Source organism: Hemitrygon akajei, unplaced genomic scaffold, assembly GCF_048418815.1.
Source record: "Hemitrygon akajei unplaced genomic scaffold, sHemAka1.3 Scf000070, whole genome shotgun sequence".
In the NCBI taxonomy this organism is placed as follows: domain Eukaryota; kingdom Metazoa; phylum Chordata; class Chondrichthyes; order Myliobatiformes; family Dasyatidae; genus Hemitrygon; species Hemitrygon akajei.
The window spans coordinates 1,623,788-1,695,876 of record NW_027331956.1 but is presented as its reverse complement, the minus strand read 5'-3'; the positions used below and the strand labels follow the sequence as shown (position 1 = coordinate 1,695,876).

The 72,089-nt window shown below is 47.2% G+C and overlaps 1 pseudogene; it reads right to left on the bottom strand.

Annotated features, from left to right (window-relative positions):
- Positions 1-23,930: 23,930 nt before the first annotated feature.
- On the bottom strand, positions 23,931-33,887 carry LOC140722143 (butyrophilin subfamily 1 member A1 pseudogene; annotated as a pseudogene).
- Positions 33,888-72,089: the final 38,202 nt, after the last annotated feature.

The window sequence follows — 72,089 nt, the reverse complement described above, 5'->3', positions numbered from 1 at the left end:
CCCTGTACGGAGAGTTGAGTCGGAGCTGCTGCTCCCGAGGCCACTCGGCTGTGATGTGTCCGTCGCTCATCAGATTGACAGGGCCGGGTGAGCCGGGGTAGAGCTGGACGGCCGCGGTCCGGGTCACACTAACTCTCACTGGCTCAGGACGGGTCTGACAGCGGAAGGAGGCGGGAGTGGGATCATGTAGCAACCCTAAAGAGGAAACAAACAGGCTGCGTTAACCTTTCTGTCCGGATTTCCATGGAAATCGTTTTCTTTCACCGCAACCAGTGGGGTGGAGTTTCTCTGTTTGGCTCAGCGAGTCCCAGGCTGTGAATTTGATCCAGCCTGGGTTCTGCGAGAATCTGAGATCCGCCTTCTGTGTAAGAAAGACTGCCTGAAATGGATAGAGTTTCAGCTGAAACTCCCCTCACTTGTTCAGGTACAGGGAGCGTACTTTCTGCTGCAATTAAACCAAACGCATACAACTATATATGTAAGATGGAAATACAATAATCTCTCAATGATAGAGTTAATAAATGAATGTTAGTGAATTCCCCTGAATCGAGAAATCCTGAGAAAATCTTGGAACAGATTTATTGTACGCGACCCGGGGTTCAATGTCTGGAGGAGACCGGATTCAGATGGAGAAATGGAGAACATCCGGCATGGAACGGGTTAAATTGGCGCAGGGTCAGTCCCGAGGCGACCTATCCGCCGAGCAACCACAGTCTCTCCTGCCTCCTTACTTTCTCCTTTCACCAAGCTTACTCAAATTTCACCCAAGTTCTCTGCGACTAGAAATATTGAGAGAAGTGATTTCAGAAAGCCATTAAAGGATTTGGGCCGAGTTCAGAGGAATAGGGTCCTTTTGTTCTGAGAAATATTTAAGCTGATTTCATTCCACGCCAGACAGCATCGGGGCGGAGCTCGCAGAGCAAAGTGGAGATCAAGTTCACAGCTTGGAATTTATTTCACAAAGAACACCTCCCCGGGGGTTGTAATGAAATATCACGGAATACACAGCAGTCCGTCCAGAAAATGTTTTCAATCATCAGAAGCTGAACCATCTGCGGTTCCTTTCTGTATTTCCCACCATCCCCCACTCGCCGAACAATTCCAGGCCTGGTTCAGGTTGTTCTTCTGTGTGGGGCCGATCTACGACTGTTGCAACCCGCCGATGTCACTGTTCATCCCATTAGCGTCTCCCACAAGCTCATTGAGAGGCCGGTCACAGGGCGCAAATCAGGATCCAGACTGCTTCATTTAGTTTAATTCAGGAACTTTTTGTTCCTTTGCAGAAAACTGAAGTCTCAACAGACTCAGATGTGACCCAGATGGCCCACGTGACCCAGATGGGCCAGATGTGACCCAGATGGCCCACATGACCCAGATGGGCCAGATGTGACCCAGATGGCCCACATGACCCAGATGGGCCAGATGTGACCCAGATGACCCAGATGGGCCAGATGACACAAATGGGCCAGATGTGACCCAGATGACCCAGATGACCCAGATGGGCTAGATGTGACCCAGATGAGCCAGATGGGCCAGATGTGACACAGATGACCCAGATGGACCAGATTTGATCCAGATGACCCAGATGACCCAGATGGACGAGATGTGACCCAGATGAGCCAGATGGGCCAGATGTGACACAGATGACCCAGATGGACCAGATTTGATCGAGATGACCCAGATGACCCAGATGGGCTAGATGTGACACAGATGGCCCCGATGAGCCAGATGGGCCAGATGTGACCCAGATGACCCAGATCACCCAGATGGACCAGATGTGATCCAGATGACCCAGATGGGCCAGATGTGACACAGATGGCCCAGATGACCCAGATGGGCGAGATGTGACACAGATGGCCCAGATGAGCCAGATGGGCCAGATGTGATCCAGATGACCCAGATGACCCAGATGGGCCAGATGTGACCCAGATGACCCAGATCAGCCAGATGGGCCAGATGACCCAGATGGGCCAGATGTGACCCAGATGACACAAATGGGCCAGATGTGACCCAGATGGGCCAGATGTGACCCAGATGACCAAGATGGAGCAGATGACCCAAATGGGTCAGATGTGACCCAGGTGGCCCAGATGGGCCAGATGGGCCAGATGTGACCCAGATGACCCAGATGACCCAGATGGACCAGATGGGCAAGTTGACCCAGATGGGAGGCGATGGGCAGGCAAGGAGTAAGATAAGAGAGGGAAAATGGGATGAGGTCTGGTGAAGGGCGGGGGGGGGGGGGGGCATTACCAGAAATTCGAGAAATCGATGATTATGACATCAGATTGGAGGCAACCCAGACGGAATATAATGTCTTGTTCCACTAACCTGAATGGGGTCTCATCGCGATAGTAGAGGATCTTCTGGCGGACGGAGCACAGGTGCTCGGCGAAGCGGTCTCCCAACCTCCGTCGGGTCTCAGCGTTAAACAGGAGGAACAGCAGGAGCACCGGACACAGTACACCATCCCAACAGCCTCACCAGAGAAGCGTCGCCTCACCTGGAAGGACTGTTTGTGGTCCTGAATGGTAAAGAGGGAGGAGATGTAGGGGCGGGTGTAGCATTTGCTCTGCTTCCGAGGATAAGCCCCAGGAGGGAGATCAGTGAGAGGGTCTGATTTCTGTGCTGGTGGCGAAGGCTGTTGGGGTGGTGAAACCTATCCCGGGTAGGGTGGCGGGAGGCTGTTGGGGTGGTGAAACCTATCCCGGGTAGGGTGGCGGGAGGATGGGGTCAGAGCAGACGTGCACGGTTTGGAAGAGATGCGGTTGAGGGCAGCGTTGATGGTGGAGGAAGGGAAACCTCTTTCTTGAAAAAGGAGGACATCTCCTTCGCTCTGGAATGAAAAGCCTCATCCTGAGATCAGATGTGCTGGGGACGGGGGAACTGAGAGAAATGCATCGCGATTTTACAGATAACAGGATGGGAATAGTTATAACCCTGGCAGCTTTGAGAGTCTGTGGGTTTGCAGTAGACATCAGTGGATAAGCTGTCTCCTGAGACAGAGACAGTAAAAACAAGAAAAGTACTGAAAGGTTGCGCCTCAATTTTGAGACTGTGCCCTCTAGTGCTGAATACGCTCACCAGTGGAAACATCCCCTCCACATCAACCCTATCCAGTCCATTCAACACTCGGTAGGTTTCAATGAGATCGCCCCGCATTCTTCTGAATTCCAGTAAGTACAGGCGCAATGCTGCCAAATGCTTCTTGTATGTTAACCTGTTCATTCCTGGAATCATCCTGGTGAAATTCCTCTGAACTCTCTCCGAGGACAACACTTCCTTTCTGAGATACGGGGCACAAAAATGTTGACGACACTCCAAGTACAGCATGACTAGTGCCTGATAAATGCTCAACGCTATCCCTTTGCTTCTGTATTCATGGGCTGATCTACAGAGGGAATCCGGGTTCATAACTCCCAGATAGTGGTTCCAGTGTCAGCAAGTTATATTGCAACTCTATAAATCTCCATTTTAACCACATCTGGAGAACTGCATTCTAATACTGGAATAATGCAGAAGCTTTGGATGGTAATTAGAAGACGCTGAACAAGATGCTGCCTGGATAAAATAAGACTGGACAGTCTCGGGGAATTTGCTCTGTACGGGAGAGGCTGTGGGAAGCCCTACAGAAGTTTATGGGTACCTGAGAAGCACAGACAGAGTGGACGGCCGGTATTGTGTCTCTAAGTAGGAAATGTCTACTACCAGTCGACACGCACTTCAGCAGAAACGGGGAACTGGTCCTTTTTGCGATGTTTATTTATTTTGTAATTTAGTGCATTTTTTCTCTCTTTTCATGACACTGCTGCTGTAAAACAAACACCTTATATTAGACTGTAATGTTCAACTTGACTCTGAATGTTTAAAGTAGATGTGTGTTGCAACTTTTGTTTTTTTCGGACTCATAGTGATGGTGTCTGGAAGGAATTCCAGGGGAGGTAGTGGAGGAAGATGTGGTAGAGGCTATTAGATACCACGTGAATGGTTGGAGAATGGAGGGATGTGGACCTTGTGTAGGCAGAGGGGACTGGTTTAGTGAGACATAAAGTGACCGGTTCAATTGGTTCAGAACAACACAGTGAGCAGAAGGGCCTGTTCCCCTGCTGTCATTGTTCTATGTCGGTGAGACCACAGCTGGAGAACTGTGCAACTCTGGCCGGCCACCTCTGAAAGGACGTGATTAACCTGGAATTCGCAGTAAACATTCAGGAATTTTGTTACCGGCGGGGGAGAACGGGAGTCAAAAGAAGGCTCGATTGTGATTGTGCACTGACCCCAAAACTGAGCATGATGCACCACCGATTCTCCTTTCCCCCAACACAGGCCCCACTGTCACGCTGTAATTGTCGGGTTACATAAAGAGTGACAAATGACACAAATTGTTCAATGATAGAATAAGTCACAAACACCCGTTTTTCAATTGAACTACAGCTCCCATCGGGCACCGCGCTCAGTCAGCTTCAGCTGCCGAATATGCGGGGCTGCGGGGCCATCTGGCAGTTGTAGTCCAAATGTCTCAGCTTCTCACTCGCTCCCTGCTTCAACACTATTCCTCAGCCATCACAAACATCTGTTGGAACAGATTCACCGTGACGTCGGAGGAGAACTACGCCTGTCGTTATGGACGCAGAGGCCGGCAACCACCGATAACAGGAATTAGGGCAATTAATGCCTCACATTCACCACCCCACTCTGAATAAATTCCTCCTCATCTCTGTTCTGAGGGAAGTTTGGAACAAGTGGTGTACCGCAGGGTCGGGTGCTGGGACATTGGTTGTTTGTATATTTCTCAATGTGAGTGTGTGAGGCCTCCGTCGGAGAGGGTCGACCGTGGATGTTGCGTCGGAACTGTCCAGATATGCACCACAGAAGCCTCAGATAAATACTCCGGACATGGTCTGACCAGAGTGTTATAAATTACAACATAACCTCCTGGCTTTTGAACTCAGCGCTTCACGAATAAAAGCCGATATTCTATAAGCCTCCTTCACCACCTAATCGAACCGTTTAGCCACATCCAACGAGCTGTGAACTTGCATCCCAAGAACTGTCTCTCCGCAACACTGTTCGGCATCTTGCCGTTGGCAGTGAACAAAGTTTCTACAGCACATTACAGGCCTTTCGGCCCATAATGATGTGCTGACCATGTCACATACTCCAGAAACTGTCAAGAACTTCCCAACGTGAGGTAACCAGAATTGGATACAGTAGTCCAGGTGGGGTCTAACTAAGGCGTTGTTTCTCTGTAACATCACCTCACAGCTCTTGAAATCAATCCCACAGTTGATGAAGCCCATTACGCCATACGCCTTCTTAACAACACTGTCCACCTCCGCAGCAGCTCCCTGTGTCCTGTGGACACAGACGCCAGGATCTCGCTGATCTGGGTCATCGGACAGGGTTATGACTTGAATTATGATTTGTTCAGTGTTGCCACCTCCCCTGACCCCCGTCTCCCTGCCGGTCCCAACCCCGGGAGGGTGGGAGTTTATCTCAGTTACGAGTACGGGACAGTTTCATTTTACAACGCGGTGACCAGGTCCCATCTCCGCACCTTCAGTGAGAATAAATTCACGGGGAAACTTCATCCTTTCTTCTGGACTTGGGATGGGGGCTGTACTGACTGGAAAAGGGAGGTCATGTTGAATCTTGGAAAGACCGTAAGACATAAGAGCAGAATGTGGCCGTTCAGCCCATCTAGTGATGATAACACCGTGAACTCCCTGGGCAGTCAGTAGGGTCTAAACAGCTGCTCCACATCTGGGCAACAAAGGATTGGAGCACATGCATATTCTTGGGGCTTGCACCAAGCATTGTTGACCATGAAGCATACCCCACCTCCTTTACTCCTCCCAGTGAGGGGTTTCCACCTGTCCACAGGGAACAGGGAGAACCCAGAGGGTTCGATGGCGTTGTCCGGTGTCTCCTCCGTCAACCAGGTCTCCGCAAAGCACAAAACGTTACATTATTTTGTTTCCCGCTGGTGAGAGATTCTGGCTGTCAGTTCACACAGCTTGTTGTCCACGGACTGGGTTTTAATCACGCTGGGAATATGAGCTTGTTGGATTATGTAATATGTCGCGTTCTTGGTAAACCCACATTGAGTTTCTCAATTCTTTTTAGGATACACGATTTAATGAAGTCAGAGGATTCCGTTCTGCTTGAGAATGTTGATTCGTCAGTATAATGTGGAAAATTATAATGATATGTTAAACATTGCTGCAGAGGAATCAAAAGATAACTTAACTGGGATTGTTTCTGTGCATGAATTACAGTTAAAGATAAAGAAACAATTTACCAACCATTTATCAGTATATATAGTAGAATCTGTTTCCCTCAATTTAGGCTTACAGTGGGCGGTGGAAATTTGCTCATGTAAAGTTATAATTTGTTCAGATGCCTGTTCGGGTTTGTTGAGTCTTAAAAAATGTAATTTTGCAGAAGGACAGATTTACTCATCAAACATTATTTCATACGCAGTGTATTGGTTTATTTGTCCAATTCCTATGGGTCCCTGCACACAGCGGTTCAGTTACAAAAGCTGTTGAAATTTCAACTAGCACATCAGAAGCTAAGGGGTTGGTAGGTTATGAACTATATCGAGACTGGTGGGATAAAGGACATCAAAGGAGACACCTTTACAGAATACATACCTGTTGGGTTTACGGGAGATCGGGGGTGAAACAGGAAGATAAGGAATTACATTGACTCGACTTAGAATTTGGCACACTATGCTTCATTATTCCTTCGTTCGTGTTGGAAAACATTACTCTGTGTCGTTTAGTTTTCATTTAAAAGTTTTCAGAAGTAATGGCAGTAATTTTTATTTAATTCGCGGTATTGTGTTTCGTTACGGACAACCTATAGGACTTTTGAGGGGTTATTTAGGTTTCATTTGAAAAAGGAAGCAGTGAGGGATTTATGTCCTAATTCTCTACACCACACTCCAGTACAGTTAGTGGAGTGTCAACCGTCGTTTATACAAACCCGGCCCTCGTTCTTCACGTTAGCCAATCATTCAAGCGGAAGGCGGACACTCGTGTAATTGACAGTGGATTAGCCAACCAGTATCTGACTAGACCGTCGCCATTTTGTGGGAACGTCAGGCTGCGAGTTCGGTGGGCGGGAATGGGAATAGATGGACATATGCACAGACCAATGAGCGAGGGGCATCTGGAGTAGTTGTTTAACTGACATCGGACGGACCCAGTGAGGTATCGACACTCCAGGACGATGCAATTACACTGCTCACCCCCTCCACCCACACTATCCCAATGTCCCGCCGCTGTTGGTCAAAGGGACAATCCGCCCGGGAATAACACCAGGGAGATCAGGCGGTGAATGTGAGGAGCTGGAGCCCGGACCGGAGACACTGCGGCCGCCAGTGGCGTGTGCTCAGGACGCGGCTTTATTAATGAACTGAAGCACCGAGGTGACCGGATATTTCACCGCGCTTATCACCTGATAACGTCTGACCGGCACAATCCCCACGGTGACAGATTGTGATTACATTAATGAGTTAATATTTAGACCATATGTGGGAGTCAGCTGTCTCAACAAAGGTTGGGATCAATTGAATATGCTGCCAGTGTAAATTTGCCTTGAGACTCGTCACAACTCCAAATTTGCACACAGCCCCACATACACATTAAGTGCAAGAATCATTTCACGGAATGGCTGTCTCCATTAAAAAAAAACCAAAAACAGAGGTCAAAGTTCACATTGCATTTATTATTGAAGTCTGTAAAAGGGAAAAACCATGAGATTTGTAACACTTCGAAATCCACCGGTTCCCCCAAGTCAGTGTTCACCCCCGAATCCGCCAACACACCCACTCTTCACATATCTGCGAATCGGCGTGCATCCACAAATCTGTGCTCACCGAAAAACCCACATTCAACCCTCCAGTCAGTGTGCACCCCAAAGCAACCGTCACACCTGTTACCAGCTCCTGTTTCCTTAACTCTGAGTGTCACTTTCAGAGGCTGGAGCTGGTTTCTGAGTGACAGCCGAAGAGAGAGAGAATATTTAAGAACTGTGTTCACAAAACAGCTGCCTCCTCCTGAAAAGTAGCAAGAACAAAGTTTAAATTTCAAACACACGTCCACATGCATAGTCCCCATATTCTAGTTGACATCCCCTTAAATCTACGCTCCTCCCCAAACCATCCTCACCCCGGTGTCAGTGGGTGCCCGCAAATCCACCAACACCCCCATATTCACTGACAAACCCCTATGTCTGCACAAATCCCTGTGCACCCTATATTCTCCAAAACGTTTCTAACTCAGCACAATCCTCAAATCTGTGTGCAACCCCAAATCCGCTGAGACACTCAAATCTGTGCGCAGCCCGAAATACTCCCAAATCCCCGTGCACCCTCAAATGCCCAAAGCAGTGTCACCCCCAAATTCACCGACACTCCAAAATCCATATTCACCAATATACCCTGAAACCTTCGCACATCCGCAAATCATTTCCATGTGAACCCCCAAACTCCCTGACATCCCCACAAGCACACTAGATTATTCCAGAGCAAGAATCATTTCCAACAGTTCACAAAATAGCGACATCCATCTTAAAACACTGAAAATGCAAACTGCATTCATTGTTAAAGTATTTTTGTATGTCTGAATCTCTGTGTATTCATATGTGTCCTCGTATGTGTCTGTCCGTCTCTTTGTGTGTCTGTGTCGGTCTGTGTCAGAGACCAGCTCGCAGACGGCGCTCGGTCTTTGTCGTGACGGCGTAGCTACTGAGAACACACGGCTATCCCGTCTACTCCACATCCCCTCCCCCGACTATTCTGCAGCACACAGAAAGGGAACAAACTGGCCTCTCCCGGAAACCACAAGGCTTCATCTTCCGAGAAAACACTGTCATTGTCCAAAAAACGAAGAATTGCACAACATCAGAAAATTCACTGTGCGAGTCAACCGTCATCACAGTGCGGGGTGGGGGATGTGGGGACGGGGGGGGGGGGCGGGGAAAACGAGCTGCAGTAAATGAGGAATTGGGGAGAAGGCGAGAGGCAGGTGAAGCATTGGGTAGAAAGGGAGAAAGAGACAACAAGGTAAAGGAGGAGGGAGTGAGTGGGTAGGGTAGGGAGGAATGTGCTGAGGACACGGGTGTGTCAGTGGGGAAGGGAACGGATGAAGAGAGGAGAGAGAGTGTGTGGAAGAGAGGAAAATAGTTGAGGGGAGAGGAGGAAGAGAAAGAATGAGGGAGTGGGAGACAAGAGATTGAGAGAAAGAGACAGTGAGGGAACGGGGAAGCAGAGGTGGCAAAAGTGGGAAGGGGTGAAAATGGGGGCAGGAGGGTGGGGAGATTTTGAGCCAAAGAGGAGGAACTAGATATTTTTGGGAAGTGGGGTGAACGCCAATGTGAAGGGAGTGTGTGTGTGTGTGTGTGTGTGTGTGTGTGTGTGTGTGTGTGTGTGTGTGTGTGTGTGTGTGTGTGTGTGTGTGAGAGAGAGAGTGAGAGACAGAGAGTGTGTGTGTGAGTGTGTGTGTGTCTGTGTGTGTGTGAGTGAGAGAGAGTGTTTGTGTGAGTGTGTGTGTGTGAGTGTCTGTGTGTGTGGCGGTGTGTGTGAGTGAGAGACAGAGAGTGTGTGTGAGTGTGTCTGTGTGTGTGAGTGAGAGAGAGAGTGCGTGTGAGTGTGTGAGTGTGTGTGTGGGTGTGTGTGTCTGAGTGAGAGACAGAGAGTGTGTGTGTGTCTGTGTGTGTGAGACAGAGTGTGTGTGTGTGAGTGAGAGGGAGAGTGTATGTGTGAGTGTGTGTGAGTGTGTGTGTGTGTCTGTGTGTGTGTGTGGCGGTGTGTGTGAATGAGAGACAGAGAGTGTGTGTGAGTGTGTGTGTGTGAGTGAGAGAGTGTGTGTGTGAGTGTGTCTGTGTGTGTGAGTGAGAGAGAGTGTGTGTGTGAGTGTGTGTGTGAGTGAGAGAGAGAGTGTGTGTGAGTGTGTGAGTGTGTGTGGGTAGGTGTGTGTGTGTGTGAGTGAGAGAGAGAGTGTGTGTGAGTGTGTGAGTGTGTGTGTGTGTCTGTGTGTGTGAGAGAGAGTGTGTGTGAGTGTGTGTGTGTGTGTCTGTGTGTGTGTGAGTGAGAGAGAGTGTGTGTGTGAGTGTGTGTGTGTCTGTGTGTGTGCGTGAGTGAGTGTGAGAGAGTGTGTGTGTGAGTGTGTGTGTGTGAGTGTGTGTGTGTGAGTGAGAGAGTGTGTGTGAGTGTGTGTGTCTGTGTGAGTGAGAGAGTGTGTGTGTGAGTGTGTCTGTGTGTGTGTGTGTGAGAGAGAGTGTGTGTGTGAGTTTGTGAGTGTGTGTGTGTGGCGGTGTGTGTGACTGAGAGACAGAGAGTGTTTGTGAGTGTGTGTGTGTGTCTGTGTGTGTGTGAGTGAGAGAGTGTGTGTGTGAGTGTGTCTGTGTGTGTGTGTGTGAGAGAGAGTGTGTGTGTGAGTTTGTGAGTGTGTGTGTGTGGGTGTGTGTGTGAGTGAGAGAGAGAGTGTGTGTGAGTGTGTGTGTCTGTGTGTGAGTGAGAGAGTGTGTGTGTGAGTGTGTCTGTGTGTGTGAGTGAGAGAGAGTGTGTGTGTGAGTGTGTGAGTGTGTGTGTGTGGGTGTGTGTGTGAGTGAGAGAGAGAGTGTGTGTGAGTGCGTGTGTGTGAGTGAGAGAGAGTGTGTGTGTGAGTGTGTGTGTGTGTGTGTCTGTGTGTGTGTGTGATTGAATGTGAGAGAGTGTGTGTGTGAGTGTGTGTGTGTGTGTGTGTGAGTGTGTGTGTGTGTGTGTGTGTGTCTCTGTGTGTGTGTGTGTGTGTATGTTTGTTTTCAACAGCTTTACAATCCCTGGCTCTGATCGCCACACTTTGACCATGGATGTCCAGTATCAATTCACTTCTGTCCCCAGCAGGAAATCCTGAAAGCACATCGTTTGCTTCCCGACAACAGCCCCAACCAATTCCACTTCATCGACACTTTATTTGGAGTCAGAGAGCACTATAACAAACAAACAAACCCTTTTTCTCATTTACTCCGTACCGAATTGCTATTCTGCCGAGTCCCATAACCGCAGCTGGACCATGGCCCTCAATACCCCTCCCGTCCATGTACTGATCCAAACCTCTGCAGTGAAATCCATAACTTCCACTGACAGCTCTTCCCACACCCTCACCACCCTCTGAGTGAAGGAATTCTCACTCAGATTCCTCTTAAATATTTCACCTTTCACCCTTAAACTGCGACCTCCAGTTCCCATCTCACCCAAACTCAGAGGAAAAATCCTGCCTGCATTTACCCTCTCAACAACACTCATAATTTTGTATAAATCTGCAAAATCTCCCTTCATTTTCCAACACTAAAGGGAATAAAGTCCTCAGCTTTTCCTAAAGCTCGAGTCCTCAAGTCCCAGCAAACGTATTGTAAATTCTCTCTGCACTCTTACAATGTTGTTGATAATTTTCCTTCAGGCCAGTAACAAAAACTACACACAATACTCCAGATTAGGCCTGACCAATGCAGTAAAGCCGAAACAGGGGATAACTTTACTGCACCACAACACAATCTCAAAGCCTGTGCTTGTATCACACCCAAACATAATAAAGCTGAAGATAAAGCTGATCTATAAACCACAACCATAATCAAGAACAGATCCAATTAAACAAATGAGATTGGTCAACAAATATTTTCATGTAACACCCCAGAATACCCGCAGGGATAACTGAGAATATTTAATGTTTCTTTATATTTATCAATTATTTTCTTATCCGATGCTTCCATGTCAGCTTATTATCCGTCCACATGCCTGGAAATCTTACCACTGACACCTTTTAATGAGTTTGACCATATCAGTTCCTATCATTTCCAATCAAGTGCAGGTTCTTTAATCCTGTCTGTAAAACACATAACTTGTCCCATCTATTTGCCGACTTTTCGACCTTATTAATTGCGAATGCATCCTAGATACAGTAAAATTGAAATTTCTACCTCTAATCCATAAACCTCCATTATCTGCATACAGTGATTTACACACTCCAAAACCTGTCTCAGAGAAAAATATTATTAATTATAATATAAAATAATAAATACTGTCTGTGGGATCCCAGTCTTTATCTCATAACAACCTGAATATAACTTTCCCACCCATACCTGACACAAAACATTCAATTAAAACAACTCAAAGTTAGATAACAGCCCCTCCATCCTCATTTCCACAATTTCATAAAAATTCTTTCCTTGCATAAATACCATCTGCCTTTTGAATAGTAAAAATACTGCTGTTACAACATCTATATTTAACTGGCTTTACTAATACCATCTTCCAAATATAAAAATGAATTCAATGTCATACTTGCCCATCCATAAGATGTACAAATAGAAACAATCAGAGAAAATTGTACAATAGCCCTCTCAATTGCATTTCCAAAAATTAATCAAAAGTCCATCCTTCAATAAATATTATTTGTCTTTTCAATATCAAAAATATTGCTATTACAACATCTTTATTTAACTGTACTTTCCTAATATGATCTTCCAAACCCAAACTGATTCCAATGTTATTTAAGGCAGAGATTGCTAGGTATCTGAGTAGCCAGGGTATCAAGGGTTATGGTGAGAATGCGGGGGACTGGGACTAAATGGGAGAATGGATCAGCTCATGATAAAATGGCAGAGCAGATTCGTTGGGCCGAATGACCGACTTCTGCTCCTTTGTCTTATGGTCTTATTCTACCGTTCCAAATTCCCCTCTGATAAAACGTGAAATGACCTCTTTTATCGAAAATATAATTCAAACACTCAATTACCATACATTCCACAAGTTTACATAAATGAGACTTTAATGATATTGGCCTACAAGGAGGATCAGACGGGGAGATCCAGGTTTTAGAATGGGAACTACTACAACCATTTTCTATGAGAAAAGTAGATGGCCAAACCTCCAAATACGATTCAGAAAATTAATATTTTCACAAAAGAAAATGACTCACATACCTGTTGAATCGAGATTTTCTACAGGTTCATGATACATTTTATTCCGATTCACAACACTATACTCTGCCCCTTTCCTTATAAAACTGACAACCCCACCCCTCTACCAACTAACCTGTCAAGCCAAATGACAATATAATCCTGCACAGGAATAAAAATTAAAATGTGCAGGTTTCCTGAACAGATATAACATCGGAAGAATCTGACAAATCAGAAATAAACTGCTTAAAGTGTTGACCATGTAAAATCAGGCTTCTTGCATTTCACTTCAATATTTCAATCCCATTACATATCTTCACAAGTAGACTGGGATGCAGAAACCCCCAGAGCTTCATTGACAGCTTCCCCCATAACACCAGTTACACCAAGATACCAGTCTGCAGCTTTCACAATAATTTTAATTTCCTCAGCAGGATGAGATGTCTGAGCAGTACAATTCACCACATCGGTTATAAACATCACAAACTTCATTTTATCCAGCAGTGAAGTATCTTTGGTGAGAGAACTGTGATGCCGGCATATATCCACTGACGTCACAGTCTGTTCTCCGAGTGGGGTCACTTTATCCAGTTTACCTGCTCTGCTTGCTGTACTTGTCCTTGAACAGGCCCTTCTGCTCACTGTGTTGTTCTGAACCAATTGAACTGGACACTTCATGTCTTACTAAACCAATCCCTTCTGCCTACACAAGGAACACATCCCTCCATTCTCCTTACATTCACGTGGTATCTAATAGCCTTTATCACATCTGCCTCCATCACCACCCGATATTCACTCCAGACACCCACCACTATGGGAATGAAAAACAAAACTTGAAACGCAAATCTCCTTTAAACATCCTGAGTCAGGTTTTTAACATCATTGTCTTTTCTAATTTTTTTTTTCAACAGCAGCTATGCAGAGAAAAGATACAAAATTGCACTAAATTACAAAATACATAAATAGTGCAAAAAGGACCAATGAGGATGTGTTCCCCCTTTCTCCTGAAGTGCATGCCCACTGGCATTGGACATTTCCTCCTTAGAGAAAAAATCCCGGCTGTCTACTCTGTCTGTGCCTCTCACATTCCTGTAAACGTCTGTCAGACCTCCCTCAGCCTCTGCCACTCCAAAGAAAATTACCCGAGATTGTCCGGTCTCACTTTATCCAGGCAGCATCCTGTTAAGCGTCTTCCACTCACCATCCAAAACCTCCGCATTATTCCTGTATTCGAATGCAATTCTCCAGATGTGGTTAAACTAGAGATTTATACAACTGCAACGTAACTGCCTGACAATGGAACCACTATCTGGGAGTTATGAACTCGGATTCCAAGATCCCCCTGTAGATCAACACAGTCCAATCTCGCCCCATGAATATAACAGCAAAGAGATAATGCAGAGGCTTTATAAGACACTAGTCAGGCCACACTTGGAGTATTGTCAACAGTGTTGGGCCCCATATCTCAGACAGGATGTGTTGTCAATGGAGAGAGTCCAGAGGAGGTTCACTAGGATGATTTTGGGAATGAAGGGGTTAAAATATGAGGAGCACTTGGCAGCTTTGACCCTGTGCTCACTGGAACTCAGAAAAATGCAGGGGCATCTCATTGAAACCTACCTAATGTTGAAAGGACTGGATAAGGTGGATGTGGAGAAGGTATTTCCTATGCTGGCGCACAGCCAGAAAGCTGAGGGGCCACCTTTTCAAACAGAGGTAAGCAGGATATTTTTTTATTAGCCAAGGTGTATTGGAACTGTGGAATTCTCTGCCACAGACTGCGGTGGAGGCCGAGTGTGTGGGTATATTCAAGACGGCAGTTGATCGTTTCCTGATCAGTCAGGGTATCAAAGGATATAGCGGGAGGTCAGACATCTGGAATTGAGTGCGATATGGGATCAGCCATGATGGAAAGGTGGCTGACTCAATGGGCTGAATGGCCTAATTCTCTTCCTATGCCTTATGGACTTATGAACAGAAGCCCCCTCAATCATGATGAATCTCCTCTGTACTCTTCCAGCACAGAACATCCTTTGCACAGAATGCTAAGCGGAACGGAATGTAACATTTCAAGAACGTTGTCAAGTCAGGCAGCATCTGTTGAGGGGAATAGAGTCGATGGTTGGGACAGAACCCCTCACTTACAGCTCTAACACAGACCCTTCGGCCCAACCTTTCCATGCTGTCCTCCTGTCCGTTTCAACTAATCCCTCTGCCTGTCTTTGACACAGAACACAGAAATCTACAGCACATTACAGGCTCTTCAGCCCACAATATTGTACTGACCATGTAACCTACTCTAGAGACTTCCTAGGATTTCCTGATCGTATAACCCTCCAAGTTTCTAAGCTCCATGTACCCGTCTAAGAATCTCTTAAAATATCCTATTGTATCCACCTCCACCACCGTTGCCGGCAGCCCATTCCAGCACCCACCACTCTCTGTGTAAGAAACTTACCCCTGACATTCCCTCGGTACCGACTTCCAAGCAGCTTAAAACTACATCCCCTCGTGTTAGTCACTTCAAACCTGGGAAAATGCCTCTGACTATCCACATTGTCAAAGCCTCTCATCATCGTATACACCTCTATCAGGTCACCTCTCATCCTCCGTCGCTCCAAAAGGAAAAGCCAAGTTCACTCAATCTATTCTCATGAGGCATGCTCTCCAATCCAAGAGCAGCATCCTTGTAAATCTACTCTACACTCTCTATAGTATCCACATCCTTCCTGTAGTGAGGCCACCAGAACTGAACACAAGACTCCCAAGTGGGGTCCAACTAAGCCCAGAGCCCTGCTGTGTTGGGGTACAATTACTTATGTACAGGTTAGGAGAAATATAGCTTCAACATCACCTCACAGCTCTTGAACTCAATCCCACGGTTGATGAAGGCCATCACACCAGACGTCTTCCTAACAACACTGCCAACCTCCACGGCAGCTTTGAGTGTCGTCTGGAAATGGACCCCGAGATCTCTCTGACCCTCCACACTGCCAAGACTCTTACCATTAATAGGATCATCCTGTCTCATTGTACACGGGAATGGTCCCGGAGGATTGGAGGGAGGCGAATGTTATCCCCTTGTTCTAAAAGGGTAGTAGGGATAGTCCGGATAATTATAGACCATTGAGCCTTACATCTGTGGTGGGAAAGCTGTTGGAAAAGATTCTCTGAGATAGGATCTATTGGCATTTAGAGAATCATGGTCTGATCAGTGACAGTCAGCATGGCTTTCTGAAGGGCAGATCGTGTCTAACAAGCCTGATGGAGTTATTTTAGGAGGTGACCAGGCACATAGATGAGGGTAGTGCAGTGGATGTGATCTACATGGGTTTTAGTAATGCATTTGATAAGGTTCCACACGGTCGGCTTATTCAGAAAGTCAGAAGGCATGGGATCCAGGGATGTTTGACCAGGTGGATTCAGAATTGGCTGGCCTGCAGAAAGCAGAGAGTTGTGGTGGAGGGTGTACATTTGGATTGGAGGGTTGCGACTAGTGGTGTCCCACAAGGATCAGATCTGGGACCCCTACTTTTCGTGATTTTTATTAACGACCTGGATGTGGGGGTAGAAGGATGGGTTGGCAAGTTTTCAGAAGACACAAAGGTTGGTGGTGTTGTGGATAGTGCAGAGGATTGTCAAAGATTGCAGAGAGACATTGATAGGATGCAGGAATGGGCTGAGAAGTGGCAGATAGAGTTCAACCTGGAGAAGTGTGAGCTGGTACACTTTAGAAGGACAAACTCCAAGGCAGAGTACAAAGTAAATGGCAGGATACTTGGAAGTGTGGGGGAGCAGAGGGATCTGGGGCTACACGTCCACAGATCCCTGAAAGTTGCCTCACAGGTAGACAGAGTAGTTAAGAAAGCTTATGGGATGTTAGCTTTTATAAGTCGAGGGACAGAGTTTAAGAGTCGCGATGTAATGATGCAGCTCTATAAAACTCTGGTTGGGCCACACTTGGAGTACTGTGTCCAGTTCTGGTCACTTCACTTTAAGAAGGATGTGGAAGCATTGGAAAAGGTACAGAAGAGATTTATCAGAATGCTGCCTGGTTTAAAGAGTATGGATTATGATCAGAGATTAAGGGAGCTAGGGCTTTACTCTCTGGAGAGAAGATGAGAGGAGAAATGATATAATAGTTGATATTAAGGGGAATAGATAGAGTGGACAGCTAGCGCCTCTTCCCCAGGGCACCACTGCTCAATACAAGAGGACATGGCTTTAAGGTAGGGGGAGGAAAGTTAAGTTCAAGGGAGATATTAAAGGAAGATTTTATACTCAGAGAGGGGTTGGTACGTGGAATGCACTGCCCGAGTCAGTGGTGGAGGCAGATACATTAGTGAAGTTTAAGAGACTGTTAGACAGGTATATGGAGGAATTTAAGCTTAGGGAGGCAGAGTTTAAGGGTCGGCACAACATTGTGGGCCGAAGTGCCTGTAGTGTGCTGTATTGTTCTATGTTCTATCTATTTCACGCAGGAATCTCTGTTTTAATTTAATTTTTATTGAAGGTATGACACAGTACAGAAAACGTAATGCATTACATTTTTCTCCATTTTGCTTTTATACCTTACCCCTAAACAACACCACAACGTCATCAGTGGGGCCTCCTGGGAGTTGTAGTCATTGGTCCTCGCTCGCTCCCTGTCGAAGCATGTTTCGTCAGCCACCACAGACGTCACCGAAACAGACCCACCGAGGCGCGAAGGGGAATCACACCCGTCCTTGTGGGCGCCGAGGCCGGCGACACCGACAGAAGCGACACGCTGATCTCAGCCATCGCGACGGAGCGGAAGAGGAGGGTCTCATCATGGGCCGATTCCCTTCAGCCTATCGTAGCTCAGACTTAACACAGACTCCTATTGTCATTGGCTGTAGTGCCTGTCGCTCAAATGGGAACTCGGAGGGTGATTAGTTTATGTGAACGTCAGTCAGCATTCCTGTCTTTATGAGTTTGGATTTGGATTTATAACGGACAGGAAGCAAATTGGGAGAAATGTGAGTTTTTATGTGATGGTCCATCAGTCTCCGAGTTACATTATTAACAATAAAAGGGCAAAGGCCGTGGTGAGGAAGTAGGTGATTTACTGGAGGTTATATGGAGATAATATTGGAAGGGATATCAAAGTTGGAATTGTTTGGGATATGATTTAGAAAATGGGGGGGATTTGTGTTGCTTAATGGGGGCCAAATGATTGTTACTGAAACAGGGAAGGTTGTGTTACTGGCTGGGTCATTTGCTGAGATTCATAATCAGAATAATTTAAGTGAACATGTTAAACAATGTAGGGATATATTTTTTCAGTGAATATCCTGATGTGCTGGAAGTCAGCTGTATCAATGATTGTATCACTGATGGAGAGATTTCTTTGTTTGAATTTAAGAAGTCTATTAATAATGCAGGTCAGGTGTCCCCAGGAAAGAGTGATATTTGAAATTGGAATTGTATATAATTCTCTTTTGTGAAATATTAAATGTTTGAATTGTGCATCTACTTTCCTCATGGAAATGGAAATAGTAGTGCCTATTATAAAACCTGGCAGATCCCCATTTGATCCTTCTAGTTAAGGGCCGATATCGTGAATGTCTCATTTATGTAAACTTATGGAATGTATGGTAATCAAGCGCTTGAGTCATATTTTGGAAAGGGTGGTGATGAAGTGTTTTATTAGAGTGGATTTTGGAAGGGTGAAATGACATTAGATTCAGTTTTAGGTTTGGAAGATGATATTCGGAAAGCACAATTAAATAAAGATGTTGTAATAGCAGTATTTCTTGAGACTGAAAAGGGAAATGATATGGAAGGAAGGAGTTTTGATTCAATTTTGGAAATTGGGAGTGAGGGGGAATTTTATAGTTTTTCTGAGTTTTTTTTTATTTGGACGGACTGTGCAAGTACGGGTCGGCATGTTATGTTTGTGTTTCTATGAGATAGAGAATGGGATCCCACAAGGCAGTATTTGTAGCCCTTCATTATTTAATATTATGATTAACGATATTTTCTCTGAGATGGGAAAATCGGATACCCTGGGTAAATCACAATATACAGATGATGTAGGTTTATAGATTAGAGGTATTAATTGCAATTTACAATTAATAGGTCAAACAGTGGGCAGATTGATGAGGATTTTAAGCTTTCAGTCGTTAAAGCACATTACGTGTTTTACAAACAGGATTAATAGACTTGCACTAGATTTTAAATTATATGACACTTGAGGAAGTGTCAGAGGTAAGATTTCTCAGTATGTGGATGGATAATAAGCAGACATGGAAGCACCTATCAGTGAAATATTTGATAAATGTAAAGGAGCCTCAAATCTCCTCACGCATCTATGTGGGTATTCTTGGGTGCAACCTGAAAATATTTGTTGACCAATTATATTTGTTTCATTTGATCTGTTCTTGATTATGGCTGTGTGGCTTAAGGATCAGATTCATCCTCAAATTAAAAATGTTTGTATGTGATACAATTACAGACTTTAAGATTGTTTTCTAGGGCAGTAATGTTGTCTCCTGTTTTGGCTTTACTGATTTGAATGGGACAATTGCCCTCAAAGTAACAGAGGTTCAAGTTGATGTCAACATACTGGATTAATTTGCGGGGGCAAGGAAAGATCATCCTGTTAAAGGTGTGCTGGAGGATGGTTGGGGACATCACAAGAAGAGTGTTTTTTTGTTTTGGGTGGCTGGGTTATCGCCACGCTGGGAATATGGGTGTATTTGATGATACAACATGTCCCACTGTAGCTTTCTCTGTAACCCAACCTTGTTTTTTCCAATGACTTCAGTTGATTTTAGTTTACACGATCGGATTCGGTTCTGCCTGAGAGTTTGTTGGTTCATCAGTATATTAATGAAAGTTATTATCATACAGTAACCATTTTTACAGATGAATCAAAAGATAAGTTAACTGGGGATGTTGGTGTGGCTGTTTTTGTGTGCCTTAATTGCAGGTGATGATAATGAAATGACTTATAGTCATTTATCAGCATAGAAAGCAGAATTCTTTGCCAACAGTTTAGGCTTACAGTGGGTGGAGGAAATTGGTCCTTATAATTTTTTCAGAATACATTTCGGTTTTGATGAGTCTTAAACAGGTCATTCTGGCAGTAGGTCAGATTGACTGTTGAAAACTTCTCAAATGGTATTTAATATATAAAGCAAACACGAGGAAATCTGCAGATGCTGGAAATTCAAACAACAACACACACAAAATGCTGGTGGAACACAATTGTGTGTGTTGGAGTTTTCATATATAAAGTTTGATTTATATGTCTGTACATTATGGGCCCTGCACATCACACTGTTGAGGGAAATGATGATGTTGACTGTTTAGCACCAAAAGCTGTTAAATGTTAAGCTGTGGATATAGACCTTCCACTTAGCAAATTAGAATCTAAAGGGTTGGTAGTGTTACGAATTAGGGGCTTATGGCAAGACGTAGGATAATGGACATAAGACAGACACCTTTACAGAATACATAAACCTGTTGGGTTTATAGAAGAAGGGCTTAAAGCAAGTGAAGGAATGATATTGACATGACTTAGAAATGTCCACACTATGCTTAATTATGCATTTTAATTGGAAAACTTCATTCTGTGTCGTGTAAATTTTGTCATTATGAAACTGTCGAAACACATACTATTTCAATGTGAAGCGTATAAGGCTGAAGAAAAATCAAATGCAGTCTTCAGTACAATCTTTGCGAGGGTAGATAGTTTTCAGTTTAAAAACTATTAAATTATGGAACTGCCTTTAAATCAATTCACAGTTTGAGCTGGAAAAGGCATGTAATAATTCTGTTAAACCTAAGGAAATTACATATAGGGTAGCAAAGGTGAGTGGGATGTTGGATTATTGGGATGCTCTTAAAATCCAATAAAAGGCTGGCGAAAAAAACCATAAGAATGGTCAAGACGAAATATGAGGGCAAACTGGCTAATAATATAAATCAGGATACTAAAAGTAGTAATGGGGGGCAAAGAAATGGCGGATGAGCTTAATGAACAATCTTCACTGTCTTTTCCGCTCAGCACCGCCCCCACTTGTCCCATTTAACCTGTCTCATTACGGGTGGACTTTAGGACACGGGGGAGCTCAGGACCCGCCGCCCGCAGCTGCTGCTGAATCCACGGTGTTTCTGTTCGGTTGACGGATGCGGTGAACGAGTTAAAATTAATCGATCGACAATTCTCATGTCGTGTTTATTTCACTCCATAGAACACTACAGCACAGAAAACAGGCCATTTGGCGCTTCTAGTCTGTGCGGAAACTTTATTCCGCTCGTCCCTTTGACATGCACCCAGTCCGTAACCCTCCAGACCTCTCCCATCCATGTATCTATCCAATTTATTCTTAGAACTTAAGAGTGAGCCCGCATTTACCACGTCAGATGGCAGCTCGTTCCACACTCCCACCACTCTCTGAGTGAAGAAGTTCCTCCTCATGTTCCCCCTAAACCTTTCCCCTTTCACCCTATAACCATGTCCTCTGGTATTTATCGTTCCTAATTTAAATGGAAAGAACCTACTCGCATTTACTATCTATATCCCCCATAATTTTGTAAACCTCTATCAAATCTCCCCTCATTCTTCTACGCTTCAAGGAATAAAGTCCTAACCTGTTCAACCTTTCCCTGTAACTCAACTCCTGAAGACCTGGCAACATCCGAGTAAATCTCTGCACTCTTTCAATCTCTCCAACCTCTCCATGGATACCTCATGTCTGAACCTTCTGAACTAATCTCCCATGTGGGACCTTGTCAAAGGCCTTACTAAAGTTCATGTAGACAACATCCACAGCCTTTCCTTCACCTACTTTGTTGGTAACCTCCTCGAAAAACTCTAAAACATTCATTAAACACGATCTACCACGCACAAAGCCATAGTGGCTATCCTTAATCAGCCCTTGGCTGTCCAAATACTTGTAAATCCGATCTCTCTGAACATCTTCCAATACGTTACATACTACTGATGTCAGGCTCACTGGCCTGTAATTACCTGGTTTACTATTGGAGCCTTTTTTAAACAATGGAATAACAAGAGCTACCCTCCAATCCTCTGGCACTGCACCCGTGGCTGAGGACATTTTAAATATTTCTGTCAGGGCCTCTGCAATTTCTACTCTAGTCTCTCTCAAGGTCCGAGGAAATATCAAGTCAGGCCCGGGGGATTTATCTACCTTTATGCGCTGTAAGGCAGCAAGCACCTCCTCTCTTTAACCTACAAATGTTCCATGACACTACTGCTTGTTTCCCTTCCTTCCATATACACTATGCCAGTTTCCTGAGTAAATACTGATGCAAAAAATCTGTTTAAGATCTCCCCCATCTCGTAAGGCTCCACACATAGACGACCACTCTGATCTTCTAGGGGACCAATTTTGTCCCTTACTATCCTTTTACTCTTAATATACTTGTAGAAACCCTTCAGGTTTTCCTTCACATTATCTGCCAAAGCCACCTCATGTCTTCTTTTTTTTTCCTTCCTGATTTCCTTCTTTAGTATGCGTATGTTTTCTATACTCTTTAAGTAACTCATTTGATCTTTGTTGCCTCTACCTGCTATACACTTCTCTCTTTTTCTTAACCAGATTGCCAATATCCCTTGAAAACCAAGGTTCCCTATGCCTGTTAACTTTGCCTTTAATCCTGGCAGGAAAATGCAAACTCTGCACTCTCAAAATTTCACATTTGGAGGCCTTCCACTTACTGAACACGTCCTTGTCAGGGGAAAAAAAAACTTATCCCAATCCACTCTTCCTAGATCTTTTTTCATTTCCACACAATTAGCCCTTCTGCTATTTAGAACCTCAACTCGAGGACCAGGCCTATCCTTATGCATAATTAACTTGAAACTGATAACATCATGGTCACTGGACCAAAAATGTTCGCCTACACATACATCTATCACCTGACTGTCTGGTTTCCTAATAGGAGATCAAGTATTGCATCCTCTCTCGTAGGTACCTCTATATATTGATTTAGAAAACTTTCCTGAAAACATTTCACAAACTCCAAGCCATCTAGCCCTATTACAGTTTTGGAGTCCCAGTCAATAAGTGGAAAGTTAAAATCCCCTACTATTACAACTTCCTGTTTCTTACATTGGTCTACTATCTTTATACAGATTTGCTCCTCCAATTCTCTCTGACTATTGGGCGGTCTATAATACACTCCTATTAGTGTGGTCACACCTTTCCCGTTCCTCAGCTCCACCCATATGGCCTCTGTAGACAAGCCCTCCGGGCTGTCCTGTCTACGCACAGCTATGATATTTTCCCTGACTAGAAATGCCACTCCTCCCCCTTTCATCCCTCCCCCTCTATCACGTCTGAAACAACGAATATTTCTATCATGTATAAACCTTAGTTGGGAGATTATCTTTTTGTATTAATGTATTAAAAATAAATTATAAATTCTACCAATGAGAATTACAAATTCTCTTACTGAAGGATTCATATTCAAAATAGTATCCAACAAATCAGATTCTTGCATATATGGGGAACTAGATAATTATTTTTTGAAAAAAAGTCTAACCTGAAGATATTGCAGTAAGTGTGTATGAGAGAGAGAATATTTGCTAATTAACTCTTCAAAAGTCATCAATCAACCATGACAAAATAAATGAAAATAAAAATAAATAAATCTGCAAAAAAAAAAAAAGCAGAACCCCTTAATCACTAAAGATTAAACAAGTTTGGGAGAGAGAACTTAATGTGACCTTTGTTAATGAAGATGGTCAGTTCTTCTTTAATATGTGCCAATCAGTGTTTAATTCATTTTAAAATTGTTCACTGTTACTATTTAACAAAGGAGAGACTATCCAAAATATTTCCTAACATAGACAATTATTGCGATAGGTGTAAAACTGAAGTAGCCACTTTTTCACATATGTTCTGGTCATGTTCTTCACTAAAATCTTTTTGGAAATCTTTATTTTCTACAATTTCTAAAGCTCTGAAAATTAATTTACAACCTAATGTACAAACCTTTGATTTCTGTCTATACATGCAGTCCTCGCATGACCTTTATCCTCCTCCACCTCACTCTCTGCTCTAACACTCTGGTTCCCCTCCCTCTGCAAATCTTTTTAACACCCCCACCCCCGAGCCGCACTGGCAAATCTACCCACAAGAATGTTGGAGTTCAGGGGCAAACCATCCCGTCGGAACAGGCCCCACCTTCCCGGGAACAAACCCAATTGTCCAGAAACATGAAGCCCTCCCTCCTGCACCATCTCCTTAGCCACGTATTTAGCTGCACTCTCCGCATATTTATATTTACAGGGACTTTACTCCTGACGCCGGTCCCGGGACCCGACCCGTTCACAGACCCAGAGCGGAACCGGAGCAGATTCTCAGCCATTGGTTTCCATCCCAGGTCGCGAAGAAAGGATAAAGTTTCCCCGTGAATTTATTCCCAGTGAAGGTGTGGAGATGGGACTTGGTCTCCGCGTTGTAAAATGAAACTGTCCCGGACTCGTAAATGAGATAAACTCCCACTCTCCCGGGGATAGGACCGGCGGCGAGATGGAACTCGGGGGAGGGGAGAACACCGAACACGTCATGATCCCGATGTAACACGTCACCATTCCGCCTGATGATCCAGAATCCGGTCTCCGGACTCTGACTGACCCGTCCCTTCCTCTCCCCAGACTCTGCGGCGACTCCCAGAAACCAGAACCGATTCCCCGTCACCTCCACCTCCCAGTAATGTCTCCCCGATGTGAATCCCTCCGATCCCAGCACACATTCCCAGAATGTGAATCTCTTCCCGGTGTCAGGGAGATTTCTGTGGGTCCCGGTCCGTCTCACACTCTTCCGATCCTCAGACACCTCGAGATACGGATTCGCCGTTTCCACATCCAGGGTGACAGAGACTGGGGGGAGAAGCAGAGAATTAGAGAGTCCCCGGGGATCGGGTGGAGACTCGGACAGCGTGGCCCCGGGGATCGGGGGGAGACTCGGGCAGCGCGGCCCCGGGGATCGGGGGGAGACTCGGGCAGGGCGGCCCCGTGGATCGGGTGGAGACTCGGACAGCGCGGCCCCGGGGATCGGGTGGAGACTCGGGCAGCGCGGCCCTGGGGATCGGGGTGGAGACTCGGGCAGCGCGGCCCCGGGGATCCGGGGGAGACTTTAACCTTTGACTCGACAAAAGCAGATGGACAACTAATGTCTCCCCAAGGGTTTTCCGCTGGACGGAGAGCAGAGAGACCCCTGGCCCTTGACTCCTCAGACAGGGGAAACATCCTCCCTCACTCCTGCCTGTTGACCCCTGAAAGAATTTTGTGTTTTCATGAGATCTCCTCTCATTCTTCGAAACAGGGAACAGAGAACATAGAGCAGTACAGCACAGGAACAGGCCTGTCATACAATATTCATTTCATTTGTGAGTGTGAAGTGGGGCAGTGTGATGGTTTGAAACAGTAAAGGAGGTGATAATGGGAACCAGTAGGGGAGAGATGAATGGCAGATTGAACCAGGAGGGGAAGGGGTGGAAAGTCCTTGGGTGAACTGTGTGTGTAGACGTAATGAGAAGCTAAAGGGGGCAAAGATGGCAGATGAGAATGACTTTGTCCCCTTTCCCACAGCCCCATCCCCCGCAGCCCCTCATTAGGACAGGGGATGAATTTGCAGGGACCCTTAAGCAACACAGGTCCTGATGAAGTGTTTCAGTCTGAACCATGGACTTTTTACTCTTTTCCATAGGAACTTCCAAGCCTGCTGTTCCCACAACGATTTGTGTGTTTTAAATATACTCAATTATTTGGCCTCCACAACTGCCTGTGGCTGAATCACTATCATGTTTGATAAAAGAATTCCTCCTCATCTCTGTCCTAAATGGATATCCCTATAGTCGGAGGCTGTGCTTACTGTTCTCGACCCACCCATATCCTCCCAACATCAACTCTCTCCAGACAGGAGTCAGAGAGATCTGAAGAGACCCTTCATCAGGACCTTTGTAGCTTGGATTACCAGCATCTGCAGATTTTCTCCTGTTTGATTTATAAAGCAGAAGTTAATAAGTAAACTTCTTAATTAGTCAGAGTCTCAAAAATTATGGGGAGGAGGTGGGAGAATAGATAAATAGATAGATAGATAGATAGATAGATAGATAGATAGATAGATAGATAGATAGATAGATAGATAGATAGATAGATAGATAGATAGATACCTTATTAATCCCCATGGGGAAATTCAACTTTTTTTTTAGGGTTGAGTGGGATAATAAATCAGCCATTCTTCTAAACTCCCATGAGTACAGGCCCAGAACCAACAAACACTCCTCATATGTTAACTCTTTCATTCCCGGAATCATTCTTGTGAATCTTCCGGACCCCTTCCAATGCCAGTACATGTTTTCCGATAGAAGGGACCCAAAACTGCTCACAATACTCCAAGTGTGGTCCGACCAATGCCTTATAAAACCTCAGAATTACATCCTTGCTCTTGTATTCTAATCCTCTCGAAATGAAAGCAAACATTGAGTTTGCCAATCTTACCACTGACACGAACTGCAAGTTAACCTTCAGGGAATCCTGCACAAGGACACCCATGTCCCTTTGCACCTCTGATTTTTGAATTTTGCCCTGTTTACCGAATTGTCTATGTCTTTATTCCTTCGACCAAAATCGTACCTGCCTAAGTTTGTATATGCCAAACTCTACCTGTGCTACAAGATCCTTATTTCGTATACTGGTGCATTCAAATAAGACCATAAGACAAAGCAGCAGAAGCCGGCCGTTCGGCCCTTCGAATCTGCTCCGCCATTTTATCATGAGCTGATCCATTCTCCCATTTAGTCCCATTCCCCCACCTTCTCACCATGACCTTTGATGCCCTGGCTACTCACATACCTATCAATCCCTGTCTTAAATACACCCAATGACTTGACATCCACTGCCGCAAGAAATTCACAGATTCACCACCCTCTGGCTAAAAAAAATTCTTCGCATCTCCGTTCTGAATGGGCGCCCTTCAATCCTTAAGTCATGTTCTCTCGTACTAGACTCCCCCATCATGGGAAACAACTTTGCCACATCCACTCCGTCCATGCCTTTTAATGTTCAAAATGTTTCTGTGAGGTTCCCCCTCATTCTTCTAAACTCCACGGAGTACAATCCAAGAGCAGTCAAATGTTCCTCACATGTTGACTCTCTCAGTCCCGGAATCATTCTAGTCAATCTTCTCTGAACCCTCTCCAATGTCAGAAGATCCTTTCTTAAATAAGGATCCCAAAACTGCACAGAGTGCACCAAGTGACGTCTTACCAGTGACGCCTTATAGAGCCTCAACATCACATCCCTGCTCTTATATTCTATTCCTCTAGAAATGAATGCCAACATTGCATTCGCCTTCTTCACCACCGACTCAACCTGGAGGTTAACCTTAAGGGTACCCTGCACGAGCACTCCCAAGTCCCATTGCATCTCAGAACTTTGAATTCTCTCTCAATTTAAATAATAGTCTGCCCATTTATTTCTTCTACCAAAGTGCATGACCATACACTTTTCGACATTGTATTTCATTTGCCACTTCTTTGACCATTCTCCCAATCTATCCAAGTCTCTCTGCAGACTCTCTGTTTCCTCAGCACTACCGTCCCCTCCACCTATCTTTGTATCCTCAGCAAACTTAGCCACAAAGCCATCTATTCCGTAATCCAAATCGTTGATATACAACGTAAAAAGAAACGGCCCCAACACGGACCCCTGTGGAACACCACTGGTAACTGGCAGACAACCAGAATAGGAATTCTGGAATAGAATAGAATCAGCCAACGCGCTATCGAAGTACGTAACTTTGGATCCCTTTATTCCCACTCTCTGTTTCCTGCCTATCAGCCAACGCTCTATCGACGTACGTAACTTTCCCGTAATTCCATGGGCTCTTATCTCGTTCAGCAGCCTCATGTGCGGCACCTTGTCAAAGGCCTTCTGAAAATCCAAATACACAACATCCACTGCATCTCCCTTGTCTAGCCTACTTGTAATTACCTCAAAAAATTTCAATGGGTTTGTCAGGCGGGATTTTCCTTTAAGGAAACCATGCTGAGCTTGGCCTATCTTGTCATATGCCTCCAGGTAATTCGTAACCTCATCCTTGACAATTGAATCCAGAAACTACCCAACCAGTTCTCAAGCTAACAGGTCTATAATGCACTTTTTGCTTCCTTGCCCCCTTCTTAAATACCAGAGTGGGATTTGCAATCTTCCACTGCTCCAAAACCATGCCAGAGTCTATTGACTTTTGAACGATCATTGCTAATGCCTCCGCAATCTCCACAGCTACTTCCTTCAAAACACAAGGGTGCATTCCATCTGGTCCTGGAGATTTATCTACCCTTAGACTATTCAGCTTCCTGAGTACTTTCTCTGTTGTAATTGTGACTGCGCACACTTCCCTTCCCTGACACCTTTGAGTGTCCCGTATACTGCTGATATCTTCCTCAGTGAGGACTGATGCAAATACTCGTTCAATTCCTCAGCCATCTCCTTATCTCCCATTACAATTTCTCCAGCATCATTTTCTATCTGTCCTATATCCACTCTCACCCGTTTTTTATTCTTTATATACTTGAAAAAGCTTTTAGTATCTTCTTTGATATTATTTGCTGGCTTCTTTTTATAGTTCATCTTTTCCCTCTTAATGGCCTTCTTAGTTTCCTTTTGTAAGCTTTTAAAAACTTCCCAATCCTCTGTCTTCCCACTAATTTTTGCTTCCTTGAATGCCCTCTCCTTTGCTTTTAGTTTGGCTTTGACTTCTCTTGTCAGCCACGGTCGCATCCTTTTTCCATTCGAAAATTTCTTCTTTTTTGGAATATATCTGTCATGCACATTCGTCACTTTGCGCATAAACTCCAACCACTGCTGCTCTGCCGTCCTCCCGCTAGTGTCCCTTTCCAGTCAAATTTGGCCAGTTCCTCTCTCGTGCCACTGTAATTTCCTTTACTCCACTGAAATACCGACACATCGGTTTTCGTCTTCTCTTTCTCAAATTTCACAGTGAACTCAATCATGTTACGATCACTGTCTCCTAACGGTTCCTTCACCTCAATCTCTCTAATCACCTCTGGTTCATTACACAATATCCAATCCAGTACCTCTGATCCCCTAGTGGGCTCAACAACAAGCTGTTCTGAAAAGCCATCTCGTAGACACTCTACAAATTCTCTCTCTTGAGATCCTGTGTCGACCTGATTTTCCCAATCCACTCGCATGTTAAAATCCCCCACAATTATCATAACACTGCCCTTCTGGCAAACCTTTTCTATTTCCTGTTGTAATTTGTAGTCCACCTCACTGCAGCTGTTAGGAGGCCTTTATATAACTGCCATCAGGGTCCTTTTACCCTTGCGATTTCTTAGCTCAACCCATAAAGATTCTTCCGATCCTATGTCACCTCTTTCTAATGATTTAATATCATTTCTTACCAATAAAGCCATGCCACCCCCTCTGCCTACCTGCCTGTCCTTCCGATACACCGTGTATCCTTGTACGTTCAGCTCTCAGAGACATGCATCCTTTAGCTACGTCTCAGTGATGGCCACAATATTATACCTGCCAATCTGTAGCTGTACGACAAGATCATCCACCTTATTCCTTATGCTGTGTGTATTTAAGTATAACACCTTAAGTCTAGTATTTGGTACTTTTTGTTTTGATTGCACTGCAACTCATCCCAGTGGCTGCAAATTTGCCCCATCACCTGCCTCTCTTTCCTGACATCTTTACTGCTCACTATCTTAGATTTATTTCTGTTTCCTCCTCCTCCACTCTATCATTCCAGTTTACCATCCCCCGGCCAAATTAGTTTAAACCCTCCCTAACAGCTCTATTAAACATTCCCGCTATGGTTCAGGTGTAACCCGTCCTTTTTGAACAGGTAATACTTCCCCCTGGGAATGGGAATCATTGGGAATGATCCAAGAATCTGAAGCCCTGCCCCCTGCACCAGTCTCTCAGCCACGCATTCATCTGCCTGATCCTAATATTCTTCCCTCGCTAGCACTTGGCACAGGTAGCAATCCTGAGATTACTACCCTGGAGGTCCTGCTTCTCAGCTCCCTTCCTAATTCCCGGAAATCTCTCTTCAGGACCTCCTCCCTTTCCTCTCTATGTCATTGGTACCAACATGTACCAAGACAGCTGGCTGCTCGCCCTCTCCCTTCAGGATATTCTGGACCCGATCCGAGACATCCCGTACCCTGCCACCTGGGAGACAGCACACCATGCGGGTATCTCTACCAGGCTCACAGAATCTCCTGTCTGTTCCCCTGACTATAGAATCCCCTATGACTACCGCATTCCTCTTCTCCCTCCTTCCCTCCTGCACAACAGCGCCAGGCTCAGTGGCAGAGACCTGGTCACCGTGGCCGTCCCCTGTCAGGTCATCCCCCTCAACAGCATCCGAAACGATATACTTGTTGCTGAGGGGGGCAGCCACAGGGGTGCTCTCCACTATCCGGGCATTTCCCTTCCCTCTCCTGACAGTCACCCAGTTTTCTGACCCCTGTAGCCTAGGGATTACTACCTCCCTGTAGCTCCTGTCTATCACCTCTTCATTTTCTCTAATAAGCATTAGGTCATCAAGCTGCAGCTCCAGATCCCTAACACGGTCTCCGAGGAGCTGCATCTCGGTTCACCTGGTGCAGATGTGGCTATCAGGGAGGCTGGAGGTCTCCCAGGATTCCCACATCTGACACCCCGAACAAAGCACTAACCCTGCAGACATGCTACCTAATTCTACAGGAATGAAACAAAGAAAGATAGGTCTACTCACCCACTTACTTCGCCAAACACACGGACTTTTTAAACCGTTAGCTAATGTGCCCTGCTGTTCCCCCGACCGTCCAGGCCGATTTGCCAAGGGGAGAAAAAGAATCGGTTCCTCACTCTCGCCTCTTCCCGTTACCGCCTAAGCCCTACACTCTGCTGCCACCCACTCCGCTGCCCGCTGTATAGGGTGGTCATCTTTTTAAACTCTCCGCGCTGTCCTGCGCAGTCTCGCCGTTCTTGTACGCAAAGTTTAAAAAAAATCTGCCTTCCTTCAGAATTTAGCTCCCACGCCGCCCTTCTTGTCCCAATCTAAAAAAACACCTTCAGCCCTGTATTCATCAACCTATTCCACACTGTCCACATGAAATTCAGCAAGGCCTTTGATGTCGATGATAGACCACACTTGGAGCATTGTCTGCATTTCCGGTTCCCGAATACGGGGAGGATGTCATTACACTGGACAGGAGGTTTCAGGAGGATGTTACCAGGACTGGGGACTTGGGTTAAAAGCAGAGAGTGGATAAGCTTGGGCTATTCAGCTGTAGTGTAGGATGTTCAGGTCTGACTCCTTATCAAGGTAAATAATTCATTAGGAGCTTAAATAACGTTTCTTTTTCCAAGAATGAGAGTACAGAACCAAAGGCCTCAGATTGAAAGTGAGACGGGAAATTTTTTTGAGTGGTCTATCGGGTAACATTCTCATAGAGAGGGAGGTTGGTAAACGGAATTTGCCCTCAAACACTGTAGAAAAAGGAAAAAATAAAATATTTTAAGATAAATTTGGGCAGGTACACAGATGGGGAATGGCTAGAGGGATGGGGGGGGGGGCAAACACACACAAATGGGCCATGCTCAAGAAGACATCTTAGTCTTGCAGATTGATGAAGTGGGCCGTGAGTTCAACATCCATCAAACCCTCCCAGATCATCCTCCTGAGGAATCTCACCCCGGACTCTGTCTGTGAAGTGTTGATGTGACGTCACGTCAGAGTGCAGCTCAGTGCCACAGAACAGACAGACTGGGTAAGGACGGCAGATTTCAATCCTAAATGGGAATTTGTGCCTATTTCTGTGGCCGTGTGTCACACTCTGATAGTATATCTCTGTGTGTGTGTGTGTGTGTGTGTGTGTGTGTGTGTGTGTGTGTGTGTGTGTGTGTGTGTGTGTGTGTGTGTGTGTGTGTGTGTGTGTGTGTGTTGATTGTGGTAAATATCCGTGTGGTGTGTATACACATTGATGGAGAGTGTGCACATTGAAGAATTTGTATGTTGCAGTGTGTCATCACATGTCTGGTGTGTGTTGACAATGTGTCACACGTGATTGAGTTGTTTAAATGAATAAATGACTGTCTCTGAAGAGATTGGTTTCCAGGTTACTGAGGGAAATAACAATGTACATTGCTGAGACTCTGACTACAATCTGCCAATCCTTCCTGTGTATGTGTGTGAGGGAGCTTTGCCAGGCCGGTTATGCTGTCTGTGCTTCTCCCGAGATGAAATTTTGACCCATGTCAATGCTTGTTGTTGTGTCCGAGCTCATTCTCACAATGCTTCAATGTAGTGGTCTGATAACCATAAGACATAGGAGCAGAATTAGGCCATTTGCCTATCGAGTCTGCTCCGCCATTCAATCATGGCTGATCCTTTTTTTCCCTCCTCAGCCCCAGTACCTGGTCTTTTCCCCGTAACCTTTGATGCTGTGTCCAATCTAGAACCCTATCAAGCTCTCCCTTAAATACACCCAACAAGTTCCACAAATTCACCAGCTGCTGGCTCAAATTTATCTGCTTCTGTTTGAAATAGACGCCCCTCTATCTTGAGGCTGGGCCCTCTTGTCCTAAACTCCACCACCATGGGAAACATCCTTTCCACATCTACTCTGTCTGAGCCTTTCAACATTCAAAAGGTTTCAATGAGATTATCTCCCCATCTTTCTAAATTCCAGCAAGTACAGACACAGAGCTATCAAACGCTCCTCGTATGAGAACCCTTTCATTCCTGGAATCATCCTTATGAAATGAACCTTCTGCAATGCCAGCACATCTTTTCTCAGATGAGGAGCCCAAAATTGTTCACAATACTCAAGGTGAGGCCTCACCAGTGCCTTATAAAGCCTCAGCATCACATCCCTGCTCTTAGATTGAATGCTATCTAAACCCCTTGAATTGAATGCTAACGTTGGATTTGCCTTCCTCACCACTGACTCTACCTGCAAGTTAACCTTTAGGTTGTTCTGCAGAATGACTGCTAAGTCCATTTTCATTTCAGCTTTTTGGGTTTTCTCCGCATTTGAAAAAAAAAATTCCATATTATTTCTACGACCACCAATCTCTGTATCATCTGCAAACTTGGAAACAAAGCCATCTATTCTAGGACAAGAGGGTATGACTTCATGATTGAAGGACGTCCTTTTAGAACTGAGATGTGGAGAAATTACTTTAGTCAGTGTGTGGAAAATCTGCGGAATTTGTTGCCACAAGTGGCTGTTAAGGCCAAGTCCTATTTAAGGCAGAGATAGATAGGTTCTTGATTAGCCAGGGTATCAAAGGGTATGGAGTGAAAGCAGGGGAGTGGGGATGACCGAAAGAATTGGATCAGCCCATGACTGAATGGTGGAGCAGACTCGATGGGCCGAATGGCCTATTTCTGCTCCTATATCTTATGGTTTATTCCATCAGCTAGATCTTGATATACAGCATTAAATGATGGTGTCCTAACACTGACCCCTGTGGAACACGAGTCACTGGCAGCCAACCAGAAAAGGATCCCTTTACTCTCATTCGCTGTTCCCCACCAATCAGCCAATGTTATAACCATGCCTGTAACTTTTCTGTAATACCATGGCCTCTTAACCTGGTCACCACCTTCATGTGTGGCACCTTGTCAAAGGCCCTCTGAGATTCCAAATATACAACATCCACTGCATCCCCTTCATCGATCGTACTTGTAATCTCATCAAAGAATCTCAACAGGTTTGTCAGGCAGGATATTCCCTTAACGAAGCCATGCTGACTTGTCCTATCTTGTCCAGTGTCACCAAGTATTCCATATCCTCATACTTAACAACTGACTCCAGCTTCTTCCCAACCACAGAGGTGAGGCTAACTGGTCAATAATTTCCTTTCTGCTGCCTTCCTCCTTACGTAAAGAGTTAAGTGACATTTGCCATTTTCCAGTCCTCTGGCACCGTGCCAGGTCCAATGATTTTTGAAAGATCATTTGAAATGCCTCCAAAATGTCTACCACAACCTCTTTCAGAACACTAGGGTGCAGTTCATCTGGTCCGGGTGACTTATGTACCTTTAGGTCTTTCAGCTTTTTGAGCACCTTCTCCCTTGTAACAGTAACTGCACTCACTTCTCTTCCCTCGAACCCTACAACACCGGGCACAGTGCTAGTGTCTTCCACGGTGAAGACTGGTGCAAAATATTTGGTTTATCTGCCATCTCTTTATCCCGCGTTATTATATATCCAGCTTCATTTTCTAGCGGTCCTATATCCACTCTCATTTCTGTTTTATTTTTTTACAATACTTGAAAAACAATTTGATATTGTTTGCTAACTTGTTTTACAAAGACAGGTGTGTAAAAAGGGCCTGAAGGATCATTGGAGACCAGGGTCACCCCAACCACAAACTGTACCAGTTGCTACCATCCGGGATACGGTACCGCAGATTAAAAGCCAGGAGCAACAGGCTCCGGGACAGCTTCTTCAACCAGGCCATCAGACTGATTAACTCGTGCTGACACATCTGTATTTCTATGTTATATTGACCAGCATGTTATACATATAATTCATCATAAATTACTATAAATTGCGCATTGCACATTTAGATGGAGACGTAATGTAAAGATTTTTAATCCTCATGTATATGAAGATGTATGTAATAAAGTCAATTCAATTCAAATCAATTTCTTGTTTATTTTTTCCCACCCAATCATCCTTTTAGTTCCTCTCTATAGATATTTAAAAGCTTCCCAATCCTCCGTCCTCCAACTAATTTCTGTTCAGTTGTATGCCCTCTCTTTTGCCTTTACAATAACTTGACTTCCCTTGTCAGCCACGGTTTTACTATTTTGCCATTTGAGTATGTATTTATTTTTGGAATACATCTATCCTTCACCGTTCACATTTTCCCAGAAACTGACCCCATTTCTGCTCTGCTCTCATCCCTGCCAGCATCTCCTAACAATTTGCTTTGGCCAACTCCTCTCTCAGACCACTGTAATTTCTTTTACTTCTCTGAAATACTACAATGTCAGGCTTTACTTTCTGCTTATCAAATTTCAAGTTGAACTCAGTCACGTTGTGAGCACTGCCTCCTAAGGTTTCTTTTAACCACTCACCTCTGGTTCAATACATAACACCCAATCCAGTAGAGCAGTTCCCCGAGTAGGCTCAACGACAAACTGCTCTAGAAAGCCATCACGTTGCATTCAACAAACTCACTCTCTTGAGATCCTTTACCAACCTGATTTTCCCAATTGACCTGCATGTTGAAATCTCCCATGATTATCATAACATTGTCCTTTTCATCAGCCTTTTCTATTTCCAGTTGTAATCTGTGGGCCACAACCCACTGACTGTTGGGAGGCCTGTATATGACTGGTGTCAGTGTCATTTTTACTTTTGCAGTTCCTTACCTCAACCCACAAGGATTCAACATCTTCCAATCCTATGTCACATCTTGCTGCTGATTTACCAGCAGAGCCACGCCACCCCCTCTCCCGACCTTCCTATACCACCGATACATTGTGTAACCTTGAACATTCAGCTCCAAACTACAACCATCCTTCAGCCATGATTCCGTGATGGCCACAACGTCATAAATGTCATCGTGCAACAAGATCAGCCACCTTATTTCTCATACTCCATGCATTGATATATAACACTTTGTGTACTGTATCTGCTAACCTTTTTATTTCTGCATCCCTAATGCACTGATACTCACCCTGCTGGCTGCAATTTACTCCTCTAATCTGTCCGACCTATCTGACAGTCTGACTGCACTCTATCTTTGCATTTTACCATCAGTCCTATCTCTTCACTCCACTTCCAAACCCCACCCCACCAAATTAGTTTAAACCCTCCCCAACAGCTCTATCAAACCTCTCTGTGAGAATATTGTTCTCCCTCGGGTCCAGGTGCAACCCATCGCTTTCGAGCAGGTCATTCCTCCTCCGGAAGAGATCTCATTGATCCGAGAACCTGAATCCCTGTCCCCTGCACCATCTTCTCAGTTACGTTTATCTGCCAAATTATCCTGTTTCTACCCTCACCAGCACGTGGCACAGGCAGCAATCCAGAAATTACAACCCTGGAGGTACGGCTTCTGAACTTTCTATCAAGCTCTCCAAATTCTATTTTCAGGACCTCTTTGCTTTTACTTCCAATGTCATTGTCCCAAAATTTACCAAGATATCTGGCTCTTTTCCCTCCCTCTCTAAAATGCTGCGGACACTATTCGAGGCATCCCTGACCCTGGCACCCAGGAGGCAACATACCATTCGAGTGTCCCGTTCACATCAATAGATTCTCCTGTCTGTTCCCCTAATGATTCAGTCCGCGATCACAACCACTCCCCTCTTCTGCCTCTAACAACAGTGAGAGATGCTGATCCGGAAAGTGGAAGACCTGTGTCAATCAGAGTCTGCATTCACAGGGCACATAAAGGACTTGTGTATTTTCCTGACAATCCCGGTCACCACACTGATACCTGCTTTTATTCCCTACAATATTATCATCAGTATTAAATTCCCAGTTCCTCTGGTAGATCCAAACTCATGTCCTGGTGTGTTAGTGCAGTGTTCCTGGGATCAGGACACAGTGGTTCATCTGCCAGTCCTGTGTATTGGTTGTATTGTGACCCTGTGCTGGTGTGTCAGGGGTCTGACATCTCCAGCTGACCATGTGACAGTGATGCCTCCCAGTCGGTGGGGTTGATGTGAAATATACTTCAGTTCCCCTTCAGCCCAGTATTACAGACACTCTTTGCCTCAAATTGGAACTAAATTGAGCTTCATAAACAAGGAGAAATGAATCTTTGTAAGTTTTACCTCGATTTATAGCATCAAGTGTTTCTCTCAGCACTATGTTCAACAAATAGAGGTGATCGAATTTTTCAACCGGTAGGGTCTCATTTCTCACTGACAATTCCTGGATATCGTCATTAATCCTGTAAATATTAAACTGCTGGTTATAAATTGCTATTCTGAACTATTTTACAAATTCATTCAGGGTTTCAGTAAACAGCCTGTCCTACCTTCTGTTCCGACGAGCTTCCTCCTGAAATAAATAAAACACAAATCCGATTAGACTTGGACTTACTGTCCATATCCTGAATTTCATCCAAATCATTACAGGGTGTTGAAAATTCCCACTCCCGCAATCACTCATACACACGGACAATACAGAACCATCGGGTAAATTACAGGGAAAGTTTCTGAATGTCAGACCATTACTGAGAGGATGAAACTTACAGGGAAGACAGGACAGTCTGTGCATTATCATCTGGATATGACGTCAGTGTGATAGGATGGAGGAATTTAAGATCAGTGATGTATGTGATTGTGTGCGGGTGGAGGAAGTACCTCTATTTATGGGGAGACTTGTGGGGAGATGTAATTCCAATGGATTTTAATAAATTCCACAAGAAATTTAGTGAGGAGGATGTGGAATTCAGTGCCAAAGGAGTGGCTGAAATGGAACAGCAGAGATTAACTGTAATGGGGAGGCTGGATAAACACGTGAGGGACCAGAGATTTCGGGGCACTGTTGCTGGGTGCGGTGAGTAGGTGGCAGGAGGATTGTGAAGCAGGGAAACTGATAGAAGATGGACCTAATGGCCTGTTTATGATAGAGAATGGGATATAATCCCATGTGAAATATATCCAAAAAATAAAGAGACAGTGAAAGATTCCCTAATCTGATGGAAACCGGATATGGAGGATAAGTCTGGTGTGCGGGTCACATTCTTTGTTCTCACTGATTGACAGAGAGATCCTCACACCCACCGCACCAGATACACTCACAGCCTGTGACTGGAACTGGGTGTTAATGGGAGTTTTAGAGGATATTTAATGCGGTAATTAAGGAAACAGTCAGCAACTCTGTGTTATGATCGGAGTAAATAATTTCAGAGAAATTTGCATTCTGTCCTGGGGTGTACAGAAGTTGTGGAAGTCCAGTTGTGGGACAATAGACAATAGACAATAGGTGCAGGAGTATGCCATTCGGCCCTTCTAGCCAGCACCACCATTCACTGTGATCATGGCTGATCATGCACAATCAGTACCCCGTTCCTGCCCTCTCCCCATATCCCTTAACCCCGCTATCTATAAGAGCTCTATCTAACTCTCTCTTGAAAGCATCCAGAGACTTGGCCTCCACTGCCTTCTGGGGCAGAGCATTCCACATATCCACCACTCTCTGGGTGAAAAAGTTTATTCCACATCACTGTTCTAAATGACCTACCCCTTATTCTTAAACTGTGGCCTCTAGTTCTGGACTCACCCATCAGCGGGAACATGCTTCCTGCCTCCAGCATGTCCAATCCCTTAATAATCTTATTATTATGGGACAACAGCAACCCTGAATAGATGCATCAATTGTCTGGTGAGAAACAGTTTACTGCCATTTGTAAATGCTGTGTGTAGGAGCAACGCATCTGTTTTCTGTCTGCATTGTATTCTGTGTTACGTATTTAGTACGTGTTTATTATGGTAACTCGTCACGTGAGTGGGGACGTGGTAAAAGCGAAGGGGAAAAGTTACGTATCTGTACTTTGTTCTGGGCAGTTTTGAGCTGGGGACGGGCGGATGTCATTCTGTTCTTGACCGCTGTGTTGCAGCTTACTTTCCAATGAATTACCCTGAAGTTTCATCGCTTCGAGATTGTATTTTGCTAATGAAGGACTGAAAGCGTATCTTGGACATTTTGAAATATCATCATTGGAGTGATTGGAGGACGCATCATGCAAATATAACAACTTGTGTGAGGTCGCCAGCAGCGGCAATTGATTTGTTAGAATTGGCCGCTGTGCTGTGTTTATTTCAAATATACCACTGTTCATTTTGTGCCCTCTGACAGAAACGAATTGAAATATAATCCCTCACCTTGAGAAATATCACACTGTCTTTTTGATCCATCTGTTCCTTTAACTTAGTGATTTCCTCCTGAATAATCCTTATATTCTCTTGAAGAGCTAGAAGATTTTTCTCCATTGGATTGAGAATCCTCTTCTCTTCTTCCCTGAGATCCCTGAGTAAGCTCTGCTCTTTCTCAGTGATAATCCGGCGCAGTTCAGCAAACTCGGATGTGATGTGGGACTGAAGGCTGTGTGACTGTTCCTGTTGAATGAAAGGTGAAGATTACTATACTGCAATGTTGTGCTCTGTTTCCTTATGTCGTTAAGTTCGGTCTATTAGAGTCCATGCTACTTCTGTGAGCATTCCCGTCAACACCATTCCCTCACGTTTTCCTGAAGCCTATTCTCACTTATTGACCCATAACCTCCCATCTGATTCACACACACCCTCCCCACCTTTACAGGGTTAACGGTAATTAGCCATTCATCCGGCAAGTCCTTGGAATGTGTCGGAATCTCTCGTGGTCACAGGGAGAGCATGCAAACTCCACACAGACAGCAGCAGAGGTCAGGATCGGACCCAGGTCACTGGAGCTGCGATACTCTGCTATTCTGCATTAAATGGAGCAAAACTCGACAGTAATATCGGAAATTCCGCTCAGGAAGCCTCACCCGAACTCCGGAAATCTTCTCTTTCTGTTGCTGCTCCTTTTCCTGGAAGTCTGATTTCTTTTTTGTGAGAGAGTCTAAGGAAGATTTTAGCTGATCCTGGAAGTCAGATTGCGAAGGAAATAGAAACAAAGATGCATCAAAAGAAACAGGTGATCAAACCCGATTATCACACAAAATGCCGGAGGAAATAAACAGTCGGTGTTTCGGGATGAGACCCTTCATTAGGACTGGGAAAGAAAGGTACAGAAGCCAGGATAAAAAGGTTGACAGGTGACGGGTGAGACAACGTGAGGGGGATCGTGGGAGAGGGTGATGTGGTAAACTATGTATACCTGTCTGGACACGCCCCTCTGCTGACTGCTCCTGTGTCTCCTCCCACAGACCCCTGAATAAAGGTGATTGGAGGCACTGCTCCTCCCTCAGTCTCCAGGATATCGTGTCGTGGTCTTTGCTGCTAATAGAAGCCTATCGTTCGCCTCCTGTCTCCGAGAGTTATTGAGGGGGAACGTGGAGGAAGGTGATGCAGTGAGAAGCTGAGGGGACAGGTGGAAGAGGTAAAGGGCTGGAGAAGAAGGAATCTAATACGAGAGAACAATCGACCATGGGAGAAACGGGAGGAACTAGGCTGTTTGCGGCCCTGAATGGTGACGAGGGAGGAGGTTAGGAGACAGGTGTAGCACTTCTCCCGCTTGCTGGTGTCAGTGAGGGGAGGGAGATCAGTGGGGAGGAGCGAGTGGATGAGGGCGATACAGTATGTAGAGCGCGATCCGTATAGAGAGCGGAGAGTTGCGGGGTGCGGAGGTGGGCTGTGGGACGGAGAGATGTTAGAATCCCGTTGGAGATGGCGGAAGTTGCAGAGAGTGATGTGTTAGTTATAGAGGCTCGTGTGATTGTATGTTGGACAAAGGAAATGTGTTAAGTGTTAAATTAACGTTCGTTTTTACCTTATAGTTTTTAACAGCTTCTTTAATCAGCACAAATCGATGCTCTCTGTGTTCCTGCGCAGCTGCACAGATCACACAGATCAGTGTCTTGTCCGTTTCACAAAACAGCTTCAGTTCTTCCTCATGTTCCCCGCAGTGACGTTTACTTTCCTTCCCTTTCGGATAAAGGTTTAGATTCCGAACTTTTTCAGCCAGATTTGCTAAGGCCCGATTCACCCTGAGGGTGCGGTCAGCAAACACCTCTCTACATTCCGGGCAGGAGTTTCTCTCCTCCCTTTCCCAACACCGTGTGATACAAGAGCGACAGAAGTTGTGTCCGCACTCCAGTATAACCGGATCGGTGAAGAAATCCAGGCAGAGGGGACAAATTACCTCCTCGCTCAAACTCTCGGCCGGTCCTTTCGAAGCCATGTTAACTCCCGGCACTTCCTGATTCAGAATGCTTTCGCGTTCGGGGAGCTGCTGATCCCCAGCAGTACCGCGATTGTCCACTACGCGCGCTGCAGACTCGGGGAATCAAACAACACACACACAATGCTGGTGGAACACAGCAGGCCAGGCAGCATCTGTAGGGAGAAGCACTGTCGACGTTTCGGGCCGAGACCCTTCATCAGGACAGCTGGTGTGGTATACTGCGTCCGGTCCTCCCGGTGTGGCCTTTTATATATTGGTGAGACCCGACGCAGACTGGGAGACCGTTTCGCTGAACAGCTACGCTCTGTCCGCCAGAGAAAGCAGAATCTCACAGTGGCCATTCATTTTAATTCCACGTCCCATTCCCATTCTGATATGTCTATCCATGGACTCCTCTACTGTCAAGATGAAGCCACATTCAGGTTGGAGGAACAACACCTGGGTAGCCTCGAACCTGATGGCATGAACATTGACTTCTCTCACTTCTGTTACTGCCCCTCCTCCCCTTCTTACCCCATCACTGACATATTTAGTTGTTTGTCTTTGTTTTTCTCTCTCTCTCCCCATCACTGCCTGTTCTCCATCTCCCTCTGGTGATCCCCTCCACCTTTCTTTCTCCCTAGGCCTCCCGTCCCATAATCCTTTCCCTTCACCAACTCTGTATCCCTTTTGCCAATCACCTTTCCAGCTCTTAGCTTCACCCTACCCCCTCCGGTCTTCTCCTATCATTTCGCATTTACCCCTCCCCCTCCTACTTTCAAATCTCTTACTATCTCTCCTTTCAGTTAGTCCTGATGAAGGGGCTCGGCCCGAAACATCAACAGTGCTTCTCATTATAGATGCTGCCTGGCCTGCTGTGTTCCACCAGCATTTTGTGTGTGTTTGTTGAATTTCCAGCATCGGCAGATTTCCTCGTGTTTGCTCAGGGAATCAACATGGTTTTGCTGGATGTGTTCAGGGGAAATTCTGACCATTTCTATGTTTAGTGTGTGAACAACCCCATCTTGTAAAAACCTAGTGCGACAAAAATGTCAGCTGAATCTCAAAAGGCCTCATCGCTGCGGTCGGAAGGACGTTCCCCTGGAAGATGATTGAAGTCCTGCGCTGAAAGGAGAAGCCATGTGTGTCAATAACTGTGAGGCTTCCTCAGCCAACCCGGCCTCTCCCTATCCAGTGTAGAAAATCCCTGTAGTCTGGAATGTGCCAGTCGGCAGCATTCCTGTACGACAGGGGTTCCCAAACATTTTTATGCCAAAGACCAATACCAGTAACCGTGGTCCCCAGGTTGGGAACTCCTGCTCTCCGGACATCTCGATGTGATGGCAGGCCAACAAGTTTCGAGCGTCTTTCCCCGAGTTGATGATCTTCCAGCAGCATTCGCTGTCCGTTTTCCTGCGCGTCCTGGGAACAGCCCGAGGATCAGTGAGCCTTCTGTCACGCAGTTGCTGTGGCACAGGCCCTTGCATCTTTCTCCACAGATCTTCGCCAGCCCACAGTCCGCAAAGAGGTGAGTGACCGTCTCGTCTCCACTGCAGTAATCTCGGGGCAGCGCGCTGTGGGAGTGATCTCCGGGCATGCAGCAAGGATCAGAGTGGGAGGGGCCCTCTCGTCTCCACTGCAGTAATCTCGGGGCAGCGCGCTGTGGGAGTGATCTCCGGGCATGCAGCAAGGATCAGAGTGGGAGGGGCCCTCTCGTCTCCACTGTAGGAATCTCGGGGCAGCGCGCTGTGGGAGTGATCTCCGGGCATGCAGCAAGGATCAGAGTGGGAGGGGCCCTCTCGTCTCCACTGTAGGAATCTCGGGGCAGCGCGCTGTGGGAGTGATCTCCGGGCATGCAGCACGGATCAGACTGGGAGGGGCCCTCTCGTCTCCACGGCAGTAATCTCGGGGCAGCGCGCTGTGGGAGTGATCAACCGGGCATGCAGCAAGGATCAGACTGGGAGGGCCCCTCTCCCCCAGGTTTGGCACGATGATTGAAGTAGTTCATCGCCCTCCTGATGAACCGACACAATCTATTATATTCATCCCAGTGCATTCCGGTTGGAGCCCAACCAGCCACTGAGCACATCGACATGAAACCCTGTCGGAGTAGAGCAGCGTCCATCATCAGAGATGCTCACCACCCAGGCCAGGCTCTTTTCTCGCTGCTGCAATCAGGTAGAAGGTACAAGAGCCTCAGGACTCGCACCTCCAGGTTCAAGAACAGTTACTACCCCCCAACCATCAGGCTCGGGCACAACACAGGATGACTACACTCACTTACCGTCCATTGAGATGCTCCCACAACCAATCATCGTAACAAAATGAGTGAAATCGGAGGTGGTTTGACTGAATCTGATCGCCTTGGGCCTGTCTCAGAATTAGAGAAGTAAAAGGGAAAGGCTCAATCTCACAGGATATTGACAGGGTCGGGGCAGGAATGATGTTTCCCCTGGCTGGGCTGTGGAACCAGGGTTCACAGACTGAATATCACAGTTCACCTCAGCAGGACTGAGATGAGGAGAAATTTCCTCACCAGTGCAGCGAATCGTTGGAATTTCCTCCACAGGGTTTCTAAATTTAATAGACATATTCTGGGGCTCAGCTGTGATGGGGACATTGCAGGAAAGAAATGTTGAGGTCAAAGGTAAGACATGGAGAGGGTACAGATGAATTTCACAAGGATGATTCCAGGAATGAAAGGGACGTTTGATGGCTCTGGGTCTGTACTCGGTTGAATTCAAAATGGTGAGGGGAATCTGCTTGAAACCTTTTGAATGTTAACAGGCAGACAGAGTAGATGTGGAAAGGATGTTACCCATGGTGTGAGAGTCTCGGACAAGAGGCACAGCCTCAGGATAGAGGGGCGCCCTTTCAAAACTGAGAATCGGACAAATGTCTTCAGACAAAGCGAGATAAATTTGTGGAATTCGTTGCCACATTCAGCTGTAGAGGCTACCTCGTTGGGTGTATTTAAGGCAGAGATTGATAGGTTCTTGATTGGACATGACATCAAAGGTTACGGGGAGAAGGCCAGGAACTGGGATTGAGGAGGATAGAATAGGATCAGCCGTGATTGAATGGCGGAGCAGACTCGATGGGCCAGATGGCCTAATTCTGCCCCTATGTCTTATGGTCTTGTAGTGTTATTTTCCGAGTGAAGGGCAGAGCAGGCGCAAGGGGCCGAATAGCCACACCACCTCCTGTTTATTATTTTCTAAACCACGAGTTTCCCTTTGCGCCTTGTTCTGCCCTGGTCTTTAGCCTGTCAGAATGCACAGGGGAGCGGTGAGAGCTCCGGAGATCCGTCGGCAGCCGCTGCGGTTATTTCATGTTCCTGTTGTTTATTGCTATTTATTTGTTTGCATTTGCACAGTTTGTTGTCGTCTGCACTCTGGCTGGTCTTTCACTGATCCAGTTGTAGTTACTATCCTGCAGATTTTCTCCTTATTTCCGCAGCAAAATGCTTCTCGGGGTTGTATGTGCTGACTTATCTGAACTCTGATAATAAAATCTACTTTGAACTTTGAGCCTCGGGGAACTTGCTTTGTTTCTGAGAACAGACTGTGACTGACATCTCCGGCTCCCGGCAGCAGCCCGTCCTCAGACACACTCACAGCCAATCAACGGCACCGCTGGGAAGTCTTGCTCCCATTGGCTGAGTGTCAGTGGGCGGGATGCTGAAAGTTCGGAGCGGTCCGAGATTTGGAACTGAGAGCGAGTGGACCCGGCGAGAGGCCGGAGATTGGGAGTTACACTTCGGGTAAAGGCTGCAACACCGGCCGGGTGAATCCTTACCATGGCAGAGGTGAAGAGACTGGCGGAGATTCCGTGAGATGTTTCAGCAGCACGGAGGGTGGCCGGTCTTTCCCCGCCGAGGATCGGGGCCTGTTGTCGGGAGTTACCTCCCAGACCTGATTCCTGATGCTGGGAGCCCGGATCTGACCCGCAGCGGCTGCCGATGGATCTCCGGTGCTCTCACCGCTCCCCTGTGCAATCGGACAGGCTGAAGGCAGAACGAGGTGCAAAGGTAAACTCGTACTTTGGTAAATAGGAAGCAGGAGTAGGCGTGGCCATTCGGCCCCTCGTGCAAGTTCTGCCCTCACTGCGATCATGGCTGATGTTTGACCTCAGCGCCATTTTCCTGTAACGTTCCCATCTTCGCTCAGCCCTTCAATATTCCTTCTGAATTTAGACAACTTGCGGGGAAAAAATCCAAAGGTTCTCCGCACTCCTCATCTGAGTCCTGTCAGCTGACATCGGATTCTGAGTCTGTGACCCCTTATTCGAAACGCAGTGAGGAAAAATGTCATTCCTGCCCCCACCCCTGTGAGACTGTGTCTGTCTCAGTCAGACCACTTGTTATTTCTCTAATTTTGAGACAGGCCCGGTCAGTATAATCTCTCTGAGGACACCAAATCACCTCTCTTCATCCCTTCATCCCACAGGCTGACTCTGGGAGGGAGACCAGACCTGTGCACAGTGTTCCATGTACGCTCTCACCAGGACCCCATATACCTTCAGAGGAGATCTTTATTCTGCTATTCAAACCTTCCTTCCCCTTCAATGCTCTTCATTTAATATCGAACTCAAACAGTGAACAGACACAACACAGCCTCAGCCATGAATTTAAAGGACAGGTGTTGCAACAGCTTGAGCTTCATACCGGGGGCCACGGAGCAAGCAGGGTGTCACAAAGGGAGGAATGTGGGTGTGTTGTATGTCTGAGCCCCGCTGTGTGTGTTTGCGTATCAGAATCAGGTTTAATATCACCGGCATATGTGGTGAAATTTGTTGTTTTGTGACAACAGTAAATTGCAATACATAGTAATAAAAAGTATAAATCACAATAAGTATTTATAAAAGTAAATTCAAAACGTAGTGCATCAGTATTCACCCCCTATATGTCAGTATTCTAAACCTTGCAATCCCATTTCACCAGTTAGAAGATTTGATTTCATTTTTACATACAGAACCTCCCCACCCCTCTGCCTACCTGCCTCTCCATTCAGTACAATCTGTATCCTTGGACATGAAGCTCCCAGCTATGATCTTCCTTCAGCCACCATTCAGTGATGCCCACAATGCCAATCTGTAAATGTGACACAAGTTCATCTCCCTTACTCCATGTATTGCTCACATTCAAATATAAAACCTTCAGTTCTGTATTCATCACCTTTTTCATTTTCTCACCCTTTTGCATTGCATCTCATCCCGCCCACTGAAATGTTGCCCTGTCGTCAGCCTCTCAATGGTGGCAGTCTCACTACACACTGCCGCTGTTTGAAAACTAACAACATTCTCCTCAGCCCTATCACTCCAGTTCAGATCTGCTGCCAAATTAGTTTAAAACCTCTCAGACAGCTCTAGCAATCCTACCCGCATGGATATCAGCAGACACTGACACTCCCCACCCCCCCGAGTTCAGGTGTAAACAGTCCCTGTTGTACAGGTCCTATGTTCACTAATGATCCCGGACCCTGCCCCTCCGCACCACTTTCACAGCACACTGTCATCTGTCAATCATCCTGTTCTTACTTTCACTGGCACGTGGCTCAGGCAGAATCGAGGGATCACTACGCTTAAGGTCTCTTCTCAGTGTTCTACGTCACTCCCTAATACGTTTGTATATCTATTGAGGACGGCACCTTTCCTACCTATGCTATTGGTCCAATATGCACCAATATTTCTGGTGGCCACAGTTGCCGGCTACTTCTGCTCCCCTCCCCTGCAATCAATTGGAGACCCCTCAGAGGTCAGTGAAGTAGCTGCAATTGTCCAACAGCGGCCTCGATAACCACCTGCCGAGGCTCCCTCTGCATCGGCTGTTGTCTCCACGCCCGGAGGCGCCGGGACGGAATGGCTCCCCGAATTAACACCTGTTAGCCGGGCACAGACACGGCAGATAACAAAATCAAAGGGAATAAGATCTGAGACAGCAGATAGATCTTTCGGAGAAATTTCAGACAGTTTCCCCGAATAATGGTGGGAGATATTCCAATTTCAAAGCCCTGGACCCCAGTGAGATGTGGAGTATGATTAGTGATGCTTCTGACCAGCTAGAAAAACCAATGATGTTCCATAATTGGCTCACACAGACTTGCCAAACTCTCCGGACACTGCCCGGGGACTTGTGCCACTCCTCAGGGTTATATATGGAACCTCTCGGACAGGGCCAGGGAGTGGGTTCCCCTTTCCAGACACTGCCCGGGGACTTGTGCCACTCCTCAGGGTTATATATGGAACCTCTCGGAAAGGGACAGGGAGTGGGTTCCCCTTTCCAGACCCTGCCCGGGGACTTGTGCCAGTCCTCAGGGTTATATATGGAACCTCTCGGACAGGGACAAGGAGTGGGTTCCCCTTTCCAGACACTGTCCGGGGACTTGTGCCACTCCTCAGGGTTATATATGGAACCTCTCGGACAGGAACAGGGAGTGGTTTCCACTTTCTAGACCCTGCCCGGGGACTTGTGCCACTCCTCAGGGTTATTTATGGAACCTCTCGGACAGGGACAGGGAGTGGGTTCACCTTTCCAGACCCTGCCAGGGGAATTGCGGTCACTCCTCAGGGTTATATATGGAACCTCTCGGACAGGGACAGGGAGTGGGTTCCCCTTTCCGGACCCGGCCCGGGGACTTGTGCCACTCCTCAGGGTTATATATTGAACCTCTCGGGCAGGGAAGGGAATGGGTTCCCCTTTCCAGACCCTGCCCGGAGACTTGTGCCACTCCTCAGGGTTATATATGGAACCTTTCGGACAGGGACAGGGAGTGGGTTCCCCATTCCAGACCCTGACCGGGGCCTTGCCTGCACACCTCAGGGTTATATATGGAACCTCTCGGACAGGGACAGGGAGTGAGTTCCCCTTTCCAGACCCTGCCCGGGGACTTGTGTCACTCCTCAGGGTTATATATGGAACCTCTCGGACAGGGACTGGGAGTGGGTTCCCCTTTCCAGACCCTGCCCGGGGACTTGTGCCACTCCTCAGGGTTACATATGGAACCTCTCGGACAGGGACTGGGAGTGGGTTCCCCTTTCCTGACCCTGCCCGGTGACTTGTGCCACACCTCAGGGTTATATATGGAACCTCTCGGGCAGGGACAGGGAGTGGGTTCCCCATTCCAGACCCTGCCTGGGGACTTGTGCCACTCCTCAGGGTTATATATGGAACCTCTCGGACAGGGACTGGGAGTGGGTTCCCCTTTCCTGACCCTGCCCGGGGACTTGTGCCACACCTCAGGGTTATATATGGAACCTCTCGGACAGGGACAGGGAGTGGGTTCCCCTTTCCAGACACTGCCCGGGGACTTGTGCCACTCCTCAGGGTTATATACGGAACCTCTCGGACAGGGACAGGGAGTGGGTTCCCCTTTCCAGACCCTGCCCGGGGACTTGTGCCAGTCCTCAGGGTTATATATGGAACCTCTCGGACAGGGACAAGGAGTGGGTTCCCCTTTCCGGACACTGCCCGGGGACTTGTGCCACTCCTCAGGGTTATTTATGGAACCTCTCGGACAGGGACAGGGAGTGGGTTCACCTTTCCAGACCCTGCCAGGGGAATTGCGGTCACTTCTCAGGGTTATATATGGAATCTCTCGGGCACCGACAGGGAGTGGGTTCCCCTTTCCAGACCCTGCCTGGGGACTTGTGCCACTCCTCAGGGTTATATATGGAAGCTCTCGGAGAGGGACAGGGAGTGGGTTCCCCTTTCCAGACCCTGCCCGGGGACTTGCGCCACTCCTCAGGGTTATATATGGAACCTCTCGGACAGGGACAGGGAGTGGGTACCCCTTTCCAGACCCTGCCTGGGGACTTGTGCCACTCCTCAGGGTTATATATGGAACCTTTCGGACAGGGACAGGGAGTGGGTTCCCCTTTCCAGACCCTGACCGGGGCCTTGCCTGCACACCTCAGGGTTATATATGGAACCTCTCGGACAGGGACAGGGAGTGAGTTCCCCTTTCCAGACCCTGCCCGGGGACTTGTGTCACTCCTCAGGGTTATATATGGAACCTCTCGGACAGGGACTGGGAGTGGGTTCCCCTTTCCAGACCCTGCCCGGGGACTTGTGCCACTCCTCAGGGTTATATACGGAACCTCTCGGACAGGGACAGGGAGTGGGTTCCCCTTTCCAGACCCTGCCCGGGGACTTGTGCCAGTCCTCAGGGTTATATATGCAACCTCTCGGACAGGGACAAGGAGTGGGTTCCCCTTTCCAGACCCTGCCCGGGGACTTGTGCCACTCCTCAGGGTTATTTATGGAACCTCTCGGACAGGGACAGGGAGTGGGTTCACCTTTCCAGACCCTGCCAGGGGAATTGCGGTCACTCCTCAGGGTTATATATGGAATCTCTCGGGCACCGACAGGGAGTGGGTTCCCCTTTCCAGACCCTGCCTGGGGACGTGTGCCACTCCTCAGGGTTATATATGGAAGCTCTCGGACAGGGACAGGGAGTGGGTTCCCCTTTCCAGACCCTGCCCGGGGACTTGCCTGCACTCCTCAGGGTTATATATGGAACCTCTCGGACAGGGACAGGGAGTGGGTACCCCTTTCCAGACCCTGCCTGGGGACTTGTGCTACTCCTCAGGGTTATATATGGAACCTTTCGGACAGGGACAGGGAGTGGGTTCCCCTTTCCAGACCCTGACCGGGGCCTTGCCTGCACACCTCAGGGTTATATATGGAACCTCTCGGACAGGGTCAGGGAGTGAGTTCCCCTTTCCAGACCCTGCCCAGGGACTTGTGTCACTCCTCAGGGTTATATATGGAACCTCTCGGACAGGGACAGGGAGTGGGTTCCCCATTCCAGACCCTGCCTGGGGACTTGTGCCACTCCTCAGGGTTATATATGGAAGCTCTCGGACAGGGACAGGGAGTGGGTTCCCCTTTCCAGACCCTGCCCGGGGACTTGCGCCACTCCTCAGGGTTATATATGGAACCTCTCGGACAGGGACAGGGAGTGGGTACCCCTTTCCAGACCCTGCCTGGGGACTTGTGCCACTCCTCAGGGTTATATATGGAACCTTTCGGACAGGGACAGGGAGTGGGTTCCCCTTTCCAGACCCTGACCTGGGCCTTGCCTGCACACCTCAGGGTTATATATGGAACCTCTCGGACAGGGACAGGGAGTGAGTTCCCCTTTCCAGACCCTGCCCGGGGACTTGTGTCACTCCTCAGGGTTATATATGGAACCTCTCGGACAGGGACTGGGAGTGGGTTCCCCTTTCCAGACCCTGCCCGGGGACTTGTGCCACTCCTCAGGGTTATATACGGAACCTCTCGGACAGGGACAGGGAGTGGGTTCCCCTTTCCAGACCCTGCCCGGGGACTTGTGCCAGTCCTCAGGGTTATATATGCAACCTCTCGGACAGGGACAAGGAGTGGGTTCCCCTTTCCAGACCCTGCCCGGGGACTTGTGCCACTCCTCAGGGTTATTTATGGAACCTCTCGGACAGGGACAGGGAGTGGGTTCACCTTTCCAGACCCTGCCAGGGGAATTGCGGTCACTCCTCAGGGTTATATATGGAATCTCTCGGGCACCGACAGGGAGTGGGTTCCCCTTTCCAGACCCTGCCTGGGGACGTGTGCCACTCCTCAGGGTTATATATGGAAGCTCTCGGACAGGGACAGGGAGTGGGTTCCCCTTTCCAGACCCTGCCCGGGGACTTGCCTGCACTCCTCAGGGTTATATATGGAACCTCTCGGACAGGGACAGGGAGTGGGTACCCCTTTCCAGACCCTGCCTGGGGACTTGTGCTACTCCTCAGGGTTATATATGGAACCTTTCGGACAGGGACAGGGAGTGGGTTCCCCTTTCCAGACCCTGACCGGGGCCTTGCCTGCACACCTCAGGGTTATATATGGAACCTCTCGGACAGGGTCAGGGAGTGAGTTCCCCTTTCCAGACCCTGCCCAGGGACTTGTGTCACTCCTCAGGGTTATATATGGAACCTCTCGGACAGGGACAGGGAGTGGGTTCCCCATTCCAGACCCTGCCTGGGGACTTGTGCCACTCCTCAGGGTTATATATGGAAGCTCTCGGACAGGGACAGGGAGTGGGTTCCCCTTTCCAGACCCTGCCCGGGGACTTGTGCCACTCCTCAGGTTTATATATGGAACCTTTCGGACAGGGACAGGGAGTGAGTTCCCCTTTCCAGACCCTGCCCAGGGACTTGTGTCACTCCTCAGGGTTATATATGGAACCTCTCGGACAGGGACAGGGAGTGGGTTCCCCATTCCAGACCCTGCCTGGGGACTTGTGCCACTCCTCAGGGTTATATATGGAACCTCTCGGACAGGGACTGGGAGTGGGTTCCCCTTTCCGGACCCTGCCCGTGGACTTGTGCCACTCCTCAGGGTTACATATGGAACCTCTCGGACAGGGACTGGGAGTGGGTTCCCCTTTCCTGACCCTGCCCGGGGACTTGTGCCACACCTCAGGGTTATATATGGAACCTCTCGGACAGGGACAGGGAGTGGGTTCCCCATTCCAGACCCTGCCTGGGGACTTGTGCCACTCCTCAGGGTTATATATGGAAGCTCTCGGACAGGGACAGGGAGTGGGTTCCCCTTTCCAGACCCTGCCCGGGGACTTGTGCCACTCCTCACGGTTATATATGGAACCTTTCGGACAGGGACAGGGAGTGGGTTCCCCTTTCCAGACTCTGACCGGGGCCTTGCCTGCACACCTCAGGGTTATATATGGAACCTCTCGGACAGGGACAGGGAGTGAGTTCCCCTTTCCAGACCCTGCCCGGGGACTTGTGTCACTCCTCAGGGTTATATATGGAACCTCTCGGTCAGGGACTGGGAGTGGGTTCCCCTTTCCAGACCCTGCCGGGGGACTTGTGCCACTCCTCAGGGTTATATATGGAACCTCTCGGACAGGGACTGGGAGTGGGTTCCCCTTTCCAGACCCTGCCCGGGGACTTGTGCCACACCTCAGGGTTATATATGGAACCTCTCGGGCAGGGACAGGGAGTGGGTTCCCCATTCCAATTCCTGCCCGGGGACTTGTACCACTCCTCAGGGTTATATATGGAACCTCTCGGACAGGGACAGGGAGTGGGTTCCCCTTTCCCAGGCAGACGCCCGAAGGTGACCGGGACCCACCAGAGGGGCTGATGTAATACAAGCCATGGCACGGTGGGTCGCTGAGGTAAGGGAACCCATTTGAATGACAGCCCCACTGCATGCGGATTTTGGTGAATTTACCCGATAACTACAGAAAAATGGAGAATCCCTTGCGTACTTTATAGCTCGTTTTAAGGATACGTGAGAGTCCAATGCCGGCAAACCCCTGGACAGATCAGTATGTCCAGCTGGCAGTGCAGACTTTTCTAAACTGTCTCAGACACAAGCCTGCCCACTCCTTTAAGTTAACTAATCTCAATTCGCTGTGTCAGTCCTGGCCCCAGGTGACATAAATTCTGATGAATAGGGAGCGAAATTGACTCTTAAAAGGGACTGGGGAAAAGCGAGAGTGTGCAGAGAGAACCGGTAGTGAGGAGGTGGAGTTCGGGTCCCGACGAAGAACCCAGAACGGGTGGCAGGATCGTGCGGACGGTGCAAATGAAGAGGACACTTGGCTGAGGGCAGAGACGGGGTTTGTAGAAAGAGGGGACATTGGGCCAGATATTGTCACACTGCAATCACAGACAAGAATAATAAGCGGCAGGAAGAGAGCCCAGATCACAGTAATACTCTACAGAGTAACACATTTACTCTCCATAATCCCTTTGGTCCCGGATAATGCAGGTCAGATGGGACGGATCACAGTGATACTCGACAGAGTACCACATTTACTCTCCACAATCCCTTTGGTCCTGGATAGGGCAGGCCAGAGGGGACGGATCACAGTGATACTCGACAGTGTACCACATTTACTCTCCGCAATCTCTTTGGTCCCAGATAGGGCAGGCCAGAGGGGACGGATCACAGTGATACTCGACAGAGTAACACATTTACTCTCCACAATCCCTTTGGTCCCAATAGGGTAGGCCAGAGGGGACGGATCACAGTGATACTGGACAGAGTACCACATTTACTCTCCACAATCCCTTTGGTCCCGGATAGGGCAGGCCAGAGGGGACGGTGATACAAGCGGCTATGATCAGGCTCAACACACAGGCAGGCTCCTTTCTCACTGCTGTAATCAGGTAGAAGGTACAAGAGCCTCAGGACTCGTCCCACCAGGGTCAGGAACAGTTACTACCCCTCAACCATTAGGTTGTGGAACAACACAGGATAGCTGCACTCACTTGCTGTCCATAGAGATGCTCCCACAACAAATCATCGTACTGGGACAGTCTCAAAATGAGTGAAATAGGAGGTGGTTTGACAGACAGATCGCATTCCTGTCTTAGAATTAGAGAAATGCAATCTCACAGGATATTTACAGCGGAAGGGCTGGAATGAAGATTCCCATAAGGTTTGGAACCAGCGGTCACAGACTCAAAATCCGAGGACAACTCAGCAGGACTGAGATGAGGAGAAATGTCCTCTCCCAGAGTGCAGTGAATCATTGCAATTATCTCCACAAGGTTTCTAAATTGAATAGACATATCCTGGGGCTCAGGAGTGATGGAAAGTTGCAGGAAAGTGGTGCTGAGGTCAAAAGTCAAGCATGTTCTGAGTGAAGGGCAGAAGAAGTGCAAGTGGCCGAATGGCCACGCCCTCTCTATTTCTTATTTTCTGAAACACGAGTTTACCTTTGTGCCTCACTGTTTCTTGTCCTGTCAGATTGAATAGGGGAGAGCTGAGAGCACCGGACATCTATCGGCAGCCGCTGCGGTTATTTCATGTTCTCGTTGTTTATTTGCATTGGCGAAGTTTGTTTTCTTCTGCACTCTGGCTGATCTTTCAGTGATCCAGATATAGTTACCATTCTGTAGCTTTGCTCTGTATGTTTGTAGGAGCTGTATGTGGCGACTTATATGTACTCTGTTAGTTTTTGGAATAGTCGCTTGGGGAATCTGAGGTGGAGGAGTATTTGGGGCTTATTTAAAATTATACATAGATATAATATAAGACCAAGGAGATGGTGGTGGACTTTAGGAGATCTAGGCCTCATATGGAGCCAGTGATCATTAATGGAGAATGTGTGGAGCAGGTTAAGACCTACAAGTATCTGGGAGTACAGTTAGACGAGAAGCTAGACTGGACTGCCAACACAGATGCCTTGTGCAGGAAGGCACAGAGTCGACTGTACTTCCTAAGAAGGTTGGCGTCATTCAATGTCTGTAGTGAGATGCTGAAGATGTTCTATAGGTCAGTTGTGGAGAGCGCCCTCTTCTTTGTGGTGGCGTGTTGAGGAGGAAGCATTAAGAAGAGGGACGCCTCACGTCTTAATAAGCTGGTAAGGAAGGCGGGCTCTGTCGTGGGCAAAGTACTGGAGAGTTTAACATCGGTAGCCGAGCGAAGGGCGCTGAGTAGGCTACGGTCAATTATGGATAACTCTGAACATCCTCTACATAGCACCATCCAGAGACAGAGAAGCAGTTTCAGCGACAGGTTACTATCGATGCAATGCTCCTCAGACAGGATGAAGAGGTCAATACTCCCCAATGCCATTAGGCTTTACAATTCTACCGCCAGGACTTAAGAACTTTTTAATAGCTATTATTAATGCTTTTTGAGATAGTGATTTAGATGCATATCATATTTTTTACTGAGTTAAGTATTGTATGTAATTAGTTTTGCTACAACAAGTGTATGGGACATTGGAAAAAAGTTGAATTTCCCCATGGGGATGAATAAAGTATCTATCTATCTATCTATCTATCTATCTATCTATCTATCTATCTATCTATCTATCTATCTATCTATCTATCTATCTATCTATCTATCTATCTATCTATTTATCTATCTATCTATCTATCTATCTATCTATCTATCTATCTATCTATCTATCTATCTATCTATCTATCTATCTATCTATCCAAACAGTGTTTATTTGACAAGGGTTAATTCTGATATTGAAACTAACTGTTCTTTTTGTGGTTTATATCCAGAGAATTTATTTCATCTATTTTGGGATTGTGAATGTGTTAAAACATTTTGGGTTAATGTTTGTCAATTTATAGATCAATATATTAATGTGGATTTTACTTTTTGTTTTCAAAATGTCTTACTTGGGTTTACTAATAACACCAAATCTCATAGGAATCATTTCTTTATCATAAATCTTTTGTTAATTTGCAGCAAATTTTATATCCATAAATGCAATCACTGCAATAAGAAACCTTCATTTATATTTTTACGTCAGACTTCAAACTATACGTTTATACTCTGAAAACTTCCCATAACCAGAAAGCTGTAAAGACTGTACAAATCTGTGAACGTTTTGTGTTATATCTGTAAATGTTCCTGTTTTGTGACTCCTCTTAGATACAGTTCCTTCTGTCCAACAGTATTTAGAGAGGATTTCCTTGTTTATTTGTATGTTTAAAATTAATAGTTACATATTCGTTGCCGCTTTTGTGTGATTCTCTGGCTTTGTTAGCATATGTTTAGTGTTTCTGTTTTTGTTTGTGTTCAATAAAAAATTTTTAAAAAATTTAAAAATAATAATAAAATTTACTTTGAACTTTGAGCCTCGGGGAACTTGCTTTGATTCTGAGAACAAACTGTGACTGACATCTGACGCTCAGCGTCCCGCCCTCGGACACACTCACAGCCAATCAGAGAACGCTACTGTGAGAAACTTGCCTCCATTGGCTGAGGTGTGTCAGTGGGCGGGACGCTAAGCGGACCGAAGTTTGGAATCGGGAACGAGTGGACCCGGTGAGAGACCCGAGATTGGGAGCAGCTCCCCGGGTAAAGGCTGCAACAGCGGCCGGAGTTTTGAATCCTTCCGATGGCGGAGGTGAAGATTCGGGCGGAGATTCCGTGAGATGTTTCAGCCACACAGAGAGTGCCCGGTCTTTCCCCGCTGTGGGTCGGAGCCTATTGTCCGGAGTTTCCTCCCAGACCTGTCTCCTGCTGCTGGGATACGGGAGCTGGCCCGCAGCGGCTGCCGGTGGAACTCCGGTGCTGTGAGCGCTCCCCTGTGCAAAAGGACAGGCTGAAGGTCAAGGGAGAACCAGGCGCAAAGGTAAACTCGGACTTTAGAAAAAGGAAACACGAGCGGGCCATTCGGCCCTTTGCGTCTGCTCTGCCTTTCACTCAGAACATGTCTGATCTTTGACCTCAGCGCCACTTTCGCGCAACGTTCCCAGCATCGCAGAGCCCCAAAATTTGTCCTTCTAATTTAGAAACCTTGTGGAGAAAATTCCAAAGATTCGCTGCCCTCTGGGTGAAGAAATTTCTCCTCATCTCAGTTCTGCTGGGGTGAACTCGAATTTTGTGACCCCGGTTCCTCACCACAGCCAAAGCAAACATCATTCCTGCCTCTACCCTGTCAATACCCTGTGAGACTGTGTCTGTCTCAGTCAGACGACCTTTTATTTCTCTAATTTCGAGACAGACCCGGTCAGTATAATCTCTCCGAGGACACTACCTCAGCTTCTAAATCAATCTGGGAAATCTCTTCATTCCCTTCATCCCACAGCCAGACTCCTGGAGGGAGACCAGACCTGTACACAGTGTTCCATGTACACTCTCACCAGGACCACATATACCTTCAGAGGAGATCTTTATTCTTCTATTCAAACCTTCTTTCCCATTCAATGCTCTTCATTTAATATCGAACTCAAACAGTGAACAGACACAACACAGCCTCAGCCATGAATTTAAAGGGCAGGTGTTGCAACAGTTTGAGCTTCATACCGGGGGCCACGGAGCAAGCAGGGTGTCACAAAGGGGAGAATGTGGGAGTGTTGTATGTCTGAGCCCAGCTGTGTGTGTTTGTGTATCAGAATCTGGTTTAATATCACCCGCATATGTGGTGAAATTTGTTCATTTGTGTCTGCAGTACATTGCAATACATAATAATAAAAACTATAAATTAGAACAAGTATTTATAAAATTAAATTTGAAATTTAGTAGCAAACGTGAGGGAAAATACTGAGGAAATATTCTTGAGATCATTGTCTATTTAGAAATCTGACGGTGGAGGGAAGAAGCTGTTCCTGAAACATTGAGTGTCTCTTCAGTGTCCTGTAGCAATCAGACGAAGGCATGTCCTGTGTGATGGGGGTCGGTAGTGATGGATGCCACCTTTTTGTGGCATCATCTTTTGAATGTGTCCTGGATGCTGTGGAGTCCAGTGCCCATGAAGGAGCTGGCTGAGTTTACAACTTCCTGCAGCATTTTCCGATCCTGTGCAGTGGCCTCTCCACATCAGGCAGTGATGCAACTAGTTAGAATGCTCTCCACAGGACATCTGTAGAAATTTGCAAGTGTCTTTAGTGACAGACTGATCCCCCTCAATCTCCGAATGAAATATAGCCGATGTTGTGCCTTCATTGTAACTGCATCAATATGTTGGGCCCAGGATAGTTCCTCAGAGATGTTGACAGGCAGGAAATGGAAACTGCTCACCCTTTTCACTTCTGATCCCACGATGAGGACTGGTGTGTGTTCCCTCGACTTCCCCTTCCTGAATCCACAATCAATTCCTTTGTCTTCATGATGTTGAGTGGAAGGTTGTTGCTGTGACACCATTCAACCTGCTGATCTATCTCACTCCTGTACTCCTCCTCGTCACCATCTGAAATTCCAGCAACAATAGTTGTGTCGTCGGCAAGTTTATAGATGAGCCTAGCCACACAGACGTGGGTGTTGATAGAGTAGAGCAGTGGCCTGAGCACACATTGTTGAGGTGTGCCAGTGTTGATTGTCAGCAAGGAGGAGATGTTATTTCTGATCCACACAGACTGTTGTCTCCTGGTGAGGATCCAGTTGCAGAAGGAGGTACAGAGGCCCAGGTTTTGGAGCTTGTTGATTACAATTGAGGGTCTGATTGTGTTGGACGCTGAGCTATAATCAGCAGCCTGACTTGTGTATTGTTATTGTCCAGGTGATCTAAGCCTGAGTGGAGAGTCAGTGAGATTGCATCTGTTGTAGATATATTGTGGTAATCGGCAAATTGCAGTGGGTCCAGGTCCATGCACAGACAGGAGTTGATTCTAGTCATGATCAACCGCTCAAAGCACTTCATCACAGAAGCTGTGAGCACCACTGGGTGATACTCATTGAGCTAACAGCTCACCCTGCTCTCCTGCTCTTTTGGGCTCTGCTATGACTGGTGTGTGTGTGTGTGTGTGTGTGTGTGTGTGTGTGTGTGTGTGTGTGTGTGTGTGTGTGTGTGTGTGTGTGTGTGTGTGTGTGTGTGTGTGTGTGTGTGTGTGTGTGTGTGTGTGTGTGTGTGTGTGTGTGTGTGTGTGTGTGTGTGTGAACCGATTTTCCTTTGTCAATCCTGATTTTTATTTCTTCTAAGAATTCCAACAGATTTGCCAGATCTACGATTTTTCCTTGAGATTAAACGAGCAGCTCACTTGAGCAGCGGACCAGCAGTCCCCGAAGTTCTTGGAGTCGTGTGATCATATAAAACACATTAAGCAGAGAGTGAGAAAAAAAAACTCCTTTAGTTTGCCCCGAGAGGACGCAGCGTCCAAACGCTTTGCCAACTGAATGATGGCTCCAGGCCTGGACTTGCAGAGTTCAGAAGAATGAAACAAATCGAAAATTGAAAGCACAGAAAATCCAGTGGAGAGCTGGAGAGGGAGATGTGAAAGTTGTTTTTGTGTGTGCATGTGTGTGTGGTGCATGCGTTTGTATCTCCTTTTGTGTCTATGTGCCTGTGTCTGTGTGTTTGTCTGTATGTGCATGGGTGTGTTTCTGTATCTATGTATCGTCACTGCGTGCTGGTATGTTTGTGAGTGTCTGTTTGTGTATTTGAGTCTTTGCGTGTTTGTCTCTATTGATGTGTGTCAGTCTTTAGGTACCTTATATGTGTCTGTGCGTGCACGTGTGTGCATCTTGATGTTTGTGTGTGTCTGCCTGTGTTTTGTATGAGTCTCACGGCCTGTGTGCACATTTATATCAATATATATAGACAATAGGTGCAGGAATAGGCCATTCGCCCCTTCTAGCCAGCACCGCCATTCACTGTGATCATGGCTGATCATACACAATCAGTACCTGCCTTCTCCCCATGTCCCTTGACCCCGCTATCTATAAGAGCTCTATCTAACTCTCTCTTGAATGCAGCCAGAGACTTGGCCTCCTCTGCCTTCTGGGGCAGAGCATTCCACATATCCACCACTCTCTGGGTGAAAAAGTTTTTCCGCATCTCTGTTCTAAATGGTCTACCCTTTATTCTTAAACTGTGGCCTGTAGTTCTGGACTCACCCATCAGCGGGAACATGCTTCCTGCCTCCAGCGTGCCCAATCCCTTAATAATCTTATATGTCTCAATCAGATCCCCTCTCATCCTTCTACATTCCAGTGTATACAAGCCCACTCGCTCCAATCTTTCAACATATGTTAGTCCCGCCATTCCGGGAATTAACCTTGTGGAACCTACGGTGCACTCCCTCAATAGCAAGAATGTCCTTCCTCAAATTTGGAGACCAAAACTGCACACAATACTCCAGGGCCCTGTACAGCTGCAGAAGGACCTCTTTACTCCTGTACTCAATTCCTCTTGTTATAAAGGCCAGCATGCCATTAGCTTTCTTCACTGCCTGCTGTACTTGCATGCTTGCTTTCATTGACTGATGTACAAGAACACCTAGATCTCCCTGTGCTTCCCCTTTTCCTAACTTGACTCCATTTAGATAGTAATCTGCCTTCCTGTTCTTGCCACCAAAGTGGATAACCTCACATTTATCCACATTAAACTGCATCTGCCATACATTTGCCTACTCACCCAGCCTGTCCAAGTCACCCTGCATTCACATAACATCTTCCTGACATTTCACACTGCCACCCAGCTTTGTGTCATCAGCAAATTTGCTACTGTTACTTTTAATCCCTTCATCTAAATCATTAATGTATTTTGTAAACAGCTGCGATCCCAGCACTGAACCTGGCGGTACTCCACTGGTCACAGCCTGCCATTCCGAAAGGGAATTGTTAATCGCTACTCTTTGTTTCCTGTCAGCCAGACAATTTTCAATCAATGTCAGTACTCTGCCCCCAATACCATGTGCCCTAATTTTGCCAACTAATCTCCTATGTGGGACTTTATCAAAAGCTTTCTGGAAGTCCAGGTACACTACATCCACTACATCCTTGTCCATTTTCACATTTTCATAGTTACATCCTCAAAAAACTCCAGAAGTTTAGTCAAGCATGATTTTCCCTTCATAAATCCATGCTGACTCGGACTGATCCTTCTACTGCTATCCAAATGTGTCTTGATTTCATCTTTTATAATTGACTCCAGCATCTTTTCCACCACTGACGTCAGTCTAACCGGTCTGTAATTCCCTGTTTTCTCTCTCCCTCCTTTCTTGAAAAGTGGGACAACATTAGCCACCCTCCAGTCAGCAGGTACTGTTCCTGAATTTATAGAACATTGGAAAATAATTACCAATGCGTCCACGATTTCTAGAGCCACCTCTTTAAGTACCCTGGGATGTAGACCGTCAGGTCCCGGGGACTTATCATCCTTCAGACTCAACAGTCTATCCAACACCGTTTTTTGCCTAATATAAATTTCCTTCAGTTCATCCTTTACCCTAGTTCTTTTGACCACTATTACATCTGGGAGATTGTTTGTGTCTTCCCTAGTGAAGACAGATCGAAAGTACTTGTTCACTCATCTGCCATTTCCTTGTTCCCCATAATAAATTCACTCGTTTCTGTCTTCAATGGTCCAATTTTGGTCTTAACTATTTTTTTTTTGCTATTCACATACCTAAAGAAGCTTTTACTATCCTCCTTTATATTCTTGGCTAGTTTACCTTCGTAACTCATTTTTTCTTGGCGTATTTCCTTTTTTGTTATCTTCTGTTGCTCTTTAAAAGCTTCCCAGTCCTCTGGTTTCCCGCTCATCTTTGCTATGTTATACTTCTTCTCTTTTATTTTTATACTGCCCTTTACTTACCTCGTCAGCCACGGCCGCCCCTTACTCCCCTTAGGATCTTTCTTCCTCTTTGGAATGAACCGATCCTGCACCTTCTGCATTATTCCCAGAAATATCTGCCATTGTTGTTCCACTGTCTTCCCTGCTAGGGTATTGTTCCACTGAACTTTGGCCAGCTCCTCCCTCATAGCTCCATAGTTCCCTTTGTTCATCTGTAATACTGACACATCCGATTTTCCCTTGTCCTTCTCAAATTGCAGGTTAAAACATATCATATTATGATATATCAATGTGTGCCTGTCTGCGCTAGCACGCGTGGTTTGCTGTGTCAGTGTGTGTGTGTGTGTGTGTGTGTGTGTGTGTGTGTGTGTGTGTGTGTGTGTGTGTGTGTGTGTGTGTGTGCGTGTGTGTGTGTGTGTGTGTGTGCGTGTGTGTGTGTGTGTGTGTGTGTGTGTGTGTGTGTGTGTGTGCGTGTGTGTGTGTGTGTGTGTGTGTGTGTGTTTGCTGTGTCAGTGTGTGTGTGTGTGTGTGTGTGTGTGTGTGTGTGTGTGTGTGTGTGTGTGCGTGTGTGTGTGTGTGTGTGTGTGTGTGTGTGTGTGTGTGTGTGTGTGTGTGTGTCTGTCTGTCTGTCTGTGTGTCTGTGTGTGTGAGTGTGAGTTTGTGTGAGTGTGTCTGAGTATGTGCGTGTGTGTCTCACTCTTCCTCTGGATGGATGTCTGTGAGTTTTTGTGCCTTTGCTCAAATTTGAAATTAAACGTATTCTGACAGTACATATACGTAACCACATACAGACATGATATTCATTTTCTTGCTGGCATCCACAGTAGAACAGAAAAATACAATAGAATCGATAAAGAACTCCACACAAAGACTGACAAACTGATCATTTTGAGACGATGAGTTGCAGAGGCCTGGAAAATGTGTCCACACGTGTGGGACCTGTTTCCCCAGGGCAGCAGCGAGAAGAGAGCGTGGTCTGAGTGGGTGGGGATGGTTATCATTGATGCTGCTTTCCTGTGGCCGCGCTCCTTGTAGATATGCTGAATTTCTCTTTGCTGGGCTGGGAGTGTCCAACACTTTCTGTAGATCTTTCCGTTCTTGGGAACTGGTTTCTGTCCCGGGCTGAGATGCAACCAGTCAGGGTATTGTCTATCATGTGTTTGGTGAAGTTTGACAAAGTTTTGGACAACAAGCTGAATTTGTGCAACTTCTCAAGCAGTGGAAGCTCTGTGCCTTCTCTGTGACAACACTTACGTGTCAGCTCTCTGAACTGGTAGCACCAAGGCATTTAATGTCACCGGCCCTGTGGAAGAACATTTGAAATATAAAGTCAGAAGAGTTGTGTGTTGTTAAAGTTTTGTGGCCTTGTGGATTGTTCCCAGATATAAACACAAGCTGATTTCCCTCTAACTCAGAGGGTGGAGAGTGGGGGGAGGGTGGGGTAGAGTCGAGGGGAGAGATGTAGAAAGAAGGTGAGGGTGGCAGAGAGAGAGAGAAGGGGATGGAGGGGGAAGAAAGGGTTAACAGTTGTGTGCTGTTAAAGCTTTGTGACCTGACAGCCTGTATTTATCCAGTTCAGTTGCAAGCCTGCAGAACTAAGATTATTGAGCTGACCACATCCCCTCAGTAGAGCGATAATACAGCTGTACAGATGAGATAAGTGTAGACGGGTGGGAAAGAACGTTTTGAACTGACTCCTCTGTTCTGACAAGGTCACACACACTTGTCCGCTACTGGATCCAAACACGAGCTGATTTCCCTCTAACTCAGAGGGTGGAGAGTGGGGGGAGGGGGAGGGAGAGCTGGGGGAGAGATGTAGAGAGAAGGTGAGGGTGGCACAGAGAGAAGGGGAGGGGGAAGAGAGGGTTAACAGTTGTGTGCTGTTAAAGCTTTGTGACCTGACAGCCTGTATTTATCCAGTTCAGTTGCAAGCCTGCAGAACTAAGATTATTGTGCTGACCACATCCCCTCAGTAAGGCGATAATACAGCTGTACAGATGAGATAAGTGCAGACGGTTGGGAAAGAACATTATGAACTAACACCTCTGTTCTGCTAAGGACACACGCACTTGTCTGCTGCTGGATCCAAACATAAGCTGATTTCCCTCTCACCCAGAGTTCCACAAATGTGGAATCTCAATGACCTTGTGGTAAAATAAATGATTTTCCACAATGACTGTGTGTTTCCTTTTTTATTGCTGCTTCGGATCCGGAGTAACAATTATTGTCTTTTCGTTTACGGTTGTGTACGGAAAATGGCATCAAAGGCAGGTGCGCTGAGAAACAGACTTGCAGCAGCGTCACAGACACATGGCAAAGCCGCGGTCACAACAACATCAACACAAGTTATTCAAACATTTTACAGGAAGGAACTCAAATAGAACAAAAACATTTAGAGCACAGTGGTCACAGTGTTCACAGTACAAAATCGCACTCATAGTCTTCAAAACTAAAGTGTCCAGTTCCAGATAAAATGGTAAACCAGCTTCCTGTCCGGAAAAATGAATGCAACTGATTGTCACAGACAGGAGAAAATCTGCAGATGCTGGAAATCCAAGCAACACACACAAAATGCTGGAGGAACTCAGCAGACCGGGCAGTATCTATGTTAAAGAATACATTCGACGTTTCGGGCCGAGGCTATTCACAAGACTTGACTTTAGACCATCCAATAGATTTCGCACTTCTGATATCAGTCTCACCGGCCTATAATTGCCTGGCTGAGATCAGCAGGTGGTGAATCTGTTGAATTCGTTGCGACAGGTGGATGTGTTGGCAGGTGATGGAGTGTAAATATGGCGGAGGCTGATAGGTTCTCGATCACTCAGGGCATGAATTGTTCCGTTAGGAGGGCAGGAGCCTTCTGTATATTGGTGAGACTCGGTGTAAATTGGGGGATCGTTTTGTCTCGCACTTCCTTTTCAGCTGCCAAAAGTGGAACCTCCCTGTGCCCAAACAATTTTATCCCTATCCTCATTCCCGTTCCAACATGTCGGTCCATGGCTTCCTCCTATGCCATCATGAAGCCCACCTTATACAACACCTTATATTTTCTTTATGTAACCTCCAAACAGATGGCATGAGTATCGATTTCTACTTCCAGTAAACTTTTTCCTTTTCCCTCCCTTCATCTTCTTTCCCCCACTCTGGCTCTTACCTCTTCTTCTCACCTGCATATCACCTCCCACTGTTGCCACTCCTCCTTCCCTTTCCCCCATGGTCTATCCTCTCCTCTCCAATCAGATGGCTTACTCTCCAGCCCTTTATCGTTCCCACCCAACGGACATCATCAATCACATCACATCTTTCCTCTTTCTTCCGCCCGGCATTTTTATTCTGGCCTTCCCCCTTCCATTCCAGTCCTGGAAAAGCGTCTCAGATCGAAACGTCAGCTGCTGATTTATTACCATAGACGCTGCCTCACCCGCTGAGTTCCTCCAGCAATTTCTGTGTGTAACTTTCCCACCTAGTGGTGTCCTGCCGGAATGGGAGGACCTCTGTGCGGAGCACTCTCACCCGGAGGGTTTCTGCCGCAATGGCCGCTCCCTTGTTGACAACACTCCCACCTAGTGGTGTCCTGCCGGAATGGGAGGTCCTCTGTGCAGAGCACTCTTACCCGGAGGGTTTCTGCCGCAATGGCCGCTCCCTTGTTGACAACACTCCCACCTGGTGGTGTGCTGCCGCAATGACCCGTCCACTGTGGACAACACTCAACAGTTAACAGCAGACAGTCAACGTTTTGTAAAATGACACTTCATCAGGACCGGAAAGGACGGGGATAGGTGCTAGAATGATACATTTCGGAAAGTGGTAGAAGTACAAGCTGGCAGATGGTAGATGAGGGACAAGGTTGGGGGGAGGGGATGGATCTGAATTCAGAGGCTGGGAGATGAGAGTGTGAAAAGTTATAGAGCTGCATAAGAACGAATCTAATAGAGGGGTAGAGTGGAACACTGACGAAAGGACGGATGAGTGGAACCAGAGAAAGGTGATAGGCAGGCGAGAAGAGAAGGGGTGAAAGGGTGAATAGTAACACACACAAAATTGCTGGAGGAACTCAGCAGGCTATGCAGCATCTATGGAAGGGAGTACGGACAGTCGATGTTTCCAGCTGAGACACCAGCAGGACTGGTGGAATAACGATGAGCAGTCAGGGTGAGAGGCTGTGGGGATAATGGGGAGAAATGCAAGGTGATAGGTGCAACCGGATGGAGTGTGTAGGGGTGAAGTAAAGAAGGCAATGGAAGAGAGAAAAAGGGGCTGGAGCACCAGACGGAGGCGATACCCATCTGTCCACTCTCAGATTCCCCTTTTCCAATCCTGTATCTCTCACCAATCAACTTCCCAACTCTTCACTATTCTGACATGGATAGAACTGATACAATGCCTGAGTACAATTTTGATTTTATCGCTCCCTCAGCGACTGCAAGCTGTCCAGGCCCTGACTCAGCAAAGCAGTCCCAAACCATAATGCTCCTTCCATCCGGATTCACAGTTAGGATGAGGTTTTGGTGTTGGTGGGCAGTGCGCTTTTCCCTCCAAACAGAGGAATGAGAATTTCTGCCAAAACCTTCAACATTTGTCTCACCTGTCCTCGGAACATTGTCCCAGAAGCCTTGTAGAGCCTCCAGCTGGTCTTCTGTCAAGTTGAGACGTGCAGCAAAGTGTTTTTTGAAGAGCTGTCGTTTCCTCCGTGGTGTCCTTCCATGAAAACCATTCTTGCTCACTGTTTTTCTTACAGTGGACACATGATACTTTAGAGATTTCTGCATGTTTCCTGCTGTTACCCTTGGGCTAGTTTTCATCTCGTTCAGGATTCTCCTGATGTGATCTTTGCAGGATGTCCAGTCCTAGGGAGAGTGACAACAGTACTGTATTTCCTCCGGTACAGATAATTTCCGTTACTGTGGACTGAAGAACACTCGGGACTTTAGAAATGCTTTTGTAGCATTTTTCATCTTCATGCAGCTCTACTGAACTTCTAAGGTTCTCGGAACGTTTTCTTTTGTTCGAGGCATGGTCCATATAAACAGTTACAGGCTCTGTCGGTAACCTGACTTCGTGAATCTTTTTTAATTGTAGGGCATCTCTACAACCAGCAATTCCAATCTCATCTCATTGAACACGTGACTCCAAATAGTTTTTTTATGGACGGCATTATCCCTGAGGTTCACATACTTTTCCCACATAATCTATGTATTATTGCATCATTTTTCCTCATTAAATAAATGAACAACTATAATGTTTCTCTTTAGTTGTTTACTCTGTCTAGTGCTATGACATTAATGAAGATCTGATCGTATTTATGCAGAAATAGAGAAAACTTTCCAGCACCACTGTAAATCTGGTCCTCACAGCCACAGAAACCCTGGCCCACACACCGTCACAACACCTGACCCTCACAGCCACAGAAACCCTGACCCACACACCGTCACAACACCTGACCCTCACAGACACAGAAACCCTGGTCCACACACCGTCACAACACTTGACCCTCACAGCCACAGAAACCCTGACCCACACACCGTCACAACACCTGACCCTCACAGTCACAGAAACCCTGGCCCACACACCGTCACAACACCTGACCCTCACAGCCACAGAAACCCTGGCCCACACACCGTCACAAAACCTGACCCTCACAGCCACAGAAACCCTGGTCCACACACCGTCACAACACCTGACACTCACAGCCACAGATTCCCTGGTCCACACACCGTCACAACACCTGACCCTCACAGCCACAGAAAACCTGGTCCACACACCGTCACAACACCTGACCCTCACAGCCACAGAAACCCTGGCGCACACACCGTCACAACACCTGACCCTCACAGTCACAGAAACCCTGCCCCACACACCGTCACAACACCTGACCCTCACAGCCACAGAAACCCTGGTCCACACACCGTCACAACACCTGACCCTCACAGCCACAGAAACCCTGGCCCACACACCGTCACAACACCTGACCCTCACAGCCACAGAAATCCTGGTCCACACACCGTCACAACACCTGACCCTCACAGACACAGAAACCCTGACCCACACACCGTCACAACACCTGACCCTCACAGCCACAGAAATCCTGGTCCACACACCGTCACAACACCTGACCCTCACAGACACAGAAACCCTGCCCCACACACCGTCACAACACCTGACCCTCACAGACACAGAAACCCTGGCCCACACCCCGTCACAACACCTGACCGTCACAGCCACAGAAACCCTGGCCCACACACCGTCACAACACCTGACCCTCACAGCCACAGAAACCCTGGCCCACACACCGTCACAACACCTGACCCTCACAGCCACAGAAACCCTGGCCCACACACCGTCACAAACCTGACCCTCACAGCCACAGAAACCCTGGTCCACACACCGTCACAACACCTGACCCTCACAGTCACAGAAACCCTGGCCCACACACCGTCACAACACCTGACCCTCACAGCCACAGAAACCCTGGTCCACACACCGTCACAACACCTGACCCTCACAGCCACAGAAACCCTGGTCCACACACCGTCACAACACCTGACCCTCACAGCCACAGAAACCCCGGCCCACACCCCGTCACAACACCTGACCCTCACAGCCACAGAAACCCTGGTCCCCACACCGTCACAACACCTGACCCTCACAGCCACAGAAACCCTGGCCTACACACCGTCACAACACCTGACCTTCACAGCCACAGAAACCCTGGTCCACACACCGTCACAACACCTAACCCTCACAGCCACAGAAACCCTGCCCCACACACCGTCACAACACCTGACCCTCACAGCCACAGAAACCCTGTCCCACACACCGTCACAACACCTGACCCTCACAGCCACAGAAACCCTGGTCCACACACCGTCACAACACCTGACCCTCACAGCCACAGAAACCCTGGCCCACACACCGTCACAACAACTGACCCTCACAGCCACAGAAACCCTGGTCCACACACCGTCACAACACCTGACCCTCACAGCCACAGAAACCCCGGCCCACACCCCGTCACAACACCTGACCCTCACAGCCACAGAAACCCTGGTCCACACACCGTCACAACACCTGACCCTCACAGCCACAGAAACCCTGGTCCACACACCGTCACAACACCTGACCCTCACAGCCACTGAAACCCTGGCACACACACCGTCACAACACCTGATCCTTACAGCCACAGAAACCCTGGTCCACACACCGTCACAACACCTGACCCTCACAGCCACAGAAACCCTGGCCCACACACCATCACAACACCTGACCCTCACAGCCACAGAAACCCTGGCCTACACACCGTCACAACACCTGACCCTCACAGCCACAGAAACCCTGGCCCACACACCGTCACAACACCTGACCCTCACAGCCACAGAAACCCTGACCCACACACCGTCACAACACCTGACCCTCACAGCCACAGAAACCCTGGTCCACACACCGTCACAACACCTGACCCTCACAGCCACAGAAACCCTGGCCCACACACCGTCACAACACCGGACCCTCACAGCCACAGAAACCCTGGCCCACACACCGTCACAACACCTGACCCTCACAGACACAGAAACCCTGGCCCACACACCGTCACAACACCTGACCCTCACAGCCACAGAAACCCTGGCCCACACACCGTCACAACACCGGACCCTCACAGACACAGAAACCCTGGCCCACACACCGTCACAACACCTGACCCTCACAGCCACAGACACACTGGTCCACACACCGTCACAACACCTGATCCTCACAGCCACAGAAACCCTAGCCCACACACCGTCACAACACCTGACCCTCACAGCCACAGAAACCCTGGTCCACACACCGTCACAACACCTGACCCTCGCAGCCACAGAAACCCTGGTCCACACACCGTCACAACACCTGACCCTCACAGCCACAGAAACCCTGGCCCACACACCGTCACCACACCTGACCCTCACAGCCACAGAAACCCTGGCCCACACACCGTCACCACACCTGACCCTCACAGCCACAGAAACTCTGGTCCACACACCGTCACAACACCTGACCCTCACAGCCACAGAAACCCTGGCCCACACACCGTCACTACACCTGACCCTCACAGCCACAGAAACCCTGGTCCACATATCTCCCAAACACCTGACCTACTCACCCTTTAACGCTCGCTGAGACGCCAACGATAAGCAATAACCAACCACATTAGCACAGTTGTAAAGATAAACATTAAAACCTGTGCACGGACGAGGAGGATCCCAGTAAAGGTAAGTGTTGACTTTGGTGATGAAGTCGTGGGGCAGAGCAATATGGCAGGTTTGCGTGACGATGAGCGTCCAATAAAGAGATCAGAAAACACAAGATTATTTCCCATTGCCCACATAATTGCACCTCATCAAAGGTGACAAGCTTTTCATTATCCTTTTCCATGGGATGGCAATAAAAAGCCAAGGGATCACAGAAAATATGTCACCCCTAAACTCCAGGTTGCAGGGTTAAGTGACAATGAACATCCAATAAATTCTGTTAATTTACTCCTGGGGACACCCGCCCCACAACACACACACAGATATAACATAAAGCTCAGACAAAAACAAATACAGGGAGTTTACATCTTACTGCGAGGTGAAGCCAAATAACTAGGCCTCAAAACATAGTCTACTCCCCAAGTGGTCAAAATAAAAACTAACAGCTGGGTCTTACATGCCCTAATGCTCAAAGTGGAAAGTCTTTCATCACCCTGGACCATGGAGAAAATACAACCTCCATAAATACCCACCTCCCTCCACAGACTGTGGTCCCCACGCCACCAGAAACGGTGGTCTACACACGCCTACACAGAGCACGCATTTCCTGTAATCAACATCCCCGCCAACATGATCGGTAAGTAAAAGACCCGTCACTTTACCAATATTAATAACCTTACACCTTGAAAAAGATGTTCACAATAAATGCAAGCGTTGGGCCTGGTTAATCAATGCGTGGGCCAGACCACAGTTTCAGGGTTGTGTGATACTGAATCCCCAGTAACAAGATCAAGAAATCCGAGGGGTATAATTTTCCTAAAATCCGCGCAATTACACCCTCACCCTAACTCTAACCCCGGCCACACAGCCCTACAAACCATGGCCAACCCCTCCCCCCCCCTCATACCTGAGCACTCATTGCCTGAAATCTAACATTCCCGCAGCCCCGCGGTGATGAAGCTTAGCACAGGGTCTCCAGCCGCCCGTCGCCAGGACTTCCCCAGACACCGAGTCTACCTCGGACCTCGTGTCCGGCTCGGAGTCCGGGTCATCGGTAAATCCGTCATTCCTCCCTACGAAGAGACCGACAGCAGCGGAACGCCGCTCCATGAGGGCCGAAGCAACCTCCCCCACCTCGGGGCGTCGCAGGGCAGGGGAAGGCAAGAGGCCCCGGGGCCCTAGTAGTAATAGAAAGGAAAAGCGGCAAATAACTACTCTAAACTGGAAAATATAACTTTGAAATTATGGCCGCTTAAACCTATACCCTAATTACTGAGGACTCTGACATCTTCAGAATTAAGTGATGCCCTAATGGGGACGTTCAATTGGACCGCTACCTTGGAGCAAATACATTTATTTTATTTCTAACCTGACAAAATCCTGACATAACAAAATAACTTTAAAAACGTTATCCCCTCCTCTGGAGTAAATAACAGATCACACGGAGCTGTTACTCTGATTAAACAACTTTACGAACTGCTAAAAATGGCAGCATTACATTTCCCCATGCCAGTATGTGGGTGCCAGAATTAAAATTTAGCCGGGGTGGGGGCCAGGGAGTGAGAATAAATAACTAATAATTAAAATATGGAATTGTACCCCTGCGATTCCGGCCCTGCCAGGCAGTTTCGAGTTTACCCAGACCACAACCACAGTCCGGAAATGCAGCCGTGCCGTTGTGTCAGGGTTTGGGGTGTGTAGTAGAAGGAGCGTGGAGCCAGCACGGAAGGTGGGTCAGGAGACGGGCAGTAAGGATTCCTCATGACCCGTAAATAAATGTTTCTGGCGTTCCTCAGAACAGTTGAGCTGGCCGACATACCTTTCTTGTATGTAACTCCAAAACAGTGTGCCGACACACATCCAAATCGGCGCCATCCCAAAACTGTGAGCACCCCGAACACGCTCACACACCCACATCTATTATAAATGATCTCAGAGCAGCAATTGCTTCAAACAGTAAACAATAAATGCCTGTCTCTACACTTAAAATCCCGATGCACCCCGAATGTGTTTGCTTCTCCAGATCGGCCTACACACATGTGACGGCAAATTCGTGCGAACCCTCATGTTCGACGACACAACCCCTTATTCCGCGCACACCCCCAAATCCATGTACATCCCCCAAAGTCATGTGCACACAAGCCACCAAATCACCCACTCAATGCGCACCCACACATGCTGACACCCCCGCAAACATAATCCTCTGAGCAGGAATTATTTCAAACAGTTCAGGAAATGGCGGTCTCAATATTAAATATCCCTACTCCAGATTGGCCGACACATCCAATTCTGGGTGTCACTCAAAATCCGTGTACAGCCACTTGTGCACCTCCATACTGGGAGACACAGTCCTAAGTTTGCACAATTCGCGAATAAGTGTGTGCCGCCATATTGGAGAATGAATACACCCGGTGTCCGTGCGCAAACCCAAATCCCTAAATGTGCGCTATCCCCATTTCAGTGCGCACCCCAAATCCCTAAATGTGCGCTATCCACATTTCAGTGCGCGCCCTAAATCCCTAAATGTGCGCTATCCCCATTTCAGTGCGCGCCCCAAATCCCTAAATGTGCGCTATCGCCATTTCAGAGCGCACCCCAAATCCCTAAATGTGCGCTATCCCCATTTCAGTGCGCACCCCAAATCCCTAAATGTGCGCTATCCCCATTTCAGTGCGCGCCCCAAATCCCTAAATGTGCGCTATCCCCATTTCAGTGCGCGCCCCAAATCCCTAAATGTGCGCTATCCCCATTTCAGTGCGCGCCCCAAATCCCTAAATGTGCGCTATCCCCATTTCAGTGCGCGCCCCAAATCCCTAAATGTGCGCTATCCCCATTTCAGTGCGCGCCCCAAATCCCTAAATGTGCGCTATCCCCATTTCAGTGCGCACCCCAAATCCCTAAATGTGCGCTATCGCCATTTCAGAGCGCACCCCAAATCCCTAAATGTGCGCTATCCCCATTTCAGTGCGCACCCCAAATCCCTAAATGTGCGCTATCCCCATTTCAGTGCGCGCCCCAAATCCCTAAATGTGCGCTATCCCCATTTCAGTGCGCACCCCAAATCC